This window comes from Phallusia mammillata, chromosome 1 (genome assembly GCF_965637545.1).
Source record: "Phallusia mammillata chromosome 1, kaPhaMamm4.hap1.1, whole genome shotgun sequence".
NCBI lineage: Eukaryota > Metazoa > Chordata > Ascidiacea > Phlebobranchia > Ascidiidae > Phallusia > Phallusia mammillata.
This window is the reverse complement of record NC_137252.1, coordinates 5,081,359-5,153,447: the sequence shown is the minus strand read 5'-3', so window position 1 is coordinate 5,153,447 and position 72,089 is coordinate 5,081,359. Positions and strand designations below refer to the sequence as shown.

At 38.0% G+C, this 72,089-nt stretch overlaps 2 protein-coding genes, 1 long non-coding RNA gene and 2 pseudogenes across 4 annotated transcripts; all 5 read right to left on the bottom strand.

Moving 5' to 3' along the window:
- Positions 1–325: 325 nt before the first annotated feature.
- Positions 326–3,913, bottom strand: LOC145218243 (putative N-acetylated-alpha-linked acidic dipeptidase; annotated as a pseudogene).
- Positions 3,914–5,493: 1,580 nt separating this feature from the next.
- Positions 5,494–9,550, bottom strand: LOC145230054 (glutamate carboxypeptidase 2-like; annotated as a pseudogene).
- A 984-nt stretch (positions 9,551–10,534) lies between these two features.
- On the bottom strand, positions 10,535–15,314 carry LOC145208897 (N-acetylated-alpha-linked acidic dipeptidase 2-like). The gene is made up of 13 exons (XM_080079142.1): positions 15,062–15,314; positions 14,662–14,953; positions 14,423–14,549; positions 14,190–14,369; positions 13,732–13,918; positions 13,473–13,558; positions 13,203–13,405; positions 12,288–12,517; positions 12,029–12,119; positions 11,591–11,843; positions 11,281–11,362; positions 11,130–11,222; positions 10,535–11,050 (listed from the first exon to the last, which is right to left on the bottom strand). Exons 1-13 carry the CDS (start codon positions 15,253–15,255, stop codon positions 10,861–10,863), a joined length of 2,208 nt encoding a protein of 735 aa, XP_079935268.1. The 5' UTR covers positions 15,256–15,314; the 3' UTR covers positions 10,535–10,860.
- Positions 15,315–45,262: 29,948 nt separating this feature from the next.
- LOC145205837 (uncharacterized) lies at positions 45,263–50,832 on the bottom strand. The gene is made up of 3 exons (XM_080078482.1): positions 50,097–50,832; positions 49,277–49,773; positions 45,263–46,932 (listed from the first exon to the last, which is right to left on the bottom strand). The coding sequence occupies exons 1-3, from the start codon at positions 50,814–50,816 to the stop codon at positions 45,477–45,479; spliced, it is 2,673 nt and encodes an 890-aa protein (XP_079934608.1). The 5' UTR covers positions 50,817–50,832; the 3' UTR covers positions 45,263–45,476.
- On the bottom strand, positions 47,342–48,824 carry LOC145205853 (uncharacterized). Of its 2 annotated transcripts, XR_013853719.1 has the most exons (3): positions 48,704–48,824; positions 48,350–48,546; positions 47,342–48,140 (listed from the first exon to the last, which is right to left on the bottom strand). It is a non-coding gene; the product is annotated as an uncharacterized LOC145205853 (long non-coding RNA). The 2 variants fall into 2 exon arrangements; XR_013853718.1 differs by having other exon boundaries at positions 48,350–48,824.
- Positions 50,833–72,089: the final 21,257 nt, after the last annotated feature.

The following is a 72,089-nucleotide window of genomic DNA, read 5'->3' as shown; positions in this document are numbered from 1 at the left end:
GACACCAACCGTTTTATTTTTGACACTATATTCTTGTTTGCATTAAACATCATTAACACATGGATAGTGGGTCCCCACAAAATGTAACGACCAACATCCATAAACAATAATAACATGATGAACAAAATTCGTTATGATACAAAAACAATCTATTAAGAATATGCATTGATTACTGTGATTTTTTTCAGACGCAAGTGTGTAAAAACGTAATTACAGCCTAAAGTACCGATAAAGTTGATTAAACTACAATACGAAAACTGTTTTTCCATACAACTATCTATAATTTCAATGTTAGTATTAAATTTAAATTATACACATTCTGTATTTAAACCGGTACAACTGGTTGAAGAGTTGTAGCAGCAGAAGGACATGAAACACAACGATCGAGTATTGTCTTTTTACTTTATCCCATGCTTCTGTGTCACCATCGTCAATATCAAACATGGCGTCCACGATTCCAGGAAAAGCTGTGTTGCCGTAAGTGTCATGTTGACTGGGCGCTGGTATAACGTGTCTGAAATACAGCAAAACATATTTCTGTCAAGGCTACTGAATTGCCTGAGGTGGTATTTTTACAACCAGTAAGTTTTACCTGTAAGCAGTTCTTCCAGGTAATGGATTCTGATCAATGAAAGCTCTTTCCAGTTGCATCAGTTGATCGTTTACTACTCTCACTGCTGCAAAGCTAAACAAGAAAAAAAATTTGCGTGTAGACACAACATTTGGCGTTCCCCACATTAGCTTACTCGATTTTATCCAGATTGTCGATTCTTGTGTGTAATTCTTTTGCCGATAAGGAGAATCGTTCAATGGCGTTTTCCAACTGAGCTGTTGAAATTAAAAAATTTTTGTATCTTATATTAATGCAAGACCTATTGAGAGTAGATGTTCTCGTTTCGAATTAGTGTCGTTGGGGTAACCGATGTTTTACCTAAATCAATCTCATGGTTTTGCATAGATGCTCCATAATTGGTTTTCAAAGCATCAAACTTATCTTTCAGGTCGTCGCCATAAGATGTGGCATCAAATGGCAAAATGGTCGATTCCGCCAATCGTCTTCCAGTTTCTGCCCACAATCTTGCCATCGCCTGTCCCCACGAGTAATTAGGATCAACAAACTTTGTTACGTAGTTGAATGTTTCGTACACCGAGTGGTAGACAGGATAGGGGAAAATTCTGCTGCTCTATTAAAAGCAACAAAATCAGCTATCAAAAGAATGCAACATGTTGATATACTACTTCTGGTAGTAGTTAAGATGAACATGAATACATAACTGAGATCAGCCCTGAAGCCTTTAATGGGCCTGGCGTACTGTGATTAAAAAATGTGTGTACCGTGATTGCTGGTCTGCATTGACGGTTCAGGGCTGATCCCAGTTATGTATTTATGTTCATCTTAACTGATACTAGTCAATCTGGCGATCCCCCATTACGAAGTCGACATGTGCAGCATACGAGACAAGCAACGGTGCTTGTGATTTGACTTTTGGCGCATGTTTCACTGACCCTGCGGAGCTCAGTTGGTAGAGCGCGAGTCCCGGAAAGACTCTTGGCGTGGGTTCGAATCCCACCACAGGCTAGATTTTTCTAGCCTACGCCTTGCCATATGGTGGTAAATATTTTTTTAAGATGTAATATTTTGAAATGTACAATTAAAAAAAAACTAGTGTACAAAAGCTATTATGCAAGTGCAAAGTTCATCCATCACTAAAATGCTTGCTTCAACTGGTACACTTCTTTTCAAACCAAGTTTGCCGCAAGATTTACTTACTGGGTCGTTAATGTTATGCAGCCACAAGGCTGAAACACCGATGGCTTGAAGGAATGTTGTAAAATCACTTCCAGAACCCAATGAATCGAATCTATGCAGAAAATCAATGACATTAAGACACGAAGGCTTTAGACTAGAGTACCCAAATGCACAGTTGTATTTTGTATTATCGTAAAATTGTGCTTTTTGCTTTTGCTTTCCGTGTGACCAATAAAAAAGCTGCTGAAAGGATATTTGCACCGGTGCATATTAACAAAAAGCAAAAAAAGTCTTGTCCCTTTATAAAAATGTGGTGTTAGGCAAAGTCTCTGCTAGTTATTTAATGCAACAAAGATCCGAACGTAACTTAAAATTGCAGCTGTAACGTGTTGATGGTAAATAATAAAGATATTGGTTTGTAAATTGGCACGCAAACCTCGGGTTTGTTCTATCTTGATTTGGAACCCGGTTCACCCAGGTATCGTAAACCGTTTTCCGGCCAGCAGCAACTTCTTCCTTATCCGGATTTGGAACGACTTTTGCAACATCAAATATAAGGTTACGCAAACTCGGAACGCCTGCGCCATTAAACGAAAAGTTTCCACGTATTGGGGCGTCCACGTTGATGTAGGTGATTGCCCTGGCTTGTAGCTCTTTCTGCGTTTCCTGTATATAAGTGCAAAAATAGAAAATCGAATAAGAAATGTGAGTGTGGCCACAAACACGACTTGGCGTTAGATCTAATGTGCGCTTGACTGGTGTCGTGTATATTTATAAGCTTTAAAAATAATATTGCAAACACACACTGTGTCACATATAACTTATGTGTGGTTGAGAAAGCTGCAGCAAAAAATTTCTCCGTTGTTTAAGCAAGAATAATTTTGCCTCACCTCAACCCATTCAGTTGATCCAATCAGTCCATACTCTTCAGCTCCCCAACTACAAAACACCAGAGTTCTTCTCGGTCTCCATCCTTCCTTCAACATCTTCCCGAAAGCTCTGGTCATCTCCAACATCACTGCTGTTCCACTAGAGGGATCAATTGCTCCGAAAACCCACGCGTCTCTATGGTTACCGAAGATAGCGATAGCGATCTGCAACAATGAGTAAAGTTATCTTACTCAAAACCGAACTATTTACAGACCGTGGCAACTTGGTTAAATACCTGGTTCGTAGCTTCCACGAATATACCCGATGACGTTATGAATCTTAGCCACTTCGTTCTCAGTGTTCACAGACATCTTCATCATGCTGTGATGAACAAGTGCAGAAAGTTACCTCCTTTCTACGTTTGATTGACATTTCTAGGCATTACACTAACCAACACATTAGAAACAGGCGGATATGTTTCACCTTAATGCATATATAGCTCTTCGTGCAGTTTATATAATAGCAAGTCAATGTTTTGCCGTCCCATACCAGACCCCTTAATCATTAAAACTGCTGAAAGAGCTACATATTTCACTTCAATAACATGATCAAATTTACCAGATCCACTTCATCTACGTCACGACCAGCAATGTGGGGTCGTTTCGTCAGGATTCTGTGTTAAACTGTGTTGGTTTTTTAATTTGCCTATGTCTTATTTCTCATTTGCATTTTGTGCAACGAAAATATGTACAAATTAAAGAGATATCTCGAACTTATAGGCTCTTAGGGGCTTCGAGATATCTTTTGGCCAAATGATAGGCCCTCATTAGTGACACCCACCGATAAAAAGCAGTAAAGAAACATGCAAACTTAGGTGTCCAGAATGACTACTTTGAGTATTCTATAGTGCAAGTTAAGTGGGTCATTGTCCTTTGTAATCCATTCTTTTTTTTTACTTAATTCTTAGAATTCTACATTTTTGTTAATGAACCCAGGGCTATGGATTTGAAGGGGATATTTTAAGGGTGCACAAATTATTTAATGTTGAGAACCACTTGGTTATAACATGATAATCATATTTATCACAAAACGTACATACCGAAGATTTTCTCGTACATTTTCACTCTTCATCTCATCCATGAGTCTCTTCTGTATCGAAGCATCTTCCTCCGGTTGCTGACAACCGAATGATGGCGCTCTTTCAGCTGGATGACTGAAGTAACCGATAATAACACCGATACCGATACCAACTGCAGCTGTTATCAGAGACAAAACAACCACCTTAGATTTCATTGTCAATGCTACTTAATAATTTTCACTGTCTGCTGCAGGAATGCAATGAACTGTTTTTTAGATCTTAGATCAGAGTCTAATTTGGTTACATTTATCGTTTTAATGGCTTCTTGAACAATGTAAATTTTTTCTCAGACCGAAATAGATTTAGTATTCTATGGAAGTCACAACTTCTGAAACAGGCAGGAAAGTGGGAAAATGCAACTTATGATCAGCCATCTGCTATTGGAACGTTTTCAAACAGATTTCGTCATTTTCACCACTTTTTAACTCATTGTTTTGTTAATAAAACATTGCTCGATACTGCCTTTTAAATCAAAATAATAATCAGTTTGGATAAATTTAATCTTTGCTTAGTTTAATTCAACCTATATTAGAAATACGTATTTATATATACGCAACTAACTGACTAAACCACATATTTTCTAACAATGCAATAAAGTACCTGATCTAAAACTGGGACAACCAACATGCATTTCAGACACGCACCGTAGCTGACTGGCCTGTTTTTTGTAGGCAACAATTGAAAGCGAACAAGTTTAAATACTGGCACATGCGCTTTGCAATTAGTGTACAACAAGCGGAAATGAATTTTATGTCTACCAATGTCTAGACATGCGACTGTACGCTCTACACTAAAATCTCCTGGGACCATAACTTTGCTTCAACAAACATTGATTCCCTGCATGAATGAGAGGACCAGACAAACGTTTCTTAGCCGCTTGCTGTAAAAAGTCAAAATAATTGAATTTCTGGTTACACTTTAACCAACATTTTGCGATCAAAAATTTCTTTTTTCAGCTTTTAACGATTTTGAAACTCTTAAACCCGCGTTCATTGCACAATTTTGCGCAACGATTTGCAAGTCATCGTGTGCGGATTGTTGGTTTGATGATCAACTGAAGATGATATGCACTTTTGGGCAAATTGTATCCTAACATAGACACTCTGCAACATTCGAATTAACAATTTTATGTAAGCCAAAAAACAAAAACTTATTAATTTGTAAATCATATCAAAGGAACATGAAGAATGTGTAAAATTGTGTTTGAACATTGCCATGCTTCGAAATGATCTTAGCTGACATTAATTAGTTCCAATTCATGTCATGATTCATTTCTTTGTACCTTAAGAACTTGATTTTTAAACGTTCCACGTAATAGCCAATTCCGATGACGTCATAGCTTTACCGGGACCAGTTTATTAACTTAGGATTTTATGTTGGAAGTAGTCGGTGTTAACATTTTAGCAAATTGTTTATGTTGGACGAAAAAAAAGATCAAATTCGCTCCGTCTCTGTTTGCTTTTCTAACTGCACATAATTTTTTCTGTCTACTCAGTTGTATTGCCTAATTAATATACATCAGCAACTGGGTGTAACAAACACAGAAGTCTCTCGATTGGTATTTACACGTCTGCATGTACGAATGAAATATACAAATGATAACGCAAGAAAAAACTAATTTATTTAGTTCAGCCCAATTGCACTTACCAAGTATCTACAATAGCAAAATTATTTTTAAAATGAAACTACTATAACAAACAACTGCATTTGTTATAACTGACAAAAGATTTGGTTTTCAAACGGGTACAACTGGTTTAAGAGTTGTAGCAGCAGAAAGGACATGAAACACAACGATCGAATATTGTCTTTTCACTTCGTCCCATGCTTCTGTGTCACCATCGTCAATATCAAACATGGCGTCCACGATTCCAGGAAAAGCTGTGTTGCCGTAAGTGTTGTGCTGACTGGGTGCTGATATAACGTGTCTGAAATGACCAAACAAAGTATAAGGGTTGAGAGTTCCAATCTTAGCAAGGTTGTGTTTGAACCAATTAGGTTTTTCACCTGTAAGAAGTTCTTCCAGGTAATGGATTTTGATCAATGAAAGCTCGTTCCAGTTGCATCAGTTGATCGTTTACTACTCTCACTGCTACAGTGCTGAAATGGAAGACAACGTAACATAGAATACCGCAGCAAAGACCAGCACATTTAGCTTACTCTGTTTTATCTAGGTTGTTGATTCTTGTGTGTAGTTCATTTGCTGATGAAGTGAATTGTGCAATGGCTTTTTCCAACTGACCTGTAAAAGTACTTAAACACGTTGACTTATATTTTATGAAATAGAGAGCTAAGTGTTGCTTCTCGTAAGAGGTGACTAAGCCAACGTAGAGGCAACTCGGTTGGACAAAAGCGAAAATTATTTGGCAACTAGAAAACAAGTTTTGATATAGGGAAAATAATATTAAAAAATGTTTTTCTAACTTTTTGAACCTCCTACCTAAATCAATGGCTTGATTTTCCATTGACACACCGTAATAAGTTTTTAAGGAGTCGAACTTTTCTTTGAGGTCTTCAGCATAAAGCGTAGCATCAATTGGTAAAATAGTTGATTCTGCCAGCCTTCTTCCAGTTTCTGCCCAAATTCGAGCCATCGCTAGGTGGCAGTGGAAATCAGGATCGACAAAATTTGTAACTAGGCTGAACGTTTCATAAACGGAGTGGTAGACTGGATACGAAGCTAGACCGATGCTCTGGACAAAGCAAAGTTGTGTTTGATAAAGTTTTTAATACTTTTAAGTATTGTTTTATATGCATATGTGCTTCACAAACCCCGTCGTAATCGTGGTATAAGTCCAGTGCCGAAATCCCAATGGCTTGAATGAATGCTGTAAAGTCGCTACCCGATCCCAACGAATCAAACCTATCAGATAAAGATATACGTTGCACACAGAGTGTATGTATTTTTCCAAGCATACTAAACAGTTTGCAATATTCAAACAGGCTTGTTTCGAAATGTCACAGCGTACAATGAGTGTTACAACAACTTGTTAAAAACGTGTTGGTAGTAGTGGATTTTTTTAACAGTTTAAATCTACATGGTACGCCCATGAATTTTAACATGGTTTGACCTTGGGTGTGTTCCGTCTTGATTTGGGACCCGGTCAACCCAGGTATCGTAAACGGTGTTTCGACCGGCCGCAATCTCTGCCTCATCCGGGTTGGGAACGACTTTCGCCGCGTCAAAGATGAGATTACGTAAACTGGCAACACCCGATGCCCGGAGGGAGAAGTTTCCAACTACGGCAATGTCCACGTTGATGTATGTGATTGCTCGTGCTTGTAGCACCTTCTGCATCTCCTTCATAAAAGCAGAAAAGACTGTAAAAATTACTTTACATGCATCTAATTTCAAATCTTAGTGCAAACAAAATAACTAGGAATTTTGTCGTGTTCGAGTAACTAAATATGATTTAAAAAAGGTTTTGGTTACAAGAAGCTCCGATTTTTATTGAAGGCATTGACACAAAATTGAGAGTTTTTGTCTCACCTCGACCCATTCAGTTGATCCAATCAGTCCATACTCTTCAGCTCCCCAACTACAAAACACCAGAGTTCTTCTTGGTCTCCATCCTTCCTTCAACATCTTCCCGAAAGCTCGTGTCATCTCCAACATCACTGCTGTTCCACTGGAGGGATCAATTGCTCCGAAAACCCACGCATCTCTATGATTACCGAAGATCACGTACCTGTCTGTATTTTAAGTTGAGGTTATTTTACTTTCTGCATAAACATTCGCAAAACGTGGGAACTTTGTTAAATACCAGGTTCGTAGCTTCCACGAATGTATGCGATTACGTTATGGGTTTTGGCCACTTCGTTCGCAGTGTTCACCGACATCTTCGTCTTGCTGCGACAAATCGTTTCAAATAAAAAAAATGTTTCAAAACACGAAGTCAAAATTTTTTGAAAAGTAGCACAAAAAATGTTTATAATATTCGACTAAAAAAAACGAACAGGTAATAATAATAATTAATTATTTTATTTTTCGGTTGTTGCTAAAAGTACCTGCTTTGATGCGGAGCAGCAAATCCGGGTCCATATCTGTAAGTGATGTTGAGTCCTCCCCTCCACAATTCCTCCACTTCATCTCCATCAAGTTTCGACAAACACTTCACCGCATCATCGTAACCGATCGGGGTTACCGGAATTTTCGGGAGATAAATTTGATCAATCGGTTTTCGCCAAGCACTTGCTGAAAATTTATTTACCTGTTTTTTGATACATTTGAAATCGTAAAAACAGCTTTTCCTTGGACATACATTTGCAGTCGTTTTATTTTAGAAACTTTTTGCACCATACACTTTGGTTGTGTTTAAATCGATATTAAATTACATTCACACAAAACTTGCATGGTTGCACAGCCATAAATTTTATCGAACTTAACTGTAAACAATGACTGTGAATGATTGACAAATTTGATTGTCCCCGAAGTACAGTAAAATATTTTGTCGATTTTCCTGTTAAAGTGGACAGAACAAGCGTTTCATTTTGTTCATCGCTCACACAATAAAAGAGATTGATTTTTGCCAAACGCTCATCAAAAGTTAATCTTTTATTATTTTCATACAAGTGTATTTTTGAACATGCGTGCCGTAAGCTGGCCATATTAGCTCATACGGCCGATGTCGCGTCACCAGCCGCACTGGTAAGACCTCATAGGTCAAAACTGTGTGCACTGTCTGTAGCTTATCACGTGTTTGTCAACTTGTGAATTTTGCTATTTTATCGTTAAGATATCATTACACGATTATTTTCTCACATACCTATTGATGGGTAGTTTGGGGTCTGGGGATCACCATCATCCACCCACAAGGTTCCACGTTGAGCCCCAGTCCCGGGTAAGTACCAGTCATCGGGGTAAACCCCCGCCCATGGAACTGCGTAGTCAGCAGGATCAGAATATAAGATGAGACCAACGCATCCGTATTCTTGTGCAAGTTTGGCTGTGGGATAAAGATTACTATGAGATAAAGATAAGTGTGTTGGAAATATACGCATAACGGATAATTACCTTTGTCACCACGAAATATTCTTCCATATCTAGCGATGCAAATCTTTCCTCTAGTGTCAATTTTCAGTGTTCGATTTAAGTTCATAAAGTCTTCAATGGTTCCGAAGTTTACGTAAACTTAATCATTCTTCGTTTGTAGAACAAAAGTTAGTAACTATGGCAATTAAATTAAGTTTTTAAAACCCCCCAAAAAATTTTACGTCTAACCTCTGGATGTCCTGCTGCCGAGTATGCGTTAAAAGGATCAACAACATCCGGGTCGTTTTGTTCATGATCCAGAACAAGTTCTTTGCGTTGTGAAATATCGGTTTCGGTTCCGTCGCTAAGCAACACGGCGACGTAGTTGGAATCGTTTTGTTTCGGATAGGATAAAAGGACGTCGTATTCGGGTACTTGAACCGAATCCATTCCATATTCTTGCCATCTGGATTTGATCAAATTCACCAGATCCACTTCATCTACGTTACGACCAGCGATGTGCGGTCGTTTCGTCAGAATTCTGCAACAAAATACATTTGCTCTTTTAAAAGTGCTTACTAAGAAGATAAAGGTATTGAAAGTAGTTTTCGTTTTAATCAAACCCTTACTCCAGGTTATTCTTGATGTTTTCTCTCTTCATCTCATCCATGAGTCTCTTCTGGATCGAAACATCTTCCTCCGGTTGCTGACAGCCGACAGATGGCGCTCTTTCAGCTGGATGACTGAAGTAACCGATAATAACACCGATACCGATACCAAGTACAGCGATTACCAGAGATGAAATAATGACCCGAGATTTCATTGTCAATGCTACTTAATAATTTTCACTGTCTGCTGCAGGAATGCAATGAACTGTTCAAGCTTTATAACTACAATGTTGCTCTGTTGATCGCGGGGTTTAAAATTTTGGGCAAATTTTCTGACAGTGCTGCAAATAATTTAAATGTTAAAATAAAAATGGTTGGATTAGTGCAGTTATTAATAAAAAAACTAACAGTCTTTGTGATGAAATTCCATATCTTTTGAGGTACAACTGCATGGCAGCTGAAAGGTAAAACTAGTGGCTATTAATAACACCAAATCTAACATTCAAATTCACACCCTGCAACCGACTCATGTAAGTAGCTTGTATTAATGTAATAGCTATAAAATACATTACATCACATTTTGTTACTCGTCGCTTATGGTAATTGTATTTTTTCCCGTCGAAAGCTCTTTATTTCATTTATTTTTCTCACAATACCTGATGTTGACTAACTGTTCAGCAAAATGGACATAGGGCATTTCGCAGCACTCTTTGTCTCGTTGCAGTGCTTGCACATGCATATCACTTTACTGAGTCTGCAAAAACATGTGACACTGCACCTGACATACCCCATTTTCACCTCACTTTAAATGTCCGTCAAATATTTGCTAAGCTCGCATGTGCAAACGTATGTGCGCTGGTTTTAAAGCAAACAAAAAAGCCCGTTTAAGTTGTGGCATTATAAAATAAATCCAAGCAATTCCGTTGATGTTGTTTAGGCAGGCAGTCTTCTGTACGCTCACGATTCTCGTTGTGTATTCAAGTTTTCGCGCTGGGAGCAAGTAAGGTTCACTTCTGTTTCTTCGATCCAGAATTTTCAATCCAGAATTAGCCTCGTTCCTACCTCTGTTTATTTTTGCTACACTCTGACTGAAGTTGAAATGCCAAGTTTGGCAAGCTTCTTTTACACTTGTGCTTCCAGTTTATTTTCTTGCCTCTCTCCATGTTTTCTACGAATGCTTTTAAACTTTAACCGTTTTTTTTGAAAGAAGATTGCTTTATGGTTTCATTAAACATCAATGACACAGCGATGATGCGCCCACACAAAAAGCATTGGCCAACATCATACACATATAGTAACAACATGACTAAGATGATTGCATATGGCACAAAGAATATTCTGACATATACTCACTTACAATTCTTTGTCATTTAAATATAAATAAGTTTTCTTCTTTGCCATTGCGAAATTATGAAGAATAGTCTTTTCGTTTTTGAAAAGCGCAAAGTGCCTTTAAACGTAATTAGGGCCCTAATACAAATGCTAATTAATCTACTGTATAACAATAATCTACTGTATAAAATTTCTACACCGGTACAACTGGTTTAAGAGTTGCAGCAGCAGAAAGGACATGAAACACAACGATCGAATATTGTCTTTTCACTTCATCCCATGCTTCTGTGTCACCATCGTCAATATCAAACATGGCGTCCACGATTCCAGGAAAAGCTGTGTTACCGTAAGTGTTGTGTTGACTGGGAGCTGATATAACATGTCTAAAATGCATTACATAATATTACAGTCATGTGTACCATATAAGTTGAGGTTGTGTGTTTTGGAAGATTAAAGTTTCACCTGTAAGCAGTTCGTCCAGGTAATGGATTCTGATCAATAAAAGCTCTTTCCAGTTGCATCAGTTGATCGTTTACTACTCTCACCGCTGAAGGGCTGAAAATTAAATGCAGTGTAAAATGTTAAAACAGAAATTGTTACAGTTCTAGCTTACTCTGTTTTATCAATGTTATCGATTCTTGTGTGTAATTCAATTGCTGATGAAGTGAATTGAACAATGGCGTTTTCCAACTGACCTGTTAAAATATTAGAAACTGCTCACGTATACTGGCACACAGTATGGAGCAATATGTTGGCTCTTGTTAAAGTAAACATTGCAAAAAAGCACGTACAAAAGTTTTTACAAAAGTTAATTTCAACACGATTGAGGCAATATGAATCAATTTAGTTAATTAAAAGCAAAAATAAATGAGCAACTGGCAAAAAACAAACAAACTTTAATTTACATTCAACTGTACTCCCACCTAAATCAATGCCTTGATTCTGCATTGATGCACCGTAAAACGCATTCAAAGAATCAAATTTTTCTTTGAGGTCTGTAGCATATAAGGTTGCATCAATTGGTAAAATGGTTGATTCAGCCAAGCGTCTTCCAACTTCGCCCCACATCCGCGCTGTCGCTAGGTGGCAGGAGTAATCAGGATCGACGTAATTTGTAACAAGGCTAAATGTTTCGTACACCGAGTGGTAGACAGGGTAGGATGCTAGACCGATGCTCTGTCGACAACAAATTCAATTGATATTTGTTTGTTGTTTAAAAAAAACTGTTTTATGCGTTACAAAATATAAATTGAAACATGAAGCATGTTACATTCTGGTTGGCCCAAATGAGTTTTGTTGCAATTTTATTTACTACTAAACTTTTACGATGTTTTATTGTTCAAAACAAATAATGACTGTACCGTGTCGTATGTGTAGCGCATATCAACAGAAGAGATTCCTATAGCTTGGAGAAACGTTGCGTAGTCGCTTCCCGAGCCCAGTGATCCGAAACTACACAAACGGAAACGAGACCAAAACATGTTATCACCTGTGTTTTTTAGATCTTGAGCGAAATTAGCTTCATACAATACAGTTCAGAATTGAAATGAATACTTCAGTTAGCATAAAATGCTTAAAATGTGATCAAATATTGATTGTTATCTACAGAATAAACCGGACCTTGGATTTGTTCCTTCTTGATTTGGTATCCGATCAACCCAGGTATCGTAAACCATGTTTCTTCCAGCTGCAGTTTCCGCCTCATCCGGGTTGGGAACGACTTTAGCCACATCAAAAATGAGCTTTCCTAAACTGGCAACACCCCCGGCTCTGAATGAAAAGTTTCCTTGCACAGCAATGTCTACGTTGATGTACGTAATTGCCCGGGCTTGAAGTTCTTTCTGCATCTCCTGCAAAAATGATTTTCTGTATGTTACAAACTTAGTTGACAAATAGTACGATTAGAGTTTTGAACGATCAGAGTACGCTAGACCCGTTAGAGGCGTTGTACCAATACAAGCCTGTCTTCCAAGGCCTCGAATGCGACAAAAGCAAAGGCCAAAAATCCAGCTTGCTGCATCATTCGAGCCCACATAAGCCTATCAGAGGCTAACGTTCTACTAACGAACGATTTTTACGAATTTTAACGTTTTATTCCCATAATATGACATCAAGGCAAGACATACTTGTTACATTTTGCGCTTATTTGTCTCATGCCTTCATGCATCGACACGAGGAGGTATAAGCTTACTATCTTTTGTTTTAAAGTCTAGAACAGTGGTTCTTAACTTTTTTTCCTTGCTGCACCCCTTTCAAATCACTAACCAATTTTCGCACCCCCTTTCAAATCACTAACCAATTTTCGCTCCCCCTTCTGTAATGGCTTAAATAGAATAGACCTAACCAACCTTAATGATTCAGCACCCCCGCACCCCCTAGGAACAGTTCTCGCACCCCTTGGGGGTGCGAGCACCCCAGGTTAAGAACCCCTGGTCTAGAAGTAGAATACCTCGTTGTATATTACCGCAGCGTGAAACATGAGCATGCTTTTCCTGTTTTAGCTGCACACATTGGTATTATATACACCAAGCTCACTTCGACCCATTCAGTTGATCCAATCAATCCATACTCTTCAGCTCCCCAACTACAAAACACCAGAGTTCTTCTCGGTCTCCATCCTTCCTTCAACATCTTCCCGAAAGCTCTTGTCATCTCCAACATCACTGCTGTTCCACTGGAGGGATCAATTGCTCCGAAAACCCACGCGTCTCTATGGTTACCGAAGATCACGTAACGATCTGCGTCAATAGGTAAAGTACTTTTATGTAAAACAGAAATACATGTACTAACTACTTGGTTAAATACCAGGTTCGTAGCTTCCACGAATGTATCCGATAACGTTATGCGTCTTGGCCACTTCGTTTTCAGTTTTCACAGACATCTTCATCTTGCTGCAAAAACACATTCATTGGAAAAATGTGCTTGTTTGTGTTGATTTAAAAGAAGAACATTGGGTTTGCAACAGGTTTAGATGATAGCATTCAGTTTAAAACTGTTTTTTTGATTCAATAACATAACACAACGACTTTAACTAACCCGTTTATAACACTGTAAATGCCATAACCTGTTTTCATGCGGAGCAGCAAATCCGGGTCCATATCTGTAAGTGATGTTGAGTCCTCCTCTCCACGGTTCCTCCACTTCATCTCCATCCAGTTTCGACAAATACTTCACCGCATCATCGTAACCGATCGGAGTTACCGGGATTTTCGGAAGGCGGATTTGATTAATTGGTTTTCGCCAAGCAGTTGCTAAAACGTTAAAAAAATCCGTTGAATCTTTGTTTCAAAAACTTGACCACAAAGATTGGAGCGCGTTTGAATGCTACAAAGTGGTTTAAAACATGTTTACGCTGTTACCAATTGATCCAAACATTTATAGTTTGTTTAAAATTTAAACGACACACAGAGCACAACAGACGTTAAATAATAAATAAAATTTGATGGTCATAAAAGCGCAATAAAGTGTTGGTGAATTTACTCGTAAAAGTAGTAAAACTGATTGAGCTGATTCTGCACTCACATATTGAAGGGTAATTTGGGGTCTGGGGGTCTCCATTGTCTACCCACAAGGTCCCACGTTGAGCCCCAGTCCCAGGTAAGTACCAGTCATCGGGGTAAACTCCAGCCCAAGGAACTGAGTAGTCAGCAGGATCCGAATATAAGATGAGACCAATGCAGCCGTATTCTTGTGCGTGTTCGGCTGTGATAGAAAAATCTTTAGTTGTTTGAACGGGAAATATGTTTAATCAGTACCTTTGTCACCACGAAATATTCTTCCATATCTTGCTATACAAACCTTTCCTCTTGTGTCAATGTTGAGGGTTCGATTTAAGTTCATAAAGTCCTCAATCGTTGCAAAGTTTACGTAAACCAAATCATCCTGAAAAGAGACTTGAATTAGCAGCTTTACTAAGTTAATCCGTTTATTATGACAGCATTTACTCCCCGGGATTTGTTTTAACAAGCTAATGCGTTTTTGAAATTAGACTAACCTCTGGCTGTCCTGCTGCCGAGTATGCGTTAAATGGATCAACAACATCCGGGTTATTTTGTTCAGGATCCAGGACAAGTTCTTTGCGTTGCGAAATATCGGTTTCAGTTCCGTTGCTAAGCAACACGGCGACGTAGTTGGAATCACCCTGTTTCGGGTAGGAAAGAAGGACGTCGTATTCGGGTACTTGAACCGAGTCCATTCCATCTTCCTCCCATCTGGATTTGATTAAATTCACCAGATCCACTTCATCTACGTCACGACCAGCAATGTGAGGCCGTTTCGTCAGAGTTCTATAAGAAACATAGTTATGCTTGCCAATTTTTTTATGTTACGTTGATCATGCTTGTTTTAAGTACCAAGATGTTTTCTGCGCAATTATTCTTTTGTCTAGTACTTACTCCAGGTTATTCATAATGTTTTCGCTCTTCATTTCATCCATGAGTCTCGTCTGGATCGAAGCATCTTCCTCCGGTTGCTGACAGCCGACAGATGGCGCTCTTTCAGCTGGATGACTGAAGTAACCGATTATAACACCGATACCGACACCAAGTACAGCGATTACCACAGACGAAATTATAATCCTAGATTTCATTGTCAACACCTTACTGTCTTGCTCGGAAATGATGTTTGGAACCTTAATAGCAATAGCGTTTATGATTTTACAATATATTTAACCCGAGCTAATAGTGTTTTACCACTAGCTGATAGCCTGACTGCTGACAAGTTTAGAAGCTATTTACTTAGTTATGTATGTACGTTTTGATCCAACATGCTCGTCTGCATTTAAAACCCTTTCTATTATGTGAATACAATTAAGTTAGTTCTTTTACTAATAGTTTTGTTCAACTGTTGCAATTTTAAACAAAATGTGATTTTATTGATAGAACTTGTAGTTTTGCTGTTTAACTTTTTGACTTTACCTACCACACAATATGATGGGCTTCACATAAGTTCAGTATAAACAAATCTATGTCACTGTTAGGCAAAAACCTTTTCTGACCTTTTCTGAATCACTTTTATTTTTTATGCTAACAGAGCAGCCACAAACATGTCTGCACAAGAAATCGGCAAACAGCATGTGACCCAAACCACTATTGATTTCATGGCTTCCATTATTTGCTCAATGCCGGTCAAATATTTGCACAGACCTTCTCAGGCATATAAAAAGTTGTATAATTCTACTGTCGCTGCAAAGAGTGCAAAACTTCTTTGCGTAGGTTGACTTCAAAGTAAGTAAATAACTAGTCCTCTTTTCGAATCGGTTACAGGTTATAGCTGCAGCATGTTTGCAAACAAACAGCCTTTTTTTTAAAAGTTTTTGTTGTAATGATATTTTTTTTTTGTTTAAGGTATATGAATAATGCATTGTAAGACATGACTAAAAACTTACTGAGTCTCTGGTGACTCGTGATTTATAATATAATACACACAGTTTGTGAGACATGGAATAAATTTGAATTAAATTAAAGCAATGAAAAATGCCAACTTGGGCATTTTGTTGTCTACTAAAAGTCATAGACACAAAACCGATTAAAAAAATGGATAAATAATAGTGTTCCTAAAATCGAATGCAAATATGTAGGTGACAATGCAAATACCTACACTTGAAAAATATTTTTTCCTAGTCATAGCCCACTTTAGTTACTGAAGCGCTACTGTGTCAGATTGGAATCACCCAATTTCTAGTTCCTTTTCAGAACACCAGTTGTATACATTGTTTCTCATTCTGATTTTTACAAGTGATATTTGTTAAACATCATACGTCAGCTGCTTTCTCAAGACATTTTGAAAATTTGCAATAACTTCATGCTTTTACTCGAAAGCAAAGATGTGTTCATTTAAGCTTATTTATAAATCGTCTACTAATGTTTAACAAAAACTAAATCAAAAATACAATGCCAAGAACAGTGCGAATGATACGAACAAAAAGAAAGATGATTGCCTCATTACCCGGTTTGAGCCTTATATTAAGATTTTCTAGTCAAAGTTTTTTTTTCAAGTGTCCTGCATTTTGTCGCTTATGGAAGACGCAGAACATTCCATGTGAGTTATTTTTTTGTCCTTTGCATATGTCGAGTTTGGATACAGAATGTTAAAAATCGACTTCGTCACTTCGTAATGCTGAATCGCAAGATTGTAATTCTTGTCTCGTTCGTAAAGTTCACCAAGCACGTCGTTCATCTTTGCACTGAATCGAAGGAGTTTGTTAGAGGAATCACGATGCAACCAAGCATCTACAATCTTGACAAGTTTGCAACAAATTACAGTTGCATGACTAAGATTTTTATTGCCACAAAATGCTTGTTTCATATCGGGTGAATGTCGCAGCAGTGATTCGATTGGGCTGTAACCTGGCTTAAATGAGATTTCAAAAGCATTCTGCTTCAGCATATTTTTGCTTCGTTCAATAAACTCCATCCACCCATCAATCGCGGAATCATAATGACTCAACTTTCCTTCGCAAACTGCTATGGCTTCTTTTACATATAACTAAGTAACATATGTCTTTCATCCTTGTAATATTTCTCCATCTCGTACAAGGCATTCTGATAATGCGAGATTGCCAGAAACGGTGCGTTGCTTTCATTTAACAAGCGGTCACCCGTAATCACCATGACTTCAATTAGTTCTGGAACTAAATCGGAATTGTCTTTACACAAATCTTGTAGTGTGTCAACAAACGACTCAATCGTATAGACGTCTGAAGGTTTAGGTTGTGAGCTACGAAAGCAATTTTGAGCCATTTTCATCAAACTTTGTGTTGTGTCCATGCCTCTAAGTTTTCGTTCGCTAAGTGCCTGAAAAAGCAAGATATGCCCACGTTGCAAACTATCTTCTTTTTGACAAATTTCTTCGGCTTCATAAAAATGTTCAGATGCAGCCTCATGATGATTCTGACTATAGTAACATCTGCCTATCATAAGGTGAATGTTAGAGATTTCGCTTGAAGAGACTTTCTTCTCGTTCGTTGAAATATCTTCCAAACGTTTTATAAACCAGTCAATCGCCTGATCGTATTGCTCAAAACGAAACAAAACACTTCCGAGCGAGAAACATACAGTGGTTGTGTTTAACGGTTTGAGTTCACAGTTGTTGTCAAACGATTTTGTTAAAGATTCTTGCAACTGAGTTCCGACACAAAACAAACGTTGCAAACCGGTAATGGAAACAGTTTTCAAAACGTCGGTTCCTTTCTGGTCAGGATTCGATTTTCCACCAGCTAATGCATCCCATTGTGCCCCTTTGTCAAAGTAGGTTTTTGCACGAGCATAGTTGGCAATGGAAACCGCAATTTTAAGATCGATACAAAATTCGCTGGTAATTATTTGTTTTTCTAACAAACTCTGAATAATGTCATATGATGATTTTCGATTGATGCCAACCAACATTGCTAGTTGTGGTAGCAATATGGTAATTCCTCTGTACAGATCTTTTTTTACATGAACTGATTGCCCATGTTTCAAATTTCGAAAACTATATGCTGCAATATCGCTTAGAATAGTGTCAATAATTTTGGTTTTTCTTTTTTGGTTTTGGATTCTTTCTCCGGTTCTCTGCCTTACAAGACTGTGAAAAGTTGAAGTCACTTCTTCACCAGATGGTTGACCTTCTTTGTTGCCACCAGCTACAAATACTGAATGAGAAATAATATCTGCCAGATGATAACCTTCCTTCAACTCTATTTCCTCGTCAACAAACCTCAACATATTATCCACAGTTTGTATCAATTCTGTGTGCCAAGGTTTGTTTTCAGTCGGCAATCTTCCCAATGGATTCTTGCAAGCGTGTGGTAGAAGACCGTCGAAAGAAAGTCCGCGTCTTGTTACAACATCAACAAACCAGTCACCACCCTCCGTCTCAAAATCATTCAGCGATTTCACACTCATTGCTGGTAGAATCGTTTCTCCCAGTCCGATGACCACGAGTTGACCCAACATTGCGTAGTTACGAAAGTAATTCATTACTGTATCGTCAACTTCGAAGTTATTTTGCAACACCAGAATACTTTCGAAATCTGAGTATGGAGTTACTTCTTGTTTTGCAAGAGATCCCAATCCTAGCACTGCAAATGAGCATGGGGGTTCGCCCATAATGCTTGAACAGTCATTAAAAACATTTCTCATAAAATCGGTAAAACACTTAGTCACCCTATCTTGGTATTCTTCCATTTTTCCTTGAAACACGATTTCATTTTCTTTGTGGTCTTTGGTTTCGTCTTGATACGCGTATTCAATTTGATTGAATTCCGCTTCTAGTTGCTTTCTCATCGTTTGTAACTGGTTTCGACATTTCTCTACTATCGATGCAAACAACTTTGAATAGTCTTTTCTGTTAATTGCACCAAAAACAGAATCATACAAAGAAATGAGTTTTGATTTGGTTGTGTCAAACAGAGTTGGCCATTCTATAGACCGCTCCAATGCAGCCTGATACAAAGCAGCACTTCGTAAAGCATCAAATCTTGCAGTTTTCAGGTCATGGTATTTGTTGAACTTTTCATGGTAGATTTCCCCCAGCGATGAAATAATTTTGGAAGTTTCAAATATGTTTATTTCTTCCCCTCTGATATTGCAATTCTTTCTCAATTGCGGAGCCAGATTTGCTTCTTCGAAGTCTGCCAAAAAATAAAAAGTATATTCATTGCCTTAAACAATTTATTCATCAGAGCAAGATTAGCGCAACGCAAAATTAGAAAATTTTGTAACAGAACCCCTAAATGTGTTACAATAAACAAGTTAATACATTTCTATAAATGACGTCCGAATAACTGCAAACTGAAGCACAGTGTCTTTGATTTCCGTATAAGGAACGATTCCTTTGTACATGCCAAAACACGTCAAAACATGCACGAGTCTAGTCCTATTTTCGTTGCTATAAACTTCATGCTTCATGCTTCGTGTAACTGTTTTGATATAATTAGAAATTAGCTAAAATACAATAGAACATACTTTAAATGTCGATGTACAATATATTCTTACCCAAACAATGTTCCATGTCGCTGGAAACTTTTCTGGTCATTGCTAACCCAGTTACGTTTGGCAACACACTGAACTATAAAGCAGTAATCAGTTGGGTTTACTATCAACAATCAATTTGGTTTACTGAAGTCCTGTGTACAAACAATACAGACATAAAACATCAATATTTCATATTCAAGTAAACATTATCATAAATAGCTAGAAACTGATACTGTAGTTGGTTTATACTCGTTCTTCAATTTCATAAACAGCACTATTAGCATTAAGTATTAGTATGTTGTGAGTCCTTATGAGTTGGCGCTTGCATCAACAGCTTAACATTGACGTACGTATCTGTACCTCGATTATTTGCGACTGACTAAGGGCTGTAGATTAAAGAATTAAATTTTGTCGATCTTATAGTGCCAGGGTTTGCAACACACTACCGTAGTCAGTATATGCTTTCAACATTTTTTTTTGCTTTGGGTTTTATTGGTGCCTGGTTACTGCTACGTGCTAGTGACATTACTAACAATCATACTTTGCACGAAGAAATAAAATGATAAAATCCTTACATGCCAGTTAACTGCAAGTACTGAGAGTAACACCCACTAAGAACTTTATAAGAACAATATGAGCAACTGCGGTTTCCTTCTTAAGATATTAATAGACAACGGATATTGCGTCAAGATGACGTAACGGCGTATGGCAATGTGGGTGTAATCAGACAAAACAACACATTACTGACACAGAGTGTGAAGGGGCCGAATCAAACCCGCTTTTTAGAAACTTAAGCCCGAACGCGGCCTGACTTACGACTCTGGGATGCAGACAACAATCGAGCACAACAAAAAGTGGCCAAACTCGATAAGTCTTCGACTGTATTATATATTATATCTTAAATAATAGGTGCTTGACTTTGTGCTTGTCTTTGGAAACTATTAACATACCAATAGGCATTAAGGTAAGATGAGCATCTCGAAGACATGCTTTGTTTTCGGAGAGTGGTCCCTTGTGGAAGGAATTCGTCTACTAATGGCAACCTTATTCTTGTACATTTTTCGAGCACAAGAGCCTTTGCAACGATTTAAAATCTCCCTTTTCATCGGCTGGAATTGGATTATTCCGCTGTTTATTGTTGTTTCAGCTGCGGGCGTGGGGTTTCGCCTTGATATGTACATGAAAGCCCAGATGTTATTCAATAAATGCCAAACGTATAAACAAGATTTCTGAACGATTTCTCAAGTATGACATATGCTGGTTGAATCCGGGTACTCCAATATTTTATGCAACGGTCAACTAATTGATCATACTGAAGACAACGTATGTGATTTTGAACTCGAAAAAGATGCGAAACAGAAGTGAAGATATAGAAAAAAGGATGCAATACGAGCAGCGAAATCATTTTTTCTCATGCTTGGCGGAACCTGGATGATGGCATTTTTACAGATTTTAGAAGCGAGATTTCGAACGAGGTGTTCATGTACATTCACAGCTTGGTGAACGGGTCGCAAGGAATTGTTGTGCTGTACTGCATTTTAAATGATGAGACATAAAATGCTTTCCTGTCGGATTAGAACTTCAGATGTAGGTTTTAGTTACCACAACTTTGACAGGTGTTTTTACAAAGGCTAAATTTAAACGGCATGTTCATAAACGTGTAGAAATATAAACCAAAAAGATATCTATAAGCTAGCTAAATTCTTTATTTTGTAAACACCATCCTTCTTAACTAACTTAATTGTATATATACATACATTGCTTTTTGTTCGCTATGTTGTTGTACTAAACAACTACAGCAGGGGTCGGCAACCCGTGGCACGCGTGTTAAAGTTGGCACGCGAGGTGGTTTTGCATGACACGCCAACCGATTTGCGTGTCAAATTGAAGTAACAGTTTAACCTGTTACACTGCGTGTTTACAGTTTTTCTTATACCAATGTCCTAAAATACAGTCTTACACCCACAAAACACTCTCGTTTCTCTTTATTATTGATATCAGCCGGCACGAACCACTATTATTCAGAAAAACGTTGGCACGCAAAGTCATTAACACATGGAAATAACAAGCAATTTGGTACGCGTCGCCTAAAAGGTTGCCGACCCCTGAACTTCAGTGTTGTTTTTGTATCTTAACTTTGTCCTTGTTCGTGATTAAATTATACCGCACAGGTTTAAACGGTTTCTAAACCACAAGTTTACATACTTTTCACCCAAATGTGTTTCAAAGTTTAAGAGTGACCTGAATTCTTATACCCAGAGGTAAACAATTTTCGTTGTTTTAAACATGTCTGATTACTTAGACATTTGCATTAATGCTTTTTTTTTGCATTTATAGGCAATGGTTTTAGCATTTCGTTCAAGCTACTGGTAGTGTTTTTTTATTTTTCATTACATGAAGATGACGTAACGGCAAAGACTGTGGGTGTGAAGGAAACAGCCCATGGGAGACCCTTATCGATTTGCATCCGCAACGCAATACCTAATGATTGATTGTTATGGTTTTATTATTATTTTACATTTTACACCCACTTATAAAACATCGCGTCGACGAAGTGGTTTTGTCGGTTGGTATCTATTTTCACGCGACTGTCATCTTAAGATTATAAAAGTCTTCTTGGACCTTCTTGTTCTTGTGTCCCACGTGTTCCAATGATGTGAGAGATGAAAAACCTTAACAACAAAATCGGATAGGACAGTTGTTTAGTTCATAAATTAGTAATAAACTAGAAATGATGCAGTATAAGTCGTAGTTACTTAAGAAAATTCCCCAACAATTCAATGCAACCTGCCATAACAATTAAAATCCGCTGAGCATGGTTTTGCGCCATGTAAAATCTCTTTAATAATCTGGCATGTGTGATGTGAATGATAGGCCTGCAGGTTGCGAACAGCCACCGTTCTATTTTGAAAATGCAACCGGATGTACGAATATGACGTAACGTTAAAGGCATTGAGTTCCTTAAGCCCCGTATAATATCTATTATACAACATAATATGTGTACAGATTAATTTGATTTGGAATAATTGATATTTTCCACATTCAGCTAAATAGATTCGAAACATATGTTTAACGTAATCTAACGAACACTATGCAAACAACACTGAGGAAGCTAAGCAAGATTTTGCGGCGACTAATATGTAAACTTAGTTAGGTAATTCTACATTCCGTACTGTGTTTTACATATTCGACATCGACAAATTAATCTGAATAATTGTAGAAAGAATTCCCACTTCTATTTACAGCGACAGATAGTGCGCCAACTGCATTTGAAAAATACCAGGTTACCCTGCACTAACGTCTTACCGTAAAACGCAAAATTGACATTTTCACGCATAAAAGAGCTCATAGGAGTGCACGGATGTGTAACACTATAATACGACTTTGCGACACCGGTACAAGGAATAACAAATCATTACGTACATTGTGAGGCGCATATGCGCCCGATCAACATCACGATTAGAAGTGCGCGAGACTGTAAGAAGAAGGATAATTTTAACGATACACAAATGTGTTGTGACAAACATTGTTGGACAACAAACATAAGAATAAAGTGTAAATGAGTAAGTAAACAAACAAAGTGAATGAATATGTACTAAACCAGGAATTTTAAGAAGGGTACTCGACCACAAAAGGTACTCGACCACAAACACACCATCTATTGATGACAAAACATAGGAATCAGTCAATGTGAATCACAAACAAAGTATTAAACTCAGTGTGACACGAAACCTGCAGTGTAAGATGTTGGCCTACGTTTCAAGTTCAATTAAAGCAGTCAAGGTGTAAAAACGAAATGTGATCCACAGCGGCATGCGCTTACATGTGTATGTATTTTGCCGTGCGCTTACATGTGTATGTATTTTGCCGTGCGCTTACATGTGTATGTATTTTGCCGTGCGCTTACGTATGTATGTATTTTGCCGACATGTTAACAATTGTTTATGAACTTGATTGTTTATCGATCCCGCCTGGATTTATTGGTTTCAATTAGATTCAACAATTATTTAAACAGCGTACACACATGTTGCCATGTTGCGTGAAATAAACTTGCGGACAGCCGAACATTTTTGAGACACATTGGTGAATAATCGAGAAAGTCAAGCAGAAAATGGCACTGACGATCCCAACTACAATGTCCACAAAAACAATAAAAACAGCGTATTTTGAAGGTATCTAAAAAAAAGCTTTCATTGAGAAAAGGTATAAGATAAAATTTTGGTCACTATGCATCAGAGAGTATTTTCAACATCGTTCCAACAATTATTTACACAGATTGGCAAGACATTTAGCAGACAAGCAGTGGAATCCTGTTATCATGTAGTTATACTACTTCTTTTCTGTATTAATTTTATGTACAATAATAAGTTTTTTAAGTTATATATTAAGAATTGAAAACACGTAGAAAAAAGACCGCTTAGAACAGGGGCGGGCAACTTCTCCAGTCGGCGGGCCTGATATGGGAAAATGAAGTACTTGGCGGGCCGGATTCCTGAATCGATATATTAATCGCGTATTTATCCAGTGATTTAAAACGGATTTTTGACCACCTAAACTAAATACAATCAAGAACGCAATTACAATACAGTCCAAACAATCTAACTGATATAACATAGAATTATTCACCACAGCAAATTTAATGCATACACCACAGACTTAGGTACTGCTGAAACACTAACTAGGCTACACGTGTGGAAAGAAAGAAAACCGAGAAATCAGGCCACCCACAAGGTTGGCAGTTATGTCGTAACAATGGACGTATGGTGCGATGGTTACAACGGCGGGAAAGTTTTTTGGTAGTGGGGAGCGTTACTGTCCGTTACAACTACAATTTGACGCAGTAAGCGAGTAGCAGGGGATTGCGGAAGACTGTGGCCGTGGGCCACATTATCATGCAAGACCAGAAACTGTCTGCGGGCCGCTCAAAATCCCGTCGCGGGCCGGATCCGGCCCGCGGGCCGTATGTTGCCCACCCCTGGCTTAGAACATACTGTGGTTTCAAATCTCAAATTGCCGAATTGATTTTACTCGGCAAAAATAGCCTTGAAATGACAACCTTATTTCGATATTACGCATTTTGAAATCCTAATCGACTTTCAGCAATTATGTTGAAGAAATCGCGTTCAAAATAAACCAACAAATATTTCACAGCTTTTGTCCATGTTGCCATGTTGCGGGAAATCAATTCGCAAGACACCAACTGTCTTTGATACTTTTCTGGGCAATAGGCGAATTGTGCGGAAAGCCTTAATGCCGAAGTAAGATGCTTCCAGGCCTGTATTGGTTCGTTCAGTTGCATGCAGCACCAGCTGAGTTCAGTAAGAAAGGCCACTTGGAACCTGCCAAAACATAAATGCACATTAACGTTAGTGTAGTAATTCGATCAGAAGTGATACTGTACAAGTGTATGGTAGTTACAAATGGGAGGATTGATTAGATTTGACTATAATTTATTGGATATAGGATTTTTATAGGATTAAGATTATAGGATAACGGTTTGCGTTGTTTTATGTCAATTTTGCCTAAGTTAAACGCACTTTTGACGGCTGAGTAAGACGTCGTCTTCAGGACTTTCTTTTCCTCTAAACATTTGCAAACCCTCACGAAGGCATTGCTGTGATTTGGACGGAAGGTGGTTTACCATGCAGATTGTCGAAAGGGCCAGCATAGCCACAAGGAAATCGTCAAACGAAAGAGTTTCTTTTATCGTAGCGACGAATTTCTGAAAAATATACGCGACTTTTCTTTGTAACTAAACCCAACAGATATTTCTTAATTTCGGTAAGAACGAAAACAGAGAATTTTTACAGGTTTATGCTACAGATGTTGTCCTAATCATGTAGGCACGCAAAAAGGTCCAAGAAAAAGTTGAAATCTTGATCCACTTACCATAGAGTTCACTTCTTGTAAGAGTTCAACAGAACAAACAAGTCGTTGTTTACAAATCGCTCGCAAAGCATAGGCCAGGGGTCGGAGATCAGAGCCACTTGGAAGTTCGGTTGCAATTTCCAAGATTCTTTCAAGCAGCAAATCAACGACTTTCTTCTTACTATTTGTATCATTGCAAGAAACTAAAACTGGCGAAGATGCGGCTTTAAGGAGGATTTCCGGCAATCTGTCAATTCGATTTATTGCAACATGTGGCGTGTTTGTCAACTCAATAAGCAAATGTAGTTCCTCGATATTGGTTGGTTTCAAAATCAGATTTACGTTTCCATTCAACAGCAAAGCCCTATATTTTGTTAGCTCATCATGTGCCTCGCTTTGCTTTAGCTTAACGGCTATTTTTACCAACTGTGTTTTAAATTCATCCACTGTAACATCTTCAACTGTATATTCCATATAGCTTTCAATATGATTTAGGGCATCTTCACACCATAAAATGGCAAGTTGTGGGTGGTTTTGAAGAATTAATGTTAGTGCATTGTGAAGCGTTACACGGACCAGTATTAATTGCTTTTCAATGTTCGACATGTCTAAGTTCTCAGCCACCATTGTCACGACAAGATTGTAAGCAATAGTTGCCTCAGTATATTTGTCATTTGCCACCAGATATTTTGCAGCCGAAATCCGCATCAATATCGTCGTTTTTGTGTTTACAGGAAACGGTTCCAACATCTTCAAAGCTTCTGGTAGATCGTTCACCTTTTGAAAATGGTTAAAAACTGCAACTCGAAGATAAAATTCTTCTATTTTTGTTTTAAATATATTATCATCGTTTAAAATGGTTCTTATTTCAGTTGACGTTTGCACATTGAATGCAAACCTTGGGAACTTGTTTATCATTGCTGCAGAAGAACGTATCAGGAAATTACGGATATTTTTTTCCTCCCTGTTTGGACTGCGATAAATCGCCACGGTTTCTTCAACTAAATGCTTAAAGCTTTCTGGGGTACTCAAACAAAAACTTGGAAACAATTTTATGAAAAATTTGACCAGTGTATTGTCTATAGACGTAGTGTTTGAATGGCGTTCCAGAGTCAGAACAAAATTTAACATCAATCTGCAGTCATTACAGTCCTTAACTGAAATTAAACCCAAATCAACAACAGTAAGAATTCCAGATAACAAATCATTATCGTGAGACAAACAAAATCCCGATGTCAGCCGACTCTCATATGTTTCCCAACATCTGTTTAGAACGTCCATATACAAATAAAATTCTGTTTGCATTGGATCTAGTTTGACAAACACTTTTAATGCTGACATGCAAATATCTTTTGTCGCCACTCGACCAGTTGTTGTGTTAAGTAGACGAAGACGAACTTCTTTGTCCTCGCCATAATTTGACGTTGGGTACAAACCAAGAAAAACCTCTTTCGCAATTCTAAAGTGTTGAATGGCAAGATCGTAAGCTTTGTTTCTTTCGTAAAGATTGCTAAGAAGGTCGTTCATCATTGCACTGAATCGTAGAAGTTTCTTAGATGAGTCACTATTCAACCATTTATCGACAATCTTTACAAGTTGGCAACAGATATCAATCGCATTGATGCGGTGTTGATTGTCCACAAAAGCTTGTCTTATGTAAGACCGACGTTGTATCAGAGATTCGATTGGGTCGTACCCTGGCTGAAATGAGATTTCGAAAATATGCTGCTTTGGCGTGTTTTTGGTCCCTTCTGCAAATTCCAACCAGAGATCAATCGCTGAATCATAATTACCCAACTTTCCTTCGCAAACTGCTATCGCTTCCTTTACATACAAAATGTGTAATATGTGTCTTTCATCCTTATAGTAATTCTCCATCTCGTACAATGCATTCTTGTAGTGCGAGATTGCCAGAAATGGTGCATTGCTTTCATTCAATAAGCGGTCACCTGTAATCACCATAATTTCAATTAGTTCTGGTACTAAATCAAAATTTGCTTCACACAAACTTTGCAGAATCACGACAAATGACTCCATTGTGTATTCATCCGTCTCGGATAATTTTGACTTGCAAAAGCAATTATGAGCCCTTTTCATCAAACTTTGAGTTGTGTCTATGCCTTTTAATTTTCGTTCGCTAAGTGCCTGGAAAAGCAGGATACGACCACGTTGCAAATTGTTTTCTCCATGACAATATTTTTCAGCTTTATAGAAGTATGCAGAAGCAGCTTCATGTTGATTTTTGCTGTAATGACATCTGCCCAACATTAGGTAAGCGTATGAGATTTTCATATAAGAGTTATCTTCGTAGCTCACTAAAAGATGTTCCAATTGTTTCTCAAACCATTCAATTGCCTGATCATATTGCTCAAAACGAAAGAATATCTTTCCGAGTGGGAAATACTTTTTATGTTTTACTTTTAATGGTTTGACTCCACATTCGATGTCAAACGATATTGCCAACGATTCTTGAAACTGAGTTCCTACACGAATCAAAAGTTGCAAACCTGACATGGAAAGAGTTTCCAAAACGTCTGTTACTTGTTTAGAATGGGATTTTCCACCAGATAGAACATCCCATTGTGCCCCTTTATCAAAGTAGGTTTTCGCACGAGCATAGTTGGCAATGGCCACAGCAATTTTAAGATCGAGACAAAATTCGTTATCTATAATTTTACATTCAAATAAACGCTGAATAATTATGTATGACGATCCTCCCTTGATACCCAGCAACATTGCTAATTGTGGCATTAATATTGTAATTCCTCTGTAAAGATCTTTCTTTACGTGAACTGATTGTCCATGTTTCAACTTATGAAAACCGTACGTTGAAACGTCTTCCTGAATAGTTGCAATAAGTTTTCTCTTGCTTGTCTGACTTTTCATCTTTTTGTCAATTTTCGATTGTATGCAATTATAGAAAGTTGCGGCCACTTCTTCACCAGATGGTTGACCTTCCTTGCTGCCTCCAGAAACAAATACTGAATGTGAAATAATATCTGCAAGGTGATAACCTTCCTTCAGCTCTATTTCCTCATCAACAAACTTTAACATATTGTCCACAGTTTGTATCAATTCTGTGTGCCAAGGTTTTTCTTTGGTCGGCAATCTTCCCAATGGATTTTTACAAGCATGAGGTAGATGACTATCAAAAGAAAGTCCGCGTCTCGTTACAACATCAACAAACCAGTCACCACCCTCTGTCTCAAAATCGTTCAGAGACTTTACACTCATTGCTGGTAGAATTGTCTCTCCCAGTCCGATGACCACAAGTTGAGCCATCATTGCGTAGTTTCGAAAATAGTTCATCACAGTATCGTCAACTACAGCATTGTTTTGCAACACAATAATACTTTCAAGGTCAGAGAAAGGTGTTACTTCGTTTTTGGCTAGAGACCCTAAACCCAGCACTGCAAAAGAACATGGGGGTTTGCCTATTACTTTGGAACAACGATCAAAAATATTTCTCATAAGTTGAGTAAATTGTTCAGTTACAACATTTTGGTATTCTTCTAGTACAGTTTGAAACTTAATCTCTTCTTCCTTATTGCTTTTAGTTTCAAGTTTGAAAGGGTAATTTATTTGGTTAAATTTTTCTATCAATTGATTTCTCATTGCATCTAAGTTATTCCTACTTTGCTTGATTATCTCTGCCATCAATTCTGTGTTGTTTCTTTGGTCGATTGCACAAAATATATCATCGTACAAGGATATTAATTTTTGTTTTATTGCGCGGAACAAAGTTGGCCTTTTCTTACATCGCTCTAATGCAGCCTGATACAAGGCAGCACTTTTCAATGCATCGAATCTGGCCAGTTTTAGCACTGTGTTATAGTTAAATTTTTTATGGTAGACTTCTCCTAATGAAGCAATAATTTTGGAGGATTCAAAAATATTTTCTTCCTTTCCCTTCGCATTGCAGAATGTTTTAAGTTTCGCCACAAGTTCTCTTTCTTGTTGCTCTGAAAGTGCATGACAGCATTCGGTTTAGTGGATTTTTTTTCCACTTTTTCGTCAAAAGCTCAGAGCATTCAGGTATACAAAAATGTGTTTTTATATGCAATTTTTTTAAATGACGTTGATGTTCATGAAAAACGTGTCTTGCAAATCGAAAATTGTATTTTGTTACAATTTGTATCAATTGTAGAAATTAGTTTCTTACCTAACCGGCTTTCCATGTTGATGTTGTTGTTGAAGTTCTTTTATTTTTGATTGTTGCACATATTTAAGTCAGAAGCAGTTGCAAGTAAAAATTTGGCCTAGTTTAACCAAGACAAACAGCAACGAACTACAATTTTTAAAACTTAGAGAATGAATGTAGAGTAGCAACTAAAAATAAATATTTTTTTCCTGACGTGTTGGAAAAACACATTTTCCAAAAACGTCTCCACTTCTTTAACCAATCTACATTCATGCATAAATTACCAAAACCAACAACACCACTCTTATTTACAACCGTCCAAAAAGTCAAATAGGACACAAATAGGATGCATATTCGTATATTGAAACTATGTTAGACCTTATTAGGGATTCAACAATTAAACTTTCAACACTGCATTTTTCAATACAAGTTACACAATTTGTACTGCTAATTGAGCTACGACTCCTTTTGCTTTGGGAAAACGTATTTGTCTTCTTATCTTCATCATCTACATTGGAGTCTGCAACAAAGTTACATCCGTTTTTGTTTGATCTTATTCCTCTTGCAACATAACCGGCATGACCGACAAATGATTAACATGTTTGCACGACTGTTACTATTTCCGTTTTAGTATATTCCTGCATGTAAGCTAAATCAAACTGCTGTGCAATTGTCATTACGACATATTTTGCAAAGTTAAAATACTGCAGAGACTAGTGATTGCAAAAACGCACACTCTGATATCCATAAAAACCAACACATACTTGTTAGACTGCTGCAACAAGCACCGGAGTTTAAGAAGTTCTTCCTTTGGAAATATTGAGGTATATTGAGTTTCGAAGTCTCACAATCACCGGATATCGCACGTGGATCACGAATCAATAAAGCCCGAATGGAAGATGACAGTTGAATGACACATAGCACGACCATCGAAGCCATTAATCACTGTTTAAAAACACAAGGAAGTATGCTGTTCGAAATAACGTGGATAATCTTCGCAGCGCTAAACCTTTTTCTGTGGGGTTGAATTTATTTGTCGAGGTAAAAGAAAGCATATCTGAAATTAACATCTTAAAACTATACACAACTGAGTGTGCCAATGGTTCCTCCCCAACGAGTCAGTTAAGCCCTTTTTCAGTTGCACTGAAAACTGTGGACCACTTAATAAAATCCAGTATTTACGGTATCTGTTGTAACATATAACAGAAATGGAATTTTTAACTTATGAGCGCCAAACACACTATTTCGTGTTTTGTGTAGTCGCTCTTTGTTTACCTGCATGCAAAAAGCGAACTTCGCTTAATTAATGATGAGAGTCAGGACGATGTGCCTAACTAGCACCACAACACAAGTACCAGAGTATCTGACCTGAAACGGAGAATCCTGTGGGTGGTGTTATTAGTTTAGGTTTGAATACCTAACTAGGTCGAATCATTAAGTTTATAGAGCTCTTCTGGCAAATGCAAGCACGGTGTTTTCGTTGCGTTGTGACGTGCTTGCGTTCTATTCTTTTTTCCTTTGTTTATCATCCACTGTATTAGTCGCACTCAGTGTTATTTACACTGATGTGGACGACCTGTATATGACGTCAAAACGTCGGAATAAAATTACATTTGCCATCAGAGCTCTATAAAGTTTATATTATGCCTGTCAGCAATAGCTGATATATAAGTCGAATTATAATTGGTAAGGTAGCAAAATTTGTTGTGTTATTGAGGTGCCATGGGCATCTTGCATGAACCAGCTTTTAATCATAAGGGCTAGCGTTAGCGCTTTGTCTCAAGATTCAACAAACTGCTGAGACAATTCTGTACTTCGTAAAACGAGTGTCATAAGTAGACGCAACTGCTTTATGTTTTAAGACGCGATTTTGCTCTAGTTGGTGTGCCAAAGTCAAACACTGTCTGCAACACGCTCCGATGCAGTGTTACCTCCCTGATATCTCGCTCCTTACTTTGTTGCTACTTCATTACCATATTTATGTGATAAAGATTCCATTTGTCGTGCACGTTACGTGTATAAACTGATGCTCTTTTTTACTCCTATCAGCTGGGTTTGATTCGAACCAACGGCTGCAGTTAATTGGGGTCTTAGGGTAATTGCAAATTTTCTGAATAATACATTAAAACCAATGGACTATAAAAACCTTGGTTAAAGAGATTCAGTTGGTTTAAATAAAGGAATATATATTTCTCCAGCGTGACATCATCAGTTCCTGCAATTGAAATACAAGTCGATATAAAAATGATTGCTAAAACAAACACGCTAAAAAATAATAAAAGCAGTAAAACACTGAAACAAGATATTACTGTTTCAAACTATCAACGCTATCTGAACCAAGCTCAAAACCCAAACAAAACAAGCGCAACCCTGGGCACTGAATCGAGGGATAAAAAATGAAAATAAAGATAAGAAAAATAGGAAAGGTACGCCTATGTAGGGATATATCAACGGCGGTGGGTGCCGATGGAGTTTCTAAGGTATTCGAGGCAGGACCATTTCTTACCAATTCTCCCTACCTTCTCTCTACCATTTCTCTATTTGTTTTAGTGCCAAATATTTTTATTTTATTTTTAAAAAAAGCAGTGATCGTCAGTTAAGACATGCTGTTGATGGTTATGATCTATTACTAAAGTTGTCACTTTGCAAATTTTCTGGATACTTTTGGTCAATAATAATTTATAACATGTGGTGTAGGACAATGCAAAGAAAACGGCTTAAACTGACTCTGAAGTTCGTAACTTCTGTTACGTCTTAGCGCTATAGTCAGGTGGAAAAAATTTGATTACTTTTCCCCCTCTTTCAAGTCTTACCCAATAAACCTTTTCGAGCCCGCTTGTTATCGAAGGTCTAATATCGCCCCAGAATGAACAATCAGCCAACGAAACAGATTGTGCACGATTTAACAAGCTAAACTACTACAACAAAGCAAGCATTTTTTGTTTGCGGCATCAAACCGGGCGAAGAAAAGCAATAATTTATTTCAGGTAATAAAACAACTCGTCGTCAGAATTGAAAAAGGACATGTTTTGGTGGATCAAAACTAAATCCTTAGACTGATAAAATAAAATTAACATTTTAGCACAAAAAATAATGAAGTTAGCCAATAAACGTAAAACCATGCACTCTACAAATTGCGTTAAATACGTATTGCGTATGTGCAAAATTGTGGATTATTCGCATATTTATTATTTAGCCTTCCGATTATGTATTCAGCTTTCACCATATACGATATTTCACACAAGGGCCCCACAAAAACATTGGCAGAGATTTTTCGCACATGTAATAAACAGTCCTACTAAAGTATACGTCGCGAAAGCAATAGGGTTATTTGCAAACCAAACACAAGCGCCAAATGCCAGTTAATTTGTGACAAAGTCACTTTGGAGTAATGCTATAAAAGTTGATCTCGTAATCTAAGCGTTAAGTCGCCGGAATAAGCTGGACATAAAACAGTGAGCAGAACAATGCATTGCAAACTTTTATAGTACAGAACTGGTTTAGAACGCAAATGTACAGCCATTGAGTGCCATCTCTGGCTGCAACCCAAAACAGTTTTAGCTCTAGTTAGAATTTGGTATCCTATGTGTCAGTCAAACAACAGGTAACCAAATATCGAATCAGTACGAGGGTAATAATGTATATGTGTCTGAGTAAAAGTCACAAGGCGGTCCAGGAATTTGATGAAAATAATCGGATTTGACCAGCTTCAACAAATATCTGACAGATTTCATCAATGTCTCCTTAGTGCGTGATTTGGACTCACAAACTGTCAATTGTTTTTGATGAAATGTTTCGTCAACAGCAAATGAAGCAGAAATTCTTAATGCTGGTGTAAGATGCTTCCACGCTGCGGTCAGGTCCTTCGTTTTCATACAGCACCAACTGAGTTGTGCTAAAAAAGCCACTTCAAACCTGTTAAAATATATACGTGTTTAACTGTACAAAATCTAAAATTTGTAACTTATTTATAGATATGTATAAATATGTGTATGAACAGCAACGTTGCAAAATAGGAAGAACAATTAGTAGAGATGACGATGATATATGTTAAAGTGTTAAATCTTAACAAATTATTCCTACCTTTCCAGCTCTTTTGCACGCATTTTTCTTTGTCTGATTCCTTTCAAGCCTTTCAATAGAAAACGTACGGCGTCAGATGGAAGATCCTTTGCCATGAAGATAGTTGAAAAGCTCAGTAGGGCTACAAGGAAATCGTACAGATGAAGTTTTCTCTCCAATGAAAAAATCAAGCTCTGAATAACACAAATTTGTTTGTTACTCATACAAGACCTTCTGTTCCCGGTTGGAAAAATGTCACGTTTATGTACATTAACAGAAGCAGAAGTATAGCAAAGCAACACTAATGATTTAGGTAAAGTTGTGTTACGTTTTGGCCAATAACAACACCAGCAAAGATAGTTCAAATGAGTTGACACTATATTTTACCTACCGAAGAAATCAGGCTCTGAAGTAGATGTGCAGAACAATCTAGTTTGTTTTTGCAAATCTCGCGTAGTGCATAAGCCAATGGTTGGAGATCGACATCAGAACGTAGTTCGGTTGAAAGGGCGACAATGCTTTCAAGCAGTGAATCAACGACTTTCTTCTGATTATCTTCATCATTACAAGAACTTAACATTGGCGACAATGCAACTTTGTACAGGATTTCTGGTAATCTGTCAACTCGATCTATTCCATCATATGGCGTGTTTGTAAACTGAACAAGCAAATGCAGTTCCTCAATATTAGTTGGTTTTAAAATGTTGTGTAAGTCCCCGTTTAGCAGTAAGTTCCTGTATATGAGAAAATCGTCAAGTGCATTGCGTTTTTGTAACTGCTCGGCTATTTTAAACAACTGGCTTACAGGTTGATCCAACACAATATTTTTCTTTTCCAGAGATTCGATGTGCTGCAGAGCATGTTTGAAAGATAAAACAGCTAGATTTGATTGATTCCCTTCCAACCAAACTAAAGCAGTTCTGAGCATAACCTGGACAAGTATTAATTGCTTTTCATCGTTTGACATATTTAATGTGTTTGTTAGCTCTACCGGGATTAGGTTGTATGCCATTATTGCCTCGGAAAAATTTCGATTTTTTCTTAAACATTCTGCTGCTGACATTTGCATTAATATTGTAGCCTTGGTGTTGATAGGTAGTGGTTTCAGCAGAGCCACAGCATCTGTTAAGTCTATGATTTGCTGAAAACGATTAAACACAGCAACGTTGAGGAAAAATCGTTCTTTTTCTGTTTCCTCTACTCTGTCATCATGTAAAATTTTTTGCAATTGGGATGTTGTTTGTACATTAACCATCAAACTGGGAAATGTTTCTATGATTGTTGTGACTAATAGAATAAGAAAATTAGAAAATTTTCGTTTATCATTTTTCATGTTTGAATATATTCCCACAATTTCCTGTACTGTTTTTGTGGATTTAGCAGAATTCAGTGAAGAAAAGAGAGTAACCGATTTCACAAGAACTTTACACATCTTCTCACTCACGCCCTTGTGGACTGTGTACCGAATGAGTTTTGAAAGGAAATCAGTCAATACTTCGCAGTCATTATCGCGATCCCTTGCTGAATCTATAAGCGAGTCAACAACTGTAAGAATTTCCGATAACAAATAAGTGTTCTCTAGGACACTGCAGTCGTCCAATGAAAGCTTCAAAACATTTAAATAATCTTGAAAATGTAGTGCACTAAACATTAAAAAGCGAAGAGGTAATGTTTTGAGAAGGCGTAGAATAAATTCACAATCTTTAGAGTATGTCGTACTCGGATCCAACAGTTCAAAAGTCTTCTTTGCCTTCCTATAGTGCTGAATAGCAAGATTATGAAACTTTTTTTTATTGCTTATGTTGTAAAGATCTCCGAGAATGTCGTTCATCGTTGCACTGAATCGAAAGAGATTGTCAGAAGGTCGAAGTGTTAGCCACTCATCGACGATCTTGATAAGCTTGCAACAAATTTCAGTTGCATAGGGACGTTGTTGACTGTTGTACAATGCATGTTTTATGTCGGACACATGTTTTAACAGGGAGTCGATCGGGTCGTACCCTGGTCTAAATGAGATTTCAAAAGCATGTTGCTTTAGCATGTTTATACTCCTTTGGGTAAAATCCAACCAGAGATCAATCGCGGAAACATAATGACCCAACTTTCCTTCACATATCGCTGTGGCTTCCTTAACATATATCATAAGTAATGTGTGTCTTTCGTCCTTATAGTATTTCTCCATCTCATACAAGGCGTTCTGGTAATGCGTGATTGCTAAGAATGGTGCATTGTTTTTATGCAAAAGACGGTCCCCAGCGATAACCATGACTTCAATTAGTTCCGGAACCAAATCGTTATTGGCTTTACATAAATATTGTAGTATATCCACAAACGATTCAAGGGTGTATTCGTCTGCCTCGGACGATTTCGATTTGCTAAAGCAATCGTAAGCCTTTTCCATCAAACTATGAGTTTTTTCTACTTGTCCTAGTTTTTGTGCGTTAAGTGCCTGGAAAAGCAAAATGCGACCTCGTACCAAATCATTTTCAGATTTGCAATTATTATCGGCTTCAATGAGATGATGGGAAGCAATATCGTATTGATTCTTGCTGTAGTAACATCTGCCGAGCATAAGGTGAATGCGGGAGATTTGTTCGGGTACGATCTCTATAAAGTCTCCGGAAACGCATTCCAACTGCGTAGTAAACCAGGCAATCGCTTGATCGTATTGCTCAAAACGAAACAAAACATTCCCTGGAAGAATATTGTCGATAGTTCTTGTTAGTGGTTTAAATTCACAAGTGTTGTCAAGCGATGTTTCCAATGATTCTTGGAAGTAAATTCCGACACAAATCAAATGTTGCAAACCGGAAATTGAAACAATATCCAAAACGTCGGTTCCTTTCTGATTGGGATTGGCTTTTCCACCAGCTAATGCATCCCATTGCGCCCCTTTGTTGAAATAGGTTTTTGCACGAGCATAGTTGGCAATGGCAACCGCAATTTTAAGGTCAACAGCAAAGTCATCATCTATCAATTTTTTTTCTTGTAAGCATTGGATAACTTCGTAACCAGAATCTCCCTTGATGCTGTATCGGACCTTGGACTTTTAATTCAAAATACATCGGACTTTGGACTTTTAATTTTAAAACTTGCATGTAATTGTGTGACGTAGCCATTGGCCCGGTCAAACCCGTTCATAACTCGCCTTTTTTCTACACAAAAGCTTGACCGGCTATTTAAACCTGTTTTTCTTATCACTAAACCGGTCAATTACTGCTTAAGGCTATCGTTTTATCGTCCCCTTACGTGTTAACGTGAAGCAACGTCTTAATCTGCTTCCAGCCATGTTAAACTTGACACTTCTATAAGCAATTTAAAGAATAATTACGGTTTAGAACACAGTTAATCTTTTCGGGCGTACGTTTTTATAACTATGCCGCATAACAACTATATGACCTGAACGCTATAAAGACCGACGTGTTTCAAACTAAAAATCAGTCATCTAGAGTTACTTTAAGTTATCTAAAGTTACCTTAAGTTACCTTAAGCTACCTTAAGTGACTAGAGTACGCATTAGAATTGATGTCTCACAGTTGATTCGTGCGCGGTGACTTTTGTGTTGCGTGTTTAGCCGCAAGAGGCGCTTTCGTGGCATGCCTTATTGAAATATAATGGGGGAACGTTAAACCGGTTTGCGTCTTTTTAGGTTTGTTTCGACAGTGATAGTTTGTTTGTTTATTAGAGTCAGATATACGGCAGTGTTGTTAATTGTCTACCCACTGGGTCAGTACAATGCCAAGCAGCATTGCTAATTGTGGCAATAATATGGTAATTCCTCTGTACAGATCTTTCTTAACATGAACGGACTGGCCATGTTTTAACTTTTGGAAACTGTAAGTTGCAATGTCGTTTTGCATAGAGTTAATAATTTGACTTTTGTTTTTCTGACTTTTTAACTTTGTTTCAAATCTGATCCTTATTTGACTGTGAAAATTCGCAGCCACTTCTTCACCAGTTGATTGACCTTCTTTTTCGCCACCAGCAACAAATACTGAATGTGAAATGATATCTGCCAGATGATAACCTTCCTTGAGCTCTAAATTCTCATCAACAAACCTCAACATGTTATCCACAGTTTGTATTAATTCTGTGTGCCAAGGTTTGTTTTCGGTCGGCAATCTTCCCAATGGATTTTTACAAGCATGAGGTAGAAGACCGTCAAAAGAAAGTCCGCGTCTCGTTACAACATCAATAAACCATTTACCACCTTCTGACTCAAAATCATTCAGAGACTTTATACTCATTGCTGGTAGAATCGTTTCTCCCAGTCCGATAACCACGAGTTGACCCAACATTGCGTAGTTTCGAAAGTAATTCATCACAGCATCGTCAATCTCAACATTGTTTTGCAACACCAGAATGCTTTCAAAATCTGAGAATGGAGTTACTTCGTTTTTAGCCAGGGATCCTAATCCTAGCACTGCAAACGAACATGGGGGTTCGCCCATTAAAGTGTAACAGTCTTCAAAAACACCCTGCATTATTTTCGTGAAATTGGTTGTCACCATATTTTGGTATTCTTTCATCTTTTCTTGGAATCCAATTTCACTTTCCTTGTTAGGTTTAGTTTCATCTTTAAATGGGTATTCAATTATGTTGAACTTTTTTGTGAGTTGATTTCTCATTATTGTTAATTTGTTTCTGATTCTCTTTGTTATAAATCCCAAAACGTTTGGATTGTCACTTTTATGAATAAATCGAAAAACATCATGATACAAAGAAATCAGCTTTTGCTTAGTTGTGAGTATGTATTTGAATGTGATAGGCTAATTATTTGCTACTTGTGCCTCGTGTTTATTACAAAGTGTGGCAGTTGGTGTGAGAGGTTTTACAATGTCACTGTTATGACTTTTTCGAAACCTTGTCAGCAACTTTCAAGACAGCTTAAATGGAATTGTCGTTTGCTATACAACAATGGCGAACAGTGTAGTCTGTGATATTTTATTATTATTATTATAGTTTCCCACGCTCTTGGGCGCATTGGGCAGCAAGATTGTTCCACTTTTTTCTGTCTTTTGCAATTTCCTCTATCTCCTTTATGTTTAACCCTCTCATTTCTAGATCTTTGCGGAAAGTCTCCCTCCAGGTAAGCTTTGGTCTACCTCTTTTTCTTTTCCCTTGCGGTGTCCAGCTCATAGCGATTTTTGGAGCCCGTTCGTCTGACATGCGTAACACATGCCCTGCAAGTCTAAATCTCCGCGTCGACATGATGGCGCATAAAGGCTTGGTACCACTAATTTGGTACACCTCATCATTTGTAATGTGGTCCTTGTATGTGATATTTAGGATCCTTCGAAGACAACGCTGATGGAAAGCGTTTATGTGCTTTTTCAGCTTGACTGTCATTTTCCAGGTTTCACTGGCATATAGAACGGTGGGCATTACAATTGACTGGTACAGTTTGATCTTTACCAGTTTCGAAACCTTCGAGCTTGACCAAACTGTTTTGAGCCTTCTGAAGGCCGAAGCAGCTTTTCCGATGCGGGCATTTATGTCGGCCTCCACATCAGCATCTGTTGTGAACACACTGCCAAGATAGGTAAAGCTTGTGATGTTGTTAATAGGCTCAATTCCATTGATGGTTAAATGTACGTTGGACTGAGTTTCCCCTCCAACTCGAAGTAACTTAGTCTTGTCGCTGTTGATCGTCAGACCGGCTGTTGCTGCATTTTTGGCCAATGAGTTGGTCATTTCTTGAAGATCTGTCATCGACTCTGCGAGCAAGGCGATGTCATCTGCAAAGTCGAGATCTGTAAGACGCTTGTGGTTTGTCCATGAGATGCCGAACTTTGGATAATTCATTGCCTTTCTCATCACATAGTCGATAGTGGTAATGAATAGTAGGGGTGATAAGACACAGCCTTGGCGCACACCTGTGTTGATTCTAAAGAACTCTGTGTTTCCTGACTGAACTTTTACGCAGCAGCTCGATCCTTCGTAGATGTTTTTGAAGGTATCTATAAACCTGAGTGGAACACCGTATTTTTGTAACACCTGCCATACAGTGTTGCGATGCACACTATCAAATGCCTTCCTGAAGTCAATGAAGTTGACAAACAGGGGTTTCTGAAATGCAAGGCACTGCTCCACAATGTTTCTGAGAACAAAGATCTGGTCACAGCACGACCTGTTGTATCGAAAGCCTGCCTGTTCTTCTCTCAACTTCTCATCTAAGGATGTCTTTAATCTGTGCAGAAGCACGCAGCAGAACACTTTCCCTGGAACAGATAGCAGTGTGATTCCTCGCCAATTACCACAAATGCCTAGATTTCCCTTTTTTGGAAGTTTCACAATTACTCCTTTTTTCCAATCAGATGGTACAGTCTGCATTTTCCAACATAAGTTGCATAGCTTTGTCAACTGTGCAATCAGTGCATTCCCTCCATTTTTTAGCATCTCAGCAGAAATTTGGTCGAGACCTGCAGCTTTGTTGTTTTTGAGTTTTTTCAGTGCACTGGAAATTTCTTCTGTTGTGATGTCACCCATATCTACTTCCATCGTTGGTCCATCTTCATCTTCAAAAGTAGGCAGTTCGTAAGGTTCTGGTTGGTTCAGAATTTCCTTAAAGTGTTCGTACCATCGCATGTTTTGTTCTTCCTCGGTTAGAAGAGTTTTTCCAGTTTTGTCCTTAATTGGTACACTGGAGCTTTTTCCTGTCTTTGTCAGATGCCTAATTATTCCAAATAGCGCTCTAGTGTCATTTCTGTTCATTGCTTTCTGTGCGTCCGCACATAGCGTTTCAGTCCAAAACTTTTTGTCGTCTCTACAACTCTTTTTAACAACTTTGTGTGCTTGTTCGTACTGTTTTTCTATCTTTCTAGTCTGTGATATTAAAGGAATTATTTAGAATCTTCAAGCAAAAAACGTACCAGCATAGGTTTGGGAAACCGTGATGTACACCGTCTGTGATAAGTGGTAAGTTCTTGGTGTGTATGTTCAAGTTCTTTTAACTAACTGTCTTGAAACAAAATAGACTAAAATAGTTGTTGTGTGTGTAATAAGTTGCAGAATTATGACGTCTACTTTTCAACAAGTCGGTTTAGCCTTTTATTTTTCGCATCACATGTGTAAGTTTTAAAAGTCTGAACTAACTTGCAGTCATTCTGTTTACAGATGTTTTATTACACTGTGAGCAAGAGCTGGGGAATGGAATGAGGACGTGCACTACGGGCATCACTGGCAGCATTGATTGAAAGCGAAATGTTCTTTTTAATACAAAGTGTACGAATTAAAAATGTTGTGTCATTTTTGCCATGCGCCGAGGTATGTAGTTTTCTCGTGTTTAGGCTTGGGACATGTAAGGGTTATCTTAATTTTGACATATTTATGTTTGGAACACCCAAGTGTTATCGTACTTGCACAGTGCATATTGCACGAGCGGGCCATCAAAAGGCCGATGTTAAATTTCAGGGGTATAAACAAGTGTCTATCCCACTTTTAGCCATGGACTGTAACAACTGCCCATGTATGACTGATCGGTAATTTATAGATAAATCAAACTTGAGGCAATGATAAATTTTGGATTGGGTAAAGCTTGCTGTTCTTCCGAGCTGGGCTGATTCCTAGCATAACTTAGGGGAGCCTATACTAGTCCTGACACGATTGCGCTTTTCATGAGGCGATGATAAGCGTTCCGCCAGAGTATGAGCTTTAAACATGGTTCTTCGGTGAAGTTAAATTCGAAGAACCTGGGTGAAAACCATTCATAACTTTGTAGTGAACTGTTTGCAGCGATCAGAAGATCTGTCGAAAAAAATCTCGAAACGGAAAATCTAATGTATACTATATGGTTGTAGCATCAGGCATAAAAATTGCTTCAAGCCGGCGAGTAAAACGGTCGAATGAGGTAAGAAGGTATCCGTTTCTCTGAGGGTGCTAGCGGTTCAACAATGTCCACGTTTATATGTTGAAAAATGCATGACAAAATAAGTAGTTAACTAGCGGTGCACGCACATGGCGTTGATATTTTGCGTTTTGACAATGGATACCCCTTTTACCAGAATGCAACATGGCGTTTAAACCGTGCCAACAAACTGTAAAGCAAAAGTTTGCGTGTTGACGGTAAGTTATAAACAGCAGTTGAGCTTCAAAGGAATTCCAAGTAGTTGTTAGTGCCCCCCAAAACCCGATTGGAATCGCAAGAGAGTGCGATTGCGACGTCGTCTTGTTTGTCTTTAATGTGTCGCACATCTGTGTAATACTTAGAAATGGCGATTAAATGACGTAGATGGCGTGCTGACCAGGGAGCGGACACTTTGGTGAAAGCAAAGGTCAAAGGCTTGTGATCGGTGTTAGCATTAAACATGCGACTTTTCAAAAAATAGCGCAAACGATGGATAGCGAGATGGAAGGCGAGCAGTTCCCTCAAAAGACACTCTATTTCAGTTTCGGGTGGTCGCAAGCGCTTGAAGAATACCAATGAGCGACAGGCATTATTACTTATTAGTAGATTGCCTAAGAACAGCTCCGATGATATACTGTACTGTGATACATCGGTAGTCACAGCAGTTGGTGCACCAGGCAAGGAATTACGAAAGGTTGTGGCTTTCGCTTGAGCGGTTTGTACCTCCGAGGAAAGATCGAATCCAAAACGATTGTTGGACTTCCTGATAGTGTCTCTTAAATATGAGCGATAGCAGCGTGCAGCGTGCAGCGTGCAGCGTGCAGCGTGCAGCGTGCAGCGTGCAGCGTGCAGCGTGCAGCGTGCAGCGTGCAGCGTGCAGCGTGCAGCGTGCAGCGTGCAGCGTGCAGCGTGCAGCGTGCAGCGTGCAGCGTGCAGCGTGCAGCGTGCAGCGTGCAGCGTGCAGCGTGCAGCGTGCAGCGTGCAGCGTGCAGCGTGCAGCGTGCAGCGTGCAGCGTGCAGCGTGCAGCGTATAAATGCGTCCCAATTTTCGTGCTGAACGGCATTTTATAAGATCAGGGGTGGGCAACCTGCGGACTTCGAATGCGGCCCTTCACTAAAGATTGTGCGGTCCGCAGAGACGCTTGGATTTCATATGTACTGACAAACGTGTCTAACTATTATATATTTTGAGCAGATAATTGCGCCCAATGCTATTTTTCTGCGACCAGGCAATGTGTGACTAGAATCAAATGCGAATGTAACTGTTTAGTTAAGCATATATGGTAAGCAACAAAGTAAAATCACTTTTTGCTATACACAGGTGCAGCCCGCAATCCAATTTTGGCAATGGTATTTGTGCCCCATAGTAACAAAGGTTGCACATCCCTACTATAGACAATAGAAACCCTGCTTGTTTCTCGGTAGATGGGCAGGAGTAACCAGTCAATGTAACATCTGTCCACCCAGAAAATGGCTAATGTCCGAATGTTGTCAAAAAGCCCTTGGGTTGGTTAAACCTTAAATTGCATTGGTCAGTATCAATTTTGCTGTCCAAACTGCTGTGTCATCTCGTGTTAAAACTGCACACGGCATGTTCTTTAGCAATCGAGAAGATATTTTGCCTACACACTCAGGCGTGTTTGATGTTTCACTTTCCACGGACAACAGAAGAACTTATAGGATAACGAGGGACACTAATGAATTTATCTATGGACATCAGTTACCAAATACATTGAAGACATGACCACCAATTCACGAGATGACACAACAGTTTGGACAGCAAAATTGATACTGACCAATAAGTTAGTGTTTCGTGTTTTTTTAGAGGTCTGAATGGAATATGTTTAAGAACCCGACTCTAACCCGCACGACAGTTTATTAGTCTGCTGCAACTTTTTCTTTAAGCTGTACCGCGATAAGTTTGCTGGAAGTTACAGACGACTTAAGGTGGTAAGTTTGATATGCTTTTCGGGTTATGTTGAATGGTTGTTCAACATGAAGAAAATTCAGTATACCTACAGAACAGAGAGCACCATCTAGATACAGATCCACAGAAGTGGATGCTTAGAGTAAGTGCAGTTTAGTGTTCGCGTCGATGAGTTGTACTCTTGCAATATGCGACTTTCCCTGTGCATTGTTCGCTTTAAAGTTTAAACTAAGAGCTGTTGTGATCCCAGAGCAGAAAATGAAACGGGAGCTAGGATTATTATCTTTGCATCCGTGAATGTTTTGTACCAATTCATTTGTGAACTTGTAAACAATCTACAACGACTGACAAAAAAATTTTGCTTACGTTTTTAACATTCGGTAGTGAATCACCCACTTAAACTAACACTTCTGGGTTGTAAAGCGTGTAATAATTACACTGTAATTACACTGTATTGCTGTTTCTTTTAGAAGTTGCATGTGAGTTAAGTACGTCGCTTCTGCGTTTTGTGGTTTTACTAAAGTAGCATAGCAATAATAGCGTGGTAGGCACAATATGTTTTAAGGAATGAAATATGTAACCATGCATTGCCAGATCAAATAACTTAAAAGGAAGGAAATATACAATGGCTCTACAATTAAGCAATGTGCAGTCTAAAAGTTAAACCTACATTACGACTGATTTTTGCTGAATGTTCCTTTTTGTGTTGAAAAATTTAACGTGTGTGTGTGTGTGTGTGTGTGTGTGTGTGTGTGTTTGTGTGTGTGTGTGTCTGTGTTTGTAGTTGTTTGTGTAAAGCACTTAAAATTCCGTGTAGCACGATTCTGTTACATTACACTACACTTTTCGAGAAAGTAAGCAAATGGATCGGTAATGATAAGCGCTCTGCATAGCATTAACTTAATTTTAGGGAAAGTCAATGAATCACGTCAGTTTACATGCAATCAATCATGCAAAAACATTTAAAAACTAAATGACTAAAATCTATGAAGCTGTAATTATAGTCTTGAAACTGAAAAAAGCGACCTATTTTGCGGCTAATGACGCATATGTGTTTACCAACTTAATTTAATTGACGTTTAGAGTTTGCCAACGAGCCACTCATGTTGACTCTTGTGTCAAATGTTTGTCCTTTTACGTTGAGTCCAAAGATCGGGGCAGTTTTATAATGCAATGATAACATTTGTCACATTCGTTCGTAAACGATACTGTCAATATCAATAAGTTAAAAACATAACTGTCAGTTTTTGCAAGTTAAAAAACATAACTGTCAATATTAGCAAGTAAAAAACATAACTGTCAATTTTAGCAAGTAAAAAACATATTTCTTGCAATCAGAAACATAGAAAACAATATCCTAAACTCCAAAGCACTTAAAAGACCATGAACACTCAAGTTTCAACTGAGATGTAACTTATTTTGCTTTCAAAATTGATTGACCCCAAACAGAGCTTTTTTGATTGCACGGTTACTATTATACTATAAGCTAAAAACATGACCAACTCTATCGATTGTGACTTACAACAATTGATTTCTCGTTCTCCATTAACCACTTCGGCTTATAGAACACTCATTAAGACTGCATTCTTGTGCAAACTATGCTTTTCGCAACATACCCAGTATGACTGGCAAAAACTTATCATGATTGCACGACTTAACACACTATTGCGTTGTTTGCTTGGTCCGCACCCAGTCTGCAGAGTATGGCAGCGGCACGCGCGAGTTGTTTTTTCAAAAAAAAAAAATTTGCACGCCATTTTTTCGTTACTGCACGCGGAATTTTTTTTTGGCACGCCAATGTTTAAACAAAAAACAATGAATGAAAAACTGCTGTAGTAACGGAATGCGCAAGCATCAACAGACAGGTTGTTATATTCACGGTAAGTAGGGTGTTTTCATACTGATTCAAGATAAAAAGAACGGAAACGAATGAATTGAAAAATAATAACAAGAATAGAAGGAACACGAATAAACAAAAACACGTTACGTAACGAAAGTCAAATTGGAAATGTTAATCTTGATCATTAATTATAAAACCCGAAGCTCGTTGACCTAATCGTGAAAGGACCTTGCTATCAGTGTAACGTGCTCGACCTCTGTCATCAATAAATATAGGCACCTGGTGGCTAGGCAATTTGTATTCGTCACATCCGTCGAGGTAGAGTGCTGCCATCTCTTTTAATGTGTTTCTGCATTGAATAGGCATTGGGTACACCCAATCAACGTTTGACCGTCGGACAAGAGTGTCGTTTGCTTGACCTCCGGTTTTTAATTGACTTTTCATTACTGAGTAGTATGATTCAACGACTGCCTCGGACCCACCCATTGCCAAGGCGACATCGAGAGCAATGCAAAACTCTTTACCGGCAGCTGTAAACAGTTCCTCGTTCGTATAAAAGCTTTGGTAAACAGCAAGTTCATTTAGAGCTGCGAGACAGATACCATCTTCAAATGTAAATTTGTAGCTATCTTCCAAATCCATTTCTGAACAAGAAACTTCGAATCGAAGCAGTTTTGATGACCCAATGCCACCCACTTCTAAATCAAACCATTCGTTTCTACATTGAGCAAAGTTTTCCCAAACAACTCGAAAAATAATTTGCTTAAATACACTTAAAACTCTTTGAGCGTAAACAGGATGTAAATTGAGAGACGGACTTGTCCCGCATAAAACCTTCACGTGATTCAGAGAGCACACGTACTTGAAAAACTTGGCAAAGCTATCATTTCCATGGTTTTCCGGTCTGGCCCTTTCCCCCGTGGTGAACTGATGAACATTTCCAGTAACCAAACGCAAAATGTCGGGCAGGTACATACAATCGGCCAAAATGTCAGCTGCTGCCGGCACGCATTTCGTCATGCGTGCGTCCAGTCGATTTTGCAAAGCATCACATAAGCCAATTAAATCAGTCAAGCAATCGTTAGGTTGTCGCATCTTCCATTCAATTACCTTCCTTTTGACAGACCCGGTGGTAATTTCTTCATTGTTTGGACAAACAACCCAACCATCTTCCAACTTTATGTTGCAGAACTTTCCTTCCTCGGAACATATGTCGATAAAGTGCTGGTAAAGTTTAGGAAACAATGTGTTTTCTAGACAGAGTGATTTTTCTTCAACCTGTTTGGACAGGTTTAATTTCATTCTTTGAATTATTGCTTTTAATTTTGGCCACCATTTCGTTATGTGCCACAAATTTTGATTCAAACTTTGTGACTTAATCATAATCTTGATGATGGGAGCAAGACAATCTAGCACACCACAAAGGTCAATGCAAAAATCACGTCCCTTGATGAGGTATTTCATCTCCTCACATTCATCAGCAGTTTCACGATTTTTCTCAAATGCACGGATCAAAGCCTCGTAACTGGTGTATATGCTGCTAAATTGTTCGTTAGCGCTACTTGTAAACCTAGTTGTTGCGTACGTTTTTGCAACATGACCCTTTAAGTCGTAACGCTGTTTAGTGCTGCCGTCGTTTGGTAAAACCTAGTAACTGCAATTTTCAAGTTTTCGAGAAAAAGCACAAAACGCGTTTGATGTTGGTTAGCATCCAAAAATAATTTTTTTGTCTACCTGTTTGGTGTTTTTCACAAACACGTTACAGTAAAAAATTTTTGGCATACCTACGGTTCACGACATATTGTTAGTTTGTTTATTATCCATGAAAAAACGATATACTAGGTTTTACCGGATAAGAAATGCAAAACTAACTAAAATAAAATTTGGAAAAGTCTAGGCTCAGAAAAATAGATGGATTTTTTTTGCTTTATCACCCTCACAAATCAAACAGAAGCTTTTTATTTTTTCCATAAACTTTGTTATTACATTTAAGTCACCATTTTTCAAGCTGTTTGAAGAATAATGGAGTACAAATGTTCAGTCAAAAAGCTTTTATTAGCAATAGCAACATGCTAGTGCTGAGGACCAATAAAAAGTATATTTGTTCAACAACATCACAAGCACATGGCAAAGATACTTTTGCAAAACATGTCATAAACTTTTGTGAGTTCTAGATGTGGTTAACTTACCATGCTACAAAAGTCTAACACGAAAAACATCAAGCAATTTAACCATCAATTGAATGACACCCCCAAAAATGTTTTTACATAACAAATGAAAAACAACAACATATAACATCTAGAAAGGTAGCTTTTCTTTGTATATTTTATTTAAGGTTTTACTATACACTATTTAAGGATTTACTATACACATTTTTATCTTATAACAGTATGTTATCACAAAACCGGTAAATATAGTTTGTTAAACTACAAAATCTAGTATGGCTACCACACAAGGAAAGCTAATCTTGGACCTTTTAAAGAAAGAAAAAAAGAACAAAGCTCCATGCAGCTTTCAGTAAGTTTGGAAAAAAGGCTTGTTTGCCTTAAAAAGGTTTTGTCAGTATTCTTTTTTCATTATTAAATTGTCATATATTTACAAAACTAGTCAAAAAGAAAGGTAAAAAACACTATCAATCTAGAGTTGCACCATTTAGTATATTCAGTTATAAACAATCAGTTTTTATTCCCAAATTTGTTTATATAAAACACTTTACAAACTGTGAGCTTGGCACCACAGCAACCAGGCAGTTCAGACAGCAGCAGGATATCTTTGCTCCAACATTGCAGTTTTATGAATAGTGCCCTTCATGAATTTCCTTCTTCCAGCAAAGTCCTGCGACCAGCAGTTTTTATAATATTTTTAGACATGAAAACTTATCAATATTAATAAAACATTGGAATGGTTAACTTTGAGATGAGCAAACTTAAATGATTATGTTTATCTGTTTGTGAACATTTATATTTTATAAGCTAAAAATCATCATTAACTTTTAACAACATAAATTAACATCATGCAAGGTTTCAAGCGTGAAAGAAAAATACCTTTAATAGGTTCAGCATGTAAACTTTGAAGCTTAGATGAAATTGTAACATATGGATTTTCTTTGGGTAAACTATCCAAATCTTGGTCCAGTGGCACAATTCTTCCTAACCAAGAACTGTCATCTTGGAGCTGAAATAGTTTTGAATCCTAATCATTTGATGGGTTGAATGATGTTCAGTAGTCATGTCAGATAAGACTGCAAATGACAACAACTACTCACGTTATGATTAATGTCATCCACTCATGCGGTTTTAATTTCAGCACAATAACCTGTTTCTTAATCTGATTCTGAGCCAAATCTATGTGGTATTTTTTTGCTTATGGCTATAGTGCTGAAATCAAAGTGTACTTACATGAACTTTAACATTTCAAACTTTTATTCTCTTGGACATTAACAATCTGTTTCTAATCTCAACTTTTTTTCTACCTTAATGTCTTCAGAAGTGTAACCTAGCAAACAAGTTTCTTAATCCAAACTTACTGGAAACTAGAGCTTCATTCTTTGTTTTTTTTAAGGGCCAAGATTAGTTTTCCTCTTGTGGTAGCCATATTAAACAAACACTGAAACTGGATGGTATAGTTACAGCTAAACAAACTTAAAATACCGGTATTTACTTAATAGCAAACAAAACTAAATCACAATGCAATAGATAAGTGAACAAGGCGACAACACTCAGCTGTGAGAAAAAAGTTGTCACGTGACGAACTCGACCGTCATGATTGGTTAAACAGCAATACTAGGTTTTGCCAAATACTTTTAGCGTTGTGTTTCACTTACTAGGTTTTTTTAACCGTAAATATATCGATAACTAGATATCTTTCAAATTCCAAATTTTAACACAGAAAACTAGCCAACCTTAAGTAGACATTCCACTAAAAAAACGCATTTTGAAAAATATGTCGCTTACTAGGTTTTTCCAAAAGACGGCAGAGTGGCTTGGTACTCAGCGGCTCCTTTTCCTCTGCCAAACATTATGTTGAACTTGTTTGACCGCTTTATTAATCGATCAAAAAAACCTTTACAGTCCTTGTTTTTTATGTCCACAAGGGCACAATCCATCCAGTGGGCCGTGTCCCAAGCAACGACGAAAAAAGTTTCGTGGTACTCGGGCCAGCAGGCATCGCGATAAACCTGTTTTAAAGTCGATTCAAACTGCCTGGCTTGATACTGTCCATCAGCATGATGTGCTACTAAGTACGTCAGTTGCTGCTGCTGCTGCAGCTGAACAGAGGTTCCGCACAACGCCTCCGATATCTGACGAGCTAAATGAGAAGCAGTACCGCCTTCGACCACACTTTCCTCTGCAAACTGGTATACAGTAGGGGCGTCGATAGGTATGGAAATTTTCTTTCCCTTAAAGCGCACTAGTATCATAATAGCATGGTTTGTTACGCGGTTTGGTGTAGACCAGTGGTTCCCAAACTTTTTCATATATTTTTCAAAACGGTCCCTTTGCTATTATTTCGAGTGCTCGCGGTCCTTAAGCCTAAATCTGTATTTCATAAAAACGAAAGTTGATTCCAGGATTTTAGCTGGTTTGTGCGCGAAACAATTGCATTTTGTGATAGCTGTCATACAATAAAGGCTATTGTTTAGCAATGGAGACAGTCGATTTTTAATTCTACTTTGATTTAAACTTATTTAGTGGCACAAACTGAGAATTATAGAATTACTTCAACCACTTCGCGGTCCCCCCAAAATTGCCTCACGGACCCCTAAAGGACCGCGGACCCCAGTTTGGGAACCGCTGGTGTACACTTATCGGATGCTGTAGCAAAATGTGGCATTAAACCGGTTGATGCGAGTGGTGTCGTTAAAAGTTCTTTTGTTTTCCGACTTAGGTGGACTTGAAAGACGTTGAGCATTTGATTAAACTGATTCCTGCCATGACCTATGTTGCCAACGTCAGAGGCACAGCAATGCAGAAATGCAATCATTGATTCATAATGAAGTGTTGCAGCTTTAACTTTTACCAACAAGAGAGCACAGCTTAGTTGATTGGCCACCACTTCCGTTAACCTCCCTCTTACACGGTTCTTCTTTTTCTTCCAAACTAAAGCCTTGTAGTGGCCTAAACCCCCATTTCGTTTGGACGCACAACTCGCGTGCTCAACCAGCATGCTTTTGAAGCTGTACCAGGTTTGGTTGGGTCCTGCAACTATGTTCTTTAAGCGTTCAGCGCTTATATCCAGACCGGAAGACAAAGAATTTCCAGCTGTTTTGTCAATATTCATCAAAGATCTTTTGGCTAACCAAGGTTCCTTGACCTTTTTGATATATGGATTGTCCTCGCACAAATGTTGAAAACAAACTTCGCACCTTACCATTGCACCATCATCATTTACATAAAATTCAAATCCGGATCCTTTTATTTCGTGCAAACATGTTGCATCTTCAAGAACTTTCAAGTTGTTCGCATCCTCGGTTGTGTTTGGTAGTTTTACGTCCTCTTCGGAAATTTTCATTTTTTTTACCAACTGATCAAGATTGTCGCTTATTTGACGCATAAGAACATCCTGTCCAAACGATGTGCTTGCAGCAGAAGGTTCACAGTCGTATTTGCCGTCTGAGATACATTACTATCAGCTCCTTCTGTAATTGACATGGAAGAAGATACGACATCTTCCGTGTCCGTTTCTTCGAATCGTGGTGTTTGTATTGCCTTTCTTGCTTCGACCGCTTTAATATGGTCGTTTTGTACTATAAACTTTTTGGGGTCATACAATGCGTCATTTTTGTGGACGGATTCCGCGTGTCTCTTTCGCGAGGCAGGGTTACCGCGAGAAATGGTCTTGTTACATTTTAAACAAAAATGTAAGTCCTCTTGTGTTCGTTTTGTGCTGGACTTTACTGAAGCAGGTTTGCTGCCGGACTTCCCATAATGAAACGAAGACAGAAACTTTTGCTTTTCAGATGAAGGTGACTTGCTTGGCGATGACATACTGAAATTTGCTTGATAATATCATATAAAGGTAGCCTGCAGAATAATTAAACCCAAAAGATAATTGCTGCATTTAACTGCTACTTTACGTATTTTTGTTTTGCACTATAAGCCTATAATGGTGTATTTAAAAACCGCGCAGTTTTGACAACATTAACTACAATTCAACTGATGCATTGACTTTTTTAAATTAGATTACTGTAATATTAACCTGCTCTCAACAACTAAGTTGCATTGTTTGCAGAAAATTGAGCTTTGTCATTTAAACAACGGCTATATTTTAGACACAATGGCTGCATCTGACGTTAACAAACTCTAGAAGCCAGCAATGACTATGTTGGGACTTTACAGACCAATGCAACCACCTACTGTGAAGCTTCTTCGGCGTTTTTGTCACTTCGGTGCAGCGGGAGTTGTTTTCGTTATCAGAGCAGTTATTGAAACCTTGCACTTTTCCGATAGGAGATGTCTTCATCAGCACAGTCATTAAAAAATCCATTCTAGGGCAGTGCACTAAACCATTGGCACTTGAACATTTTTTTGTTCTGAATAAGCGTTTTAAAAATGACAAACACGATACCGTGTTTATTTGATTGTGCGCATCAAGTGTTTTACCCTGCCGTTTGTGCTACTTACAATCGAGCGCAATTTGTTGACACACAATTGTTTTATGTAGCAATATATTAGTGTTACAAATGCGACTGACAATCGGGGCATGCGAGTAAATACGGTAGCCTACTCACAACATACCATAAATTGTGCACAAGTAAGTGTGAAAATACGCAATCGGTACTTTTTGCTAGAAAAGGAAATTTTATTGAAGGGATTTGGCCCAGAAGGGTTTAGTTATGCCTGTTTCGTTACAACTTTGCAAGGAGTTAATTTATCGTTTGCACGCGGGCTTGTTGTTGTTGCACGCGGTTTTGGAGATCCTGCACGCGCGCACGCGGGACATGTTGGTCCTGCACGCGCGAGATCTCGTCGGGAACTGCCATACTCTGCAGACTGGGTCCGCACTGTGTATAGGCGCAATCAAATAGCAAACTTTGCTAAGTGATAAGGATAAGTGATTAATCAACATCCAACACAGATATTAGTGTACCTGGTCTGAACGCAAGATGCTGTTTGCTACTTGTTTCAATTCGTTTCACCTCAATTATTCGAAATACTGCACAATTGTTAACGTTGAAATAATTTATTTATGCTATAATATTAAATGTGCCATTATCATTTTTCAAATATTTTTAGAAGTAAACAAGTCAATTCAAAATCAAGCAAAATATTCTATTTGTAGTTTCGCAATACATTTTTGATGTGCACTTTCCCGTTTGATTTGGGCCAATGTGGGTAATAAACTGGGCAAATACCTTGTAGTAAAACCTAACCGCAAGAAAATACTCGCTACGGCGCATGTTAAATTTAATTTGCTTTGAGCGTAAGCGTAATTTGGGTTGATTCGGGAATCGATGTGCTTTATAGTTTTGCGCCATGGGTTGGTGTACAAAGGTCAAATACTGTCTGCAACACACTAGACTAGATGCAGATGTTGTGGTCAATAGGTTGCTGTTTAAACTGTTGGTCTTTTGTCCTACCATCTGGTTTAATTCGGCGAGACTCGTTTAAGTAGCTTTCGAAATAATGCATTGTTGAGGTCTTTGGGTAAGTGCAAAGTTTTTTGATGTATTGGTTGATGGTAGATGGTAGATTCAAGTTTGAACCTTTATGTACAAGTATAACACGACGTGCTTATGTCTGTATTTGAAGATTTCTTCTTAATGCTACAGGCATCACCGCCTGGTTTTCGTTAAAGCTTTGCCCGCCTCATATCTTTAAATATTTCACTACATGAGCTTAATGCACAACCTATGACTGGAACTGGAATTTTCTCCGCAAGTTTGCTGTGTATAATGTCGCTTTTTTACCAACTACAGCATTTTGTCATGAAGTCATGAGATTCTGGGTAGATAATGCATATGTCGTGGAACTGGTCACTGCCGTATCTTATTATTTTTTGTTTATTTATTTGTGTTTGCATTTTTTCTCTTTTTTTTCTCAAAGGTTAATACATTGTCTTCAACTTCATGTAATGTGCATGACTCTATTTACAACATAACTAATAACACAATAATAATCCGAAGTATAGTACTTATAGTAAAAAGGGTGTTGTTTTGGAGGCCCCTCTCGACTGATCCTACCAACACTTCCACCCCAGTGCACCAACCTTACTTTTCGTGTCACATGACGCATTATAATCCGGTGTAGCTGCAGCGCGTCCAGTTACTCTCCACCAATTGTGCCTTAACTGTTTTGTATTGCATAACTTTTTTGACGTTGCGCAGCTATTATTGGGCTTAGCGATTGTTTTTGTCCTATTGTATCGCTATGTGTTTATTTAACAAGCGAAATAAACTCAATTAAAGCTTAAATAAAGCAATGATGAAGTTACTAAATGGCGCTTGGTTATCGGAGGAAATAGGGCGTGTCTAAATCAATCAGGTTTTGACGGTAAGAAATCAGTGTCTTAGTCATATGCGTGTGCCGTTTATGTTTGGCACATTCCGTTTTAACGGTCACGCAAAAGATTGGGACGGACTATCGAAAGTTCCTTAACAGCTAACGCACGTTGACTCGGATCGGCAGCAGACCTTTCCTTTTGCATTTATTCACATTCAACAACCGTATCACACATAATCAAACAACGAAAACGATAATCTTACTTGCCCATTTGCTACTTCAGGGGGATCTTTATATTCTATTATATATATTAAATCGTGAGATGTGGGCTCTTATAAAGCTTGTGTTACAATGATTGAGGCGTTAACTCGCTATGACCGTTTCCCACGGATAATACAAAAAACACTGCAACGGGTATCGGCGACGCGATAAAGCTGGCACATTAGAACAATAAAAAACAATAGCTGCTACACAATATATTGTAGACGAACATGAATTGCCTATGATTTAGAGGGAGAAATAGTAAAATAGTGAAACCAGTGAGCGCAGTCTCAAAACAAACAAACAAACAACATTCTCCAGTCTGGTTTAATTAGAATTTGGTATAGGAAACCAGAGGAGAACAAATATCAAACCAGTTAGTCGTTCGAGCGTAATTTTGGAGATCATCGTATGAGTTAAGTATGTTATTCACATGGATCAGGTTAGACATTGTATGAAAATAATCGGTTTTGATTAGATTCAACAAATATTTAACAGTTTCCATCAATGTGGCCTCAGTGCGTGTAGTGGACTCACAAGCAGTGAGCTGTTTTCGATGAAATGCTTCGTCGCCAGCAATTGAAGCAGAAATTCTCATTGCTGATGTAAGATGCTTCCACGCTGCAGTTAGGTCCTTCGTTTTCATACAGCACCAGCTGAGTTGTGCTAAAAAGGCCACTTTGAATCTGTAAAACACACATATGCTTGATCAAACAAACTAAAATGTATTTAACTTTTGTGAGTATGTAAATTCGAAATACATCCATTTTCGACTTCATAATTTACATATGGCAGCTTGTACAAAATACATCGAAAGTTTGGAAAAATACCAATAATATATATGTTGTTAAAATAGTGTAAGTCCAAATTAGATTATTCGTACCGCTGGTCATTTACATTTAAATTTCTTGACTTGACTTCTAAGCCCTCGTGTATACACTGTTGGGCCTTCAAAGGAAGATTGTTTATTACAAAGATAGTTGAAAGGCTTAGGAGAGCCACAAGAAAATCGTATTCCTGAAGATTTTCTTTCAGTGCACTAACGGTGCTCTAAAAAAACAAATGTGTTTATTACTGGTTCTACGAACGCTTTTTGCTTCGGGTTTCAAACAATTGTACGTTTATGCATATCAAGAGCTGAAGAAAAAACATTGCACATTAACATTTTGGTGCTGCCGTAAGCAAACAGAGAAGGTTAACCATGATGCACTGGGTAAAAACAACATTCACGCAAACAACGAATCAGAAAAATGATATTTTTTTACCCACCATAAGTCTTTGCTCCTGAAGTAGTTTTGCAGAACAAAATAGCTTGTTTTTACCAATTTCATGTAATGCATAAACCAACGGTTGAGGGTTGACTGCTCTTGGAAGTTGTGTGGAAAGAGAAAAAAATCTTTCCAGCAGCAAGTCAACGACTGTCACCACCTCCTCAATTTGATATTCGCAAGAAAGTATATGGCTTGTCCACAAGGCGAGTTTGTACAGGATTTCCGGCTGTGAATTTGATTTATTCCGTTATGTGGCGTGTTTGTAAATTGAATAAGCAAGCGCAGTTCCTCAAGACTGGTTGGTTTTAAAATCGTGTATGCGTTGCTGTTCAATAGCAAGTTTCTGTATCTTAGCAGAAAGTCATGTGCATTGCGTTTTTCAAGTTTCTCGGCTATTTCAAACAACCAGCTTGCAGTTTGACTTACTACAATTCCCTTTTCAATATGCCTAAAAGCATGCTTGTACGATGTAACAGCTAGATCTGTTTGGTTTTGTTCAAACGAAATCCATGCAATCGCGAGTAATACTTGGACAAGTAATAATTGCTTTTCGTTGTTTGACATATTTAATGTGTTTGTTAGTTTCACCAGGATTAAGTTGTACGCCAGTATTGCCTCGGAAAATTTTTGATTGTTTCTTAAACATTCTGCTGCTGACATTCTCATCCATAATGTAGTCTTGGTATTGATAGGTAGTGGTTTCAGCATAGCCACAGCATCTGTTAAGTCTATCATTTTCTCATCCCGATTAAACACAGCAACATTGAGAAAAAAGCGTTCTTTTTCTGTTTTCTCCACACTGTCATCATGTAAAAGTTTTTGCAACTCGGATGTTGTTTTTTCATCGAAGATTAAAGTGGGAAATGTTTCTATCACTGCTGTAACTAACAAAATAAGAAAATTGGAAAATTTTTCTTTATTAGTTTTCATGTTTGAATATATTTCCACAAAATCCTGTAGTGTTTTTGTGGACTCAGAAACGCCCTGTGAACAAATAAGAGTAACCCATTTCTTTAGAATTCTCAACATCTTTTCACTCACGCCTCTGTGAGCTGTGTGCCGAATAAGTTTTAAAAGGAAATCAGTCAATACTCTGTAATTTTTGTGAAACCCAATCGGAGATAAAACTTTGTCAACGACTGCAAGAATCTCTGACAACACATCAACATTCTGCAAAACACTGCTGCTATTGAGAGGTTTAAAACATCAAAATAAACTAGAAAATGTGGTTTCTGTTGATAAGGTAATGTTTTGAGCTGACGTAGTATAAACTTCCCGTCTTTAGCATAGTTCGAACTTTGACTCAATTGAGCAAATGTCCACTTTGCCATCCTATAGTGTTGCAAAGCAAGATTACGACACTTTTTATTATTGTTTCTGCTATAAAGATCACCAAAAATGTCGTTCAACGTTGCACTAAATCGGAGGAGATTGTCAGAAAGTCGAAGTGTTAACCAATCATCGACGATTTCAACAAGCTTGCAACAAATTTTAATTGCATAGGGACGTTGTTGAGTACTAAGAAAAGCCTCTTTTATGTCTGGCGCATGTCGTAACACAGATAATATTGGATTGTATTTTGGCCTAAATGAGATTTGCAAAGCATCATGCTTTGCCAGGCTTTTGCTTTTTTCGATAAATTCCAACCAGCCATCAATCGCGGAACCATGATGTCCCAGCTTTCCTTCACAAACTGCTATCGCTTCCTTTACATACAGTTTAAGTAATATGTGTCTTTCGTCCATGTAGTGATTTTCCGTCTGTTCTAATGCCTTCTGGTAGTGAGAGATTGCTAAAAATGGTGTGTCTCTTTCATTCAACAAGCGGTCGCCTGTAATCACCATGACTTCAATTAGTTCTGGAACAAAATCAGGATTCTCCTTAGACAAATCTTGTAGAGTGTTGATAAATGACTCAATAATGTATTCGTCTGAATCTGACTTTTGAACACGACATAAACAATCTTTAGCCATATTCATTAATTCGAAGGTTGTATCCATGTGTCCAAGTTTTTGTTGGTTAAGTGCATTGAAAAGTAACAAACGCCCACGTTCCAAAATATTTTCAGTTTTGCAATAATATTCGGATTTTTCGAGATGCTTTAAAGCAGCTTGGTGCTGATTCTTACTGTAGTAACATCTGCCCAACATAAGGTGAATATGGTATAGTTGTTTTGAAAAGTCGTTATTGTCGTCATTGGAAACGCACTCCAACTGCAGTTTAAACCAATCAATTGCACGCTGGTATTGCTCAAAACGAAACAATACACTTCCAGGCAAAATATTGTCGATGTTTCTTTTTAATGGTATAATTCCATAGTTGCTGTCAAAGCATGTAACTAACGATTCTTGAAACTGAGTTCCTACGCAGATCAAATGTTGTAAACCGGAAATTGAAACAATTTCCAAAACGTCTGATCCTTTATGATCTGAATTTGTTTTTCCATCAGGAGGTTTATCCCGTTGTGCACCTTTATCAAAGCAGGTTTTTGCAAGAGCATAGTTGGCAATAGCAACCGCTATTTTAAGGTCAACAGCAAAGTCAGGATGTATTAATTCCTTGTCAAGTAAACCTTGAATAATGCCGTACGATGAATTTCCTATATCGCCCAGTAACATTGCTAATTGTGGTAGCAATATGGTAACGCCTCTGTAAAGATATATGCTTTCATAAACAGGCTGACCAAGTTTGAGCTTTTGAAAACTGAATGTTGCAATGTCGTTTTTTGTGAGAACAAATAGTTTAAGTTTATTTAACTCATGTCCTAACTTTTGTAAAATTTTCTCTTTAATTTTATAGTGAAAAGTTTCAGCCACCTCTTCACCAGTTGGTTGACCTTCTTTGTCGCCACCAGCAACAAATACTGATCGTGAATAAATATCTGCTAGGTGATAACCTTCCTTCAGCTCTATTTCCACATCAACAAAGCTCAACTTATCATCCATAGTTTGTATCGATTCTGTGTGCCAACGCTTGTGTTTGGTCGGCAATCTTCCCAATGGATTTTTACAAGCAGTTGATAGAAGACCAGGGAAAGAAAGTCCTCGTCTCGTTACAACATCAACAAACCAGTCACCACCATCTTTCTGAAAATCATTGAGAGATTTTATACTCATTGCTGGTAGAATCGTTTCTCCCAGTCCGATAACCACGAGTTGACCCAACATTGCGTAGTTTCGAAAGTAGTTCATCGCGTTATCGTCAACCTTTACGTTGTTTTGCAACACCAGAATGCTTTCGAAGTCTGAAAATGGAGTCACTTCGTCTTTTGCCAGGGATCCCAATCCTAGCACTGCAAACGAACATGGGGGTTCGCCCATTACAGTGTAACAGTCTTCAAAAACACCCTGCATTATTTTCGTGAAATTGGTTGTCACCATATTTTGGTATTCTCTCATCTTTTCTTGAAATTCAATTTCACTTTGTTTGTTAGGTTTGGTTTCATCTTTGAATGGGTATTCAATTCTGTTGAACTTTTTTGTGAGTTGATTTCTCATTATTGTTAATTTGTTTCTGATTCTCTTTGTTATAAATTCCAAAACGTTTGGATTGTCACTTTTATGAATAAATCGAAAAACATCACCATACAAAGAAATCAGCTCTTGCTTAGTTGCATGAAAAGCATCGGAATTTGCTTTGAACCTCACTAATGCAGCTTGATATAAAGCAGCACTTCGCAACGCATCAAATCTTGCAGTTTTAACGTCAGAATTTAGGCAAAATTTTTGATGATAAATCTTTCCCAAATGCGAAATCATGTTTGCTGATTCTGAAATCTTTTCTTCATCTTCTTCTCCCTTCTCATTGCAGACTTTTCTAAGTCGCGTACCAATCTTCTCTTCTTGGCGATCTAAACAGATCACATGCATCATTAACAGGTCGAATTTTTCTTTCCCTTTGTATCGATAACTTATATTTAGTCAAAATGTACCCAAATTTTTTGCGCAACTGAACCAGCAGCGTTTATATATTAAAACTTATTTTTTAACATTGCCTCAGATGGCCTAAGTTAGCCAGATGGCATCTATGACAGGGCTACTCAAACTTTCTTGCTCTGCGACCCTATTTTGAAACATAAATTTCTACGCGACCCCTTTATGGCTATGATGTAAAGAAATACTTATATTTTATATATATACCATCTAATGGCGCCTAAAAAAGCCCAATTAATTTTTTACTTGATACACAGATTGTCAGTCTTAGTTTTTATGACGTCATAATCTATAATTGTGACGCTTGTGGTATCTGCTTTTTCGCATTGTTTGCACACAGTAGGCATAAAATGTCTGGCTCATATGGCTAATAGGCCGGTAATACTCTTTTAAGTGCTACAAATTGTCCCGTGTTGGGGTCGCGACCCACAGTTTGAGAAGCCCTGATCTATGATACTTTAAAAAAGAATACAAGACATAAAGTTATTCATCATTTCATAATTACAGGTTTGGACATTGTGTGTATTTTTACCTAAATCGTCAGTCATTTTGTAATTTTTTTATTTCTTCTTTGTTCTTTAAAGTGGTTCAGTAGCAACTGTAGACTTAACGTTCAACTTAACAGCCAGTTTTTTCCTGTTTCCTATCATCTAAAAGTAATAAACGTTTTTCCAAATTTGACAAAATATTTTTTTAGTACCATTTCTTAGCAAATTTTTTGTTTATTTTTTTACAAAGTACTAAACCGATGTCAATTTTAAAACTTCTGACACTTTTAAAATTTTCAGAAAGGCAGGAACAAATAATTTGGAAAGTAGAATATTGCACACTACAACACAACGTGTTTTTAGAAAAAAGAAGTTTGTTTGTGCATTTTAGATCTGTCCGTAATTGCTTAGTTGTAATAACAAGTCTCCATGCATGTTCATGTGAAAAGATGTAAGAGTGGTAAAAAAACACTACAAAAGCAATGACATGATTTTCTTAGCGTTGTGCTGAGTGAAGATTAACGAAATCATGCGTGCGACACAATGTACAAGTATGCCGCATCAGACGAGAGTAAAAGAAAAACAAAACAAAAACAATCTGTCCGGTTCGCCGTTGAAATGAAAAGGGCAAACTTCAAAAAGGTAAAAAGGACAGACCGCTGAAACATCCAGAAAGGTACAGAATAAAAATCGGCACATAAAGCGGTAAACGGATATGACGCGTGCGTGTGTGTTGGCCTTAAATTAAAATATCTGGCTTGGGATCTGGTGGGTCAGCCAAAGTAGGGGCCGGTGTGGAGTAGTGAGCAGCCCCACTGCCAAGGACCATCGTGAGGTTGCGTTATCGGGACTGTCCGCTTCTTTCCATACTAGGTCATTGCTGCGGAAACCCCAAGTGATACGACATTAGAGTTTGACCAAGTTTACGTATCATTGCTTTAACGATGAGAGAACCGTTTGAGGTGAAGTTTCATGTTGTTTCGAGCAAGAGAATTTGCGAGAAACAGTAACGGCAACCGTAAACATGTTGAGTCGATAAAGCTTGCTGGTCTTCCGAGCTGTGCTGATTCCTAGCATAACTTAGGTGAGACTACTTGAGGCCCACTAGTCCTGACATGATTGCGCTTTTTATGAGGCGATGAAAGCGTTTCGTCATATTACGAGCTTTAAACATGGTTCTTCGGTGACGGTAAATTCGAAGAAAACCATTCATAACTTTATAGTAAACTGTTTGCCGCGATTAGAAGATCTGTCGGAAGAAACCTCGAAACTGGAAATCACTCTATGGTTGGCGTTGATATTTTGTTATTTGACAATGAATACACTTTTTACCAACATGGCATTTGAATGCAACGGCGTTTAAGCCGTGCCAAACAAACTTTAAAGCAACAAGTTTGCGTGATGACGGTAAGTTCTATACAGCAGTTGAGCTTCAAAGGAATTCCAAGTAGTTGTTAGTGCCCCCCAAAAAGAGGGTTTGCTACGTGGTCTTGTTTGTCTTCGATGTGTCGTTCATCTGTGTAAAACTTGGAAATGGCGGTTAAATGACGTTGTTGTCGTGCTGACCGCGGAGCCAACACTTTAGCGATAACAACGATCAAAGCTTGTGATTGTTATTAGCATTGAAAATGCGACCTTGTGCAAATGATCGATAGCGAGATGGAAGGCGAGCTTCCCTGTCAAAAAACACTCTATTTCAGTTTCGGGTGGTCGCAAGCGCGTGAAGAATACCAATGAACGCCAGGCATTATTACTTATAAGTGGATCGCTTAAGAACAGCTCCTCTAGATACAGATCTACAGAAGTGCTTATAGTGCAGTTTAGTGTTCGCGCCGACAAGTTGTACTCTTGCAACTTGCAACTTTCGCGCATTCTTTGCTTTGAACTAAGAGCTGTTGTCACTTTTGTAATCATAGAGCAAAAAATGGAACGGGAGCTAGGATTGTCTATGAATCCGTGAATATTTTGTACCAATTCATTTGGGCCTTGTAAAACATTCACAACGACTAACGAAAATTGTCCCATCGACTTACGTTTTATTATTATTCAGTAGTCAATCACCCACTGAAACCAACGCGCGCGTGCGTGCGTGCGTGCGTGCGTGTGTGTGTCGGTCATCTGATTCCGCATGTTTTTCTGTGTATTCAAGGCGAAATATATATTTCTGTTTTTAAAGAAATGATTTATGCTTTGTACCTGTTCTTCATGAAACAGTCTAAATATATCGTTCAAAAAAATATTGAAAACTAGTTGACTAAAATCTTCGAAGCAGAAATTATAGTGTTGAAATAGAGAAACCGACATGTATGTGTGGCTAATTACGCAGCTGCGTTTGCTGGTAACCACCTATGTTGACTCTAGTGTCAAGTGTCTATTTACCTTACGTCCAAATGTCGGGCAAAAATCCTCGAAGAAATACAACTATTTTTCTAGTATAAATCAGATTCAATCGCAACATTACCGGAAACATTTTTGTTGCTAACCATAATACAGAAAACATTATCCTAAACTCCACAGCATTTAAATGACCATGAACACTTTCAAGTCTTAACTGAGATGTAACATATTTTGATTTCAAAAATGATTAACCCTAAACAACGTTCACGATTGCGGGGTTATCAACATACTAACATATAAGCTACGACCTAACTCTATCGATTATGACATAAAACAATTGATTTCACGTTCTCCAGTAACTACTTTGACTTGTAGAACATTCACTAAGGCTACATTCGCATTGAGCAAACTATGCCTATTGCCTCATACCCAGTATGACTGGCAAAAACTTCTCATGATTGCACAACTAAACATACAATTGCGTTGTTTGTTTAGTCCGTACTTTGTATCGGCGCAATCAAATAGCAAACTTTGCTAAGTGATAATGATAAGTGATTAATCAACATCCAACACAGATAATAGTCAGAGTGGAGGATGCTGTTTGTTATTTCCTCTCGTTTGGCCTGAATTAGTCGAATTATTGCAAAAGTGCTAACGTTGTAATTTTTTATTCATAAACCTTATTGCCAAAGTGTATTGCCAAACATCGTCCAGACGTTTCAACAATCTCTGTTGCCATCATCAATACAGTTGTCGATCAAGCTGTAGAACACGGTATAAAAAGCACTTAGGAAAAAAAGTGGATGGCAGATGTGTAAAGTAATGTAAATCCATACACACCAGCACTTTGACAATAATGTCTATGAATAAATTACTTTTCAAATCCGCGTACAGTATAGTGTTCCTTAAATTTCAACTATTGCAATAATGATACATAAGTGCCATGATCGTCCGGAAACACATGAACCTACGCCTAACAAGAGGTGTGTGTGTGTGACGTTTATTTTGCTGTCTGTCCCCCTATTAGAATTTTAAAGTGGTATGAAGGTACCTAGGGGAACAAACCACCTTGTTTTGAACGAGTTAGCAGTGATGGGGTCTCGAGTCCGACTAGAGTCACCATTTTCGAAGACTTGACTGAGTTTTAGCAGTGAAAAGAATTGACTTGGTATTCCAACAACAACAAGGAAATTTTCCGTCAGATAAAGGGTTCAGTTGGCTGCAACCAAACAACAGCACAACTTTACGTGCGATTCGTGGTTAATTATGCTTATTTTTCAGCTAACGAAGTCCTTGCTATTTGCAAAAACTTCCTTTTGTTGGCATTGGGTGTTGTAGTTGCCGTTTGGTTTAAGCCAGAAGTCACCAAACTTTTTTACTGCCGGTCAGATAAGTTAATACTGATTTGCGAGGGCTGCATAGTTTACATGCCGTCTTTCCAACTTTGGCCCACTTCAACTAACTATTAAGCAATTTCTCTCTTGTTTTGATGTTTCAAGACGCGTTTTTGCCATGTGGAGTGTGCAAAGATCAAACCCTGTCTGCAATACACTCTAGTATAGCGTCCCTGATGTCCCATCCCTTTCAACGTTGGTCTCCATAACAATACTTCGATGGTGAATATAACTGGTTGCAGAGCTCGTCTGGCAAATGTATATTTATTCCGACGTTTCGACGTCCTATACAGGTCGTCTTCATCAGGGTAAATAACACTGAATGTGACTAGTACAGTGCACGATAAACAAAAAAAGAACGGGACGCACGCCCGTCACAACGCAAGGAAAACACCACGCGATAACGAATGAGGCCTCTAATCTTTAAGCAGATGCCTGTAGCACGCTGACCATTACGTCTGTTTGATGTTCATTGTGTTGCCCCGTTGGTGTGACCTTTCAGTTTCCCCGATATATACCAACGGACACTCGGCGCAGGGAATATAATATACAACACCTCGTTGTTAAAAGGTGTTGATTGGATGTTTCGGGTGATTCAGTAGCTTGCGGTGAGTATTGACAGGTTGGACGCCAACCGCTACGCCGAAGTCACGCAACATATGCCGTAGAAGTTTCGATCACGGAGAATCCAGTCGGGGTGACCGTTAAATTTCAAAGCTTTGCGAAGCTTTGCCAGTTACGCCTCGCAGTCGTCGCTATAAGTGAACAAGCGTCGTGCCTGATCATTTAGGGAACAAACCACCCCTCTTTTCTGGTATGTGGGGAGATGAAATCGAAAATTGAGATACCTGCCGGTACTCGTGGGCTTGTGATACACTCTCGAGTACAAGACACCGTCATCGGTTCTTGTGGCTTGAACATCTAAAAATGGAAGACAGTTTACCGATTGGAGTACCATGGTAAACCGAATGCCTGGCTGTTTCTCTTTGAGATGGCGTAGAAATACCTCAACCTTGTTCTTATCAATGACACAAAAATCGTTAACATCTTTGTGAGTTGGCAAATGTTGATAAGGTTTTTCCACCAAGCGCTTCCATTGTCATGTTTGCGACAACCATAGAGACCGGGGAACCCATCGCTGTGTCTTAAACCTGCTGGTAAAAGCTTCCCCTGAATGTTAAAAAGGATTGCTCCAAGCAAATCCGCAAACCGTCCACAATATCCAACGAGGGGCCAAGGTGTTCTGTCTTTTAGGCTATGATCGTTAAAAATCCTGGATGACGCGATGTCCATCTCCAATTGCACTGGGACACTTGTAAAAAGGGACACGACGTCATACGACACTATTACCTCTTCGTTGGACAGGGGCAGCAACTATGCTATCTCTTGAACAAACTTGGACGAGTTCAAAACAGTCCATTCTGTATTGCCGCGAGCGGAGAAATAACTTTCACTAGGTACTTCGCAAGATTGTAGGTTCGATAAAATAAAATTACTGCTTCAACCTACGATGTGTTCCCAACAAACATTAACGGGGAGTTCGGTGGGCCTTAGCCCATTCAATAAAAAGTCTTAAAATGTTATACCCCGCCAAGACAGTTACCCTGTATTTGCAGAACAAACACAAAAGCCAACCTTTAAATGCCAGATAAAATTTTGACAAAGCGACTTTGGATCAATGCTTGGGACCAAAGCAAAGTTGATCTTGTAAATTTGAGGACTGGCTGCCGATATGCTGGTTGCTATAAAACCTGCCTTCCACAAGGCTATATACGATGTAGGTATTATCAGTACAGAACTTTTTTATAGGACAGATTCGAGAGTTGTTTTTGCCTGTTCACGTAACTGCGCTTTAGGTTTTGTTGTAGAGTGACATTCATTTTTGAGACATTTTAACTATAGTATGACAAAAATAACCCACAGTTGTGGAAGTATTTTGGTTCAATTTGTTCACGCCATGTTGAAATAACAAACAAAGTTTGAATTGCTTTTAGGAGAAGCAGCTAGTTTCTGTATTTACTGGGTTTTTAAATGTTTCGTCTTATTAATTCCAATCAAGTCAATGTTAGTAGATGATCGAACAATAAACTGATGTTGTAGTTTGTTGTGATTTTCAGTCATTGTCAGCTTATAATTATGTCGTGCATTATATTTAGTCGGCCTAGGTACGCACCGATAATCGCAGAGTAAACCAAAGAGGTCACATGGTAAGAAAGGTTGAGAGCCACTACTAACAGGTTTTTACCCATGGCTGTTTTAAGCGGATTCAGATGGATTCTATACAACCGTGTTCTATTTCATGGAGCAAATATATAGGGCACTTCGTATGGAGCAGTTTCTTATTTAAAATATTTTTGTGGTTTTGATATATAGCGGTTTTATATCAAACACATGTTTAACCTATAGCGTATTGACTGTAGATTTCTTGTGTATGTAAGACACTTGTTGACAGTGAAGTTAAGTTTAGCCTGGGGTAGCTACTGAACCACGTGACAATGCAAATTGTCATAAAAACATCGCCGTGAAAATGGAAGATGATTTAGGTAAGAAAACATGCTTTGACTTACACAAAGATCAAATTGCGACCCGAAACACGAAGACAATGCCTAGTGAGCAGGCAATGCTTTCTCTTTTCACATTCATGGTATCAAAACATGGTTGTACACACACTGTACACACAACACACAATAGAACTCACTGCTTGCGTATATCTTGTCGACCTAATTGTAGCCAACGTGGTAACCATTTGTTAAACCTAACAAAATACACTTTTTTAGATCATCAGGAAAAAACGCTTGCTACACGGCTTAAAACAGTCTTCAAAGAAAATAGAAAGAAAGAAAACACCTTTGAATCTTCTCACATTATTTTCATGTTGGCTGAAGTCTATCATAAAAAGTTTGTTAGAAATTCTGACCTCAAAACTGCCAGATTCGATGCGTTGCGAAGTGCTGCTTTATATCAAGCTGCATTGGAGCGATCGCAGCAATGGCCACGTTTGTTTGACACAACTAAGCAGAAACTGATTTCTTTATACGATTCTATATTTTGTAAAATCGAACGGGAGAACAGCTTAGAGTTGTTCATGTCAATGACAGAAAAAAATCAAAACAATTTACAAGTTATGAGAGAAGAAATGCTCAAAAGTTTTCTGGAAATTAAGTACCCATTTACAAACGAAGAAAGTGGAAACAATGAAAGTAAACTTAAATTTCAAGGAACCATGGAAGCATACCAAGGTGTTGTAGCACACAGTTTTTCGCAATTCATTAAAACCGTTTTTGAAGATTGTCTAACTATAATGAGCAAACCTCCATGTTCGTTTGCAGTCTTAGGGCTAGGGTCTCTCGCACAACGTGAAGTAACCCCATTTTCAGATTTTGAGAGTATTCTGGTGTTGCAAAATAACTTCGCAGTTGACAATGTTGTGATGAACTACTTTCGTAACTACGCAATGTTGGCTCAACTCATGGTCATCGGACTGGGAGAGACAATTTTACCAGCAATGGGTATAAAGTCTCTTAATGATTTTGAGACAGAAGGTGGTGACTGGTTTGTTGATGTTACAACAAGACGCGGACTCTCCGTCGACGGTTTTCTACCTCATGCTTGTAAAAATCCATTGGGAAGATTGCCGACTGAAAACAAACCTTGGCACACAGAATTGATACAAACTGTGGATAATATGTTGAGGTTTGTTGATGAGGAAATAGAGCTGAAGGAAGGTTATCACCTGGCAGATATTATTTCATATTCGGTATTTGTTTCTGGCGAAAACAAAGAAGGTCAACCAACTGGTAAAGAAGTAGCTGCAACTTTTCACATCCAAATAAGAGACAAAATTGCTAAAAAAATGAAAATTCAAAAATGCAGGAGCAAGGTGGTTGACAATATTCACAACGACATTTCAAAGTACAGTTATCGCAAGTTAAACCATGGCCAAGCAGTTCATGTTAAGAAAGATCTTTACCGAGGAATTACTATATTGCTACCACAATTGGGAATGTTGCTTGGGATCAATGGAGAATCGTCATATGATATTATTCAAGGCTTACATGAAAAGAAGTTAATTAACACTGAATTTTGTGCCGACATCAAAATTGCGGTTGCCATTGCCAACTATGCTCGTGCAAAAACGTACTTTGACCAAGGGGCACAAAAGGATGCATTAGCGGGTGGGAAATCGAATCCTGAAATCCTGAAATCCTGAGAGAAAAGATCCGACGTTTTAGAAACGGTGTATATTTCAGGCTTGCAACATTTGATTTGCGTCGGAACTCAGTTCCAAGAATCTTTAGTTACATCGTTTGACAGCAACTGTGGACTCAAACCATTAAACACAACTGATGTATTTTACTCACATGGAAGTGTTTTGTTTCGTTTTGAGCAATACGATCAAGCGATTGACTGTTTTACGAAGCAATTGAAACACGTTTCAAATCACGACGAAAGGAATCTTTTTAATGAAATTTCCGACATTCACTTAATGTTAGGCAGATGTTATTACAGCAAAAGTCAATATGAAATTGCTTATCAACATTTTTTCAAAGCTGAAGAAAATTGCCACTTGGACAGTAATATGGAACGAGGTCGCATTTTGCTGTTCCAGGCACTTAACGAAAGAAAACTAAGGGGCGTGGACACAACTCAAAGTTTGATGAAAAAGGCACATGGTTACTTTTGCAAGTCAACATTTTCTGAGACCGACGAATATACCATTGAGTCGTTTGTCAACGTTCTGAACGATTTGTGCAAAGAGAATTCCGATTTAGTTCCAGAACTAATTGAAGTCATGGTGATTGCAGGTGACCGCTTGTTGAATGAAAGCAAAGTTCCATTCTTAGCAATCTCGCATTATCAAAATGCATTAGACAAGATGGAAAAATACTACAAGGACGAAAGACACATATTACACATTTTGTATGTAAAGGAAGCGATAGCGTTATGTGAAGGAAAGATGGGTCACTATAATTCCGCGATTGATGGCTGGATGGAATTTGCTGAACAAACCATAACCTTGTCAAAGCAAAATGCTTTTAAAATCTCGTACAAACCAAGTTACAATCCAATCGAATCTTTGTTACAACATCTGCCTGACATAAAACAAGCATGTCGCTGCAGTCAACAACGCCCCTATGCAATTAAAATCTGTTGCAAACTTGTCAAGGTTGTCGATGATGGGTTGAAAAAGGAAACTTCCAACAAACTCGTTCGATTCAGTGCAATGATGCACGACATGCTTGGTAAACTTTACGATACCAGCAAGTTATACAATATTGCTATTCAACACTAACAGGCAAGTGCTGCTTTCCAGAATTTGTACCCGACGACAAGTTACAGAAAAGACGAAGAGCTGCCATGATATCAATGTTGGATCTGGAAGACAACGAAAGCTTTCCGACAACATTAGCAAAACTCAGGTGTTTTGATCCGCAAACCATTAAATGCAAGATATACTTGAATTTTTTGAAATGGTTGATTAGCGGTCATAAGATTTTTGATGATGATCTGCTAACTACCATTCTTGTCGTTTTTGACTTGGCCTTGGATTCCATAAAAACTGATAATGACTGCAGGTCTTTGATCGTTTTGCTAAACAAAGTGGTTAGCACTGAATCCTTTACGTATGCATATGACGAAATTGTCAGAATTCTTATAAAATCAGTTTCTCTCTTTTGCTCACATTCCGTTAGGGTTTATGTAAAGTTATTAGAAAAATCAATGGCAGTTTATTGCAAATTAGAATTGGAGAAAAAAGAATTTGCAAGGTTATTTGTTCTTGCAGCGGAAGCAATGATTGAACGATTTCCTAAATTTGCTTTCAATTCAGAAACTTCGACAGAATTACGACAGATATTAAATAACGACAAAATATTTAAAACTGAAAAGCAAGCATATTTTCTTCTTGTTGCTGTATTTAACCACTTAGAAAAGATAATTTCAGCAGCAGAATTTTTACCAGACAACAGTAAATTTTTGGAAGCAATCGAGGCCTACAATCTTATTGTGAAATTGGTGGCAGATACACAAAATATACCAAGCGTTGAAAAGCTTCCAATACAAGCTGTTGCAAAGCTCGGTAATGCATGGATTTGCATCCTACAAAACCAAACCGAGCTTGTATTTAAATCATTGGAGAAAATTTTCAAACATATTGATACGTGTATACGTTTAAAGGACACAATGGTTCACATGACGGATGTCAACACATACCTGTTTAAAATAGCTGAAGAACTTGAAAAGCGCAGTGTACATCATCTTTTTCTTAGTTACAGAGATTTGCTGCTAAACGGAAACGTAAGCGCGATTTTGAAACCAAGCAACCTCAAGGAACTGCGTTTGCTTGTTCAGTTTACGAACACACCACATGATGGACTAACTCAAGTTGACAGATTGCCGAAAATCCTCTACAAAGCCGCATCGTCGCCAATCCTATTTTATTGTAATGACGGCTTTGGTAAGAAGAAAATCGTTAATTTGCTGCTTGAAAGAATTTTCGCACTCCTAACCGAACTTCCAAGCGACGTCGATCTTTGTCCCTTGGTTTATGCATTGGATGCGATTTGTGAACACAAAGTTGTCTGTTCCGCTAAATTGCTTCTGGAGCAAAACAAGGTGAATAGATCGGGCTTTAACATTTTTGAATGATTTAAGTGTCAGACCGTATTGTATTACAAGATTGTTTAGAACATCGTATTAAATCACTTTTTCCAGCATTTTGTATTCGTGAGAATTGTTTTTCGTAAATGGCCAACTAATGCCAAATTGCAAATATTTCAGAAAACGATAAATTTCATAAATTTACTTTGTTTAAGTTAAACCCGTTTGAAATAAAGACCAACTATTATCAAAACATTAAAACTATTTAAATAGAAACCGAATTGAAAACAATTTAAACCTTTGTTTAGGATCTTGTTTCTGCACTGAAAGAAAAACTTCCACCTAAAGAAGTCCTAGTGGCTCTCCTAAGCTTTTCAACATTCTGCATAGACAACGATCTTCCTACAAAAGCCGAACAATGTTCCAATGAAGGTTTGACGTCGATACAAGATTTGGAAAACAGCGCAATGGTGATAGAAACTAAATGGTAAGACACTCTTTTTCAATGATTAGTAGTTTGTCTTCTCTTTAACGTAAATAATTTACCATTGTAATCTCAAAGGTTCCCGAGGACGGTTTCAAACTTTTAAATGTGTCTTTAAATTCACATACCGTCCAATAAAAGTTTGTAACCAATAGAATACAATAAAATATTTATATATCTTGACAGGTTTCAAACCGCATTTTTAACACAATTAAGCTGGTCCGCCATGAAAATGGAGAAGCCGGATTTGGCCTGGATTCATCTTAAATCGGCATTAAGCATTTCTATGCCACTCGCCGAGGACCCTAGATGTCACGAAAAACATTTAGCTGCTTGCGAGCCTGATATACGGAACATGACAGCATGGAACAATATTGCTAGATACTTATTCCACAGCATTAAACCCATTGTGTAATTTCGCACAATTTGTTATTTTAACTTATGTCAAGCCCTGCTGAATGATACATGTGTATTCAAAGTGTTATGAGCAATGTGTATTTTGTTTTGACTTAAACAAAATTGTTTTGAAACTGTTGAATTAATGCATCTTAAGCTGCAGTGTAAACACTTTGTTGCAGTTTTTGAAATTTTAAACTATTTTGCTCTAAATCAAACATTATAAAACAGTTTTCTGCATATCAAGAGTAGGTATATTCGTTTGTTTAAATCCCTCCTATTGTAGTCTTACAGCATATGTTTTTTTCCTGCTTTGTTTATTGCGTTCTGTACTGTCTTTTTACTTTGACAAAGTGACTTACAAATCGCCATGTTATGTGTGTGCTCAACAAATCTGTACTTTAGTTAACTGAATCTGGAAAGAAGTTAAACTTTGAGGGCTATGTTATTACCAATACATGACATGGGGATATAAAAGGTGTAAGTACGTACCATACCATTTAATCAATCAGTTTAGAGTTTAGACATTGAGTCTAATACTGATTATTTAGCCGTATTCAAAATGTGACCGTTTGTGTGAATACATACTTGTATTAAAATAGCCGTAGAACTGAAAAGAAGCAATACACGTCATTACCTTAGTAACAAAGTCAAAGTCTGGCTGCAATTTCGCATTGCCAACTATATATTTGTTCTAATTTTGCGAAGCAAAACTGTGCCTTGAAGGCAAAGTCGCATTGATATATCTGGTCAAATTTAAAGAACGGATGGTTGGTTTGGAAATTAAAAACGATTTTTTGGGCGAATGCCTCTGTATGGCAACAACCAGTATTATCTTGGATACAAAGCAGTAGTAAATGAAGCACCTCGGCCACAGATATGGCATCAATGCTAAAGTGGAGAATTGTTTGAAAAAAATACGTATTGGACACTAGCCCACGGAATAAGTTGACGATTTTTAAAGGCCCGCAACACACACAAAAAAGACCACACTCACCTACTCCACATAAATAGTTTAAAAGTTCGGGTCTTAAACCCACCTGAGCAGAAATACTTCCTTGTATTCCAAGCAGTGCTTCAATGGTTTTGATGGTTATGCCATGCGTAAATCCCCTGTCATCTTCCATTAGGGCTTTACCGTTTCGTGATCCTCGTGTAATATCCGGTGATTGTTTGGACT

Excerpts from the sequence above, each read along its gene's own strand:
- LOC145205837 (XM_080078482.1), bottom strand. The coding sequence starts at position 50,816 with ATGAAAATTTCCGAAGAGGACGTAAAACTACCAAACACAACCGAGGAT. Across the intron at positions 49,774-50,096 it reads CCGATAAGTGTACACCAGCG|TTTGGGAACCACTGGTCTAC; the intron begins GTTCCCAAACTG and ends TATATGAAAAAG. Across the intron at positions 46,933-49,276 it reads GAGTACCAAGCCACTCTGCC|CACTAAACAGCGTTACGACT; the intron begins GTCTTTTGGAAA and ends AAACGACGGCAG.
- LOC145208897 (XM_080079142.1), bottom strand. The coding sequence starts at position 15,255 with ATGAAATCTAGGATTATAATTTCGTCTGTGGTAATCGCTGTACTTGGT. Across the intron at positions 14,954-15,061 it reads AACATTATGAATAACCTGGA|AACTCTGACGAAACGGCCTC; the intron begins GTAAGTACTAGA and ends TGTTTCTTATAG. Across the intron at positions 14,370-14,422 it reads AATATTTCGTGGTGACAAAG|CCGAACACGCACAAGAATAC; the intron begins GTACTGATTAAA and ends TTTCTATCACAG.